Source organism: Rousettus aegyptiacus, unplaced genomic scaffold (assembly GCF_014176215.1).
Source record: "Rousettus aegyptiacus isolate mRouAeg1 unplaced genomic scaffold, mRouAeg1.p scaffold_m13_p_3, whole genome shotgun sequence".
In the NCBI taxonomy this organism is placed as follows: domain Eukaryota; kingdom Metazoa; phylum Chordata; class Mammalia; order Chiroptera; family Pteropodidae; genus Rousettus; species Rousettus aegyptiacus.
The window spans coordinates 124,972,740-125,026,140 of NW_023416306.1; the positions used below are offsets into that span (position 1 = coordinate 124,972,740).

A 53,401-nucleotide genomic window follows, 5' to 3' on the forward strand; every position below is an offset into this window, starting at 1 on the left:
ATACATCACCTGTATATTGCATTGTGTTCACCACCCAAAGTCAAATCTTTTTTCATTGCCATCTTTACTTTTTTTAACACTTTATTGAGATATATTTTACATACCATGCAATTCACCCATTTAAAATGTACAATTCAATAGCTTTTTGTATATTCACAAGCTGTGCAAACTTTACCACAACCAATTTTAAACATATTTATCACCCCAATAAGAAACCCTATACCCTTTAACGGTCACTCCCAAAGCCCCTCTTCCCAGCCCTAGGCAACCACTAAACTATTTTCTGTCTCTAGATTGGTTTATTCTGGATATTTTATATAAATGGAATCATAAAATAAGTGGCCGGCTTCATTCATATAAATGGCTTCTTTCACTTAACATTAACATTTTCCAAGTTCATTCATGTTATGGTATGTTTAAGTATTTCATTTTTTTTACCTGCCAAATAATATTTTATTGTATGGATATAGTACATATTATTTATCCATTCATCAGTTAATGAAAACTTGGGTTGTTTCCACTTTTCGACTATGATAATTAATACTCTTATAAACGTTATACAATTTTTGTGCAGAAGTAAGTTTTCATTTCCCTTGAGTGAAATTGCTGGTTCATATAACTCTTTGTTCAGCCCTTTGAAGAACTGAGACTGTTGTCCAAAGTGAATGCTCTCTCTTGCAACACTACCAGCAATGAGGAGGGTTCTGAGTTCTCCACAACTCCACTAACACTTGTACTTTTTTTTATTATTCTAGTCATTTTAGTGGTTGTAAAGTAATATCTCATTGTGGTATTCATCTGCATTCCACTGATGCTAATGATGTTGAGCATCTTTTCAGGTTCTTATTAGCCATTTGTATATTCTCACCTTTACTTGCAAAAGCCCCAACCCTTGGTGAATAGACCAATTAAAGTGTACTCATACACCTCATTGAAGATAATATATATGTAACTTTATAATACTTGTGTTACATCGCTGACAAAGTGTTATATTTTGTAAACATTTAATCGAATACATTGATTTCAATTTTGTAATTTTACTTTTCTATTTTGGAATCAATAGAAACTTGTCAGCAGTCCAATATTACTGTGTGTCACACCCATGGTTCTTAATGGTTATTCCTATACAGTGGTAAAACAGGCTATTGGCATTTTGCATGAATCAATAAGAAAAAAAAAAACACACAAAAAAAGCATTATATTGCCTGAAGGTGTTCTGAGAGCATAGAAAAAGAATAATACAGGCCAAATCAGAACTATTGCCTTAGCTTTATTCTTTAAAGTCTCTTTCCAGTTCTGTAGGAGGAGAGACTAAAAATTAACATTAGAACTCACTATACATCTATTGTTGAATATCTGCATGTATTATAACTTTTAAGTTTTCATTTCACAATGTTAATTTATTAATTTTCAAAAAATTATTTTTTCTTCCTAACATTGCTACTTAAAAAGTCCCTTCCCAAATATTAAAATTTATTCAGTGCCTCTGTGCAGATATTCACTGTCATTTAACATCAGAGATGGCTGTACTTGATAGATAGCAATTCTAACTGGCTAAACGTCTGTTTTTTCAAAGTTAACAAATAAATAAGTCGGTTAAGACTTCTGAATTTTGATTTATCCAGACTCATCCAGGTGCTTAACACGTTACCCTATGATACATAGGTACATAGATAATAGATGGATGGATAGAGAGATAGATATAAATAGATTTGGGAGCATAAATTATGCCCAGAGGTCCAGGAAAGCCCTCTTCTCATTTTAAAGGCCCCTAAACCCAGCTGTGTATACTGCTTGCCCAGTTTTAGAGAGCTATTGAGTACCAGTAAGATTGACAAGGTGCCTCATCAGTTTATTAAAGGTGAAAGCAACATAAATCACAGATGTTCACAATTTCATCAATCACAGGGATTTAGTGAACCCACAGGTATCTCAAATAGACTCAGATGAACTGAGATTCAGGGACCAAGTTGGAGACAGTTAGAGGCTCTTTGAATTTTCCACCTCCCATGAACTCACTGAATGTATAGAGCAACACATGAAGCAATTCCCTGAGAGAAATCCAAAAACTAGCTGAGTAACTCCAACACGCTGGGCGACTGAGAAAAGGCTGAGACAAATTCTTGCTGTAAACCCCTCCCCCAGCACAGTGCCCTACAGTCAGGAGGGAACCCCCAGCTTCCAACTTCTCCCTGAGAAGCTAAAGGTTTTGGACCACACGACTGGTGCCCCAACTTTGAAGGCTCCCGCCCATGAAATGGGCTCCCAAATCATGTAGCTCTGAAAGCCAAAGGGGCTTGCGTTTGTAAGTGCCACATGACTGTAGCAAACAAAGAAGCACTTCTTAAGTACACATGCACTCATCTTAACTATCTCCCCAGGGCTCAGCACAGAAGCAAGCGAAAACACCCATCTCCCAGTCTTTCCCTAAAAGAAGTTTGACTTCACCTAAGTGTGGCTGCAATCCTCCCGGAAGCCCAGGGAAGCTGGTGGGCACTTGCCCTACCTTTTCCCCACTGCATGATCCAATAACAAAACCAAATCACCAGCACCTTCCTGCAATAAGCTTGTCCACACATCTAGTCCCCCAACTTTTTCGGGTATCATTTAAGCAACAGACAGGCCTCCAACTTACCTACTTCTGAGAGCCAATGGGGCTTGCGTTCACAAATTCCACAAGACTTTAGCAAAGAAGCAGTTTTTAAACAGGCACAGAAGCACCTTCCACAGCTACACACATAGGACCAGCACAGAGGAAGCGGGCAAAAATGCCTCTCTCTCAGTTCGCTCCTAGCAGAGGTTTGACTATTTCCCCATCTGTTGCCTGAGGGTCTGGCTTCTAATCAGCTTCATCTACAATCTAGAATTGACTACAATTCTCCCCTTTGAGACACTAGCAGCTGGTCTTACTTAGCATACTCTCTACTACTGGGAGCCACAGAGAACAAAGGCAATCACTCTTGGTGCACAGGAACTGGAGCCAGGCTGATTGACAAAGTTTATTTCCTATATGAGACAAGTTTGCTAAGACTGGAAGAGGTGGTTGTTTTATTTAATGTGCAGAAATTAACACAGAGAGTTACAGAGACATTGGTGAACTCTCCCTGGTTCTCTGGAGATTTGAGGAGGAAAAAATCTAGAAGCACTATTAGAACTCAGAATGACAAAGTTGAGAATTTTTTCTCTATTTCAGGACTACAAATAGTCTTCTGACTATAGCGTTCCATCACTAAACTCTTTTGTCTACTATTTAAACTCCTTTTTGCTTTTATTAAAAAAAAAATAGCATAAACATAGGAAAACAGGGAAACATAATCCAATGTACACGATAAAAATTAAATCTCCTTTCAACTCCAAATCCTCCCAATTCTACCGCTCAGAGAAACTTAGCAGTTTCTTGTGTACCCATTAAGACATCTTGTATCTAGAACAACTTGCTGGTTATAAAAATAGTCACAAGGATGTAAAGTACAGTACAGAGAATACAGTCAATAATATTGTAATAACTGTGTGGTGTCAAGTGAGTACAAGACTTATTGGGGGATCCCTTTGTAAGTGATATAAATGTTTAATCACTATCTTGTACACCTGAAACTAATATAATATCGTATTGAAAAAAAATTGAAAAAAATTAAAGACATCTATTTAATGGCATCTTACACACTGCTTTACATCTTGCTTTTTAATGCTAGGGCTATTTCTATATTAGCACAAATGTATTTACATCTTTCTCTTTAATAGTGATATACTATTCCATAGTATGAATCAACCATAATTTATTTAATCAATCTCCAGCTGATAGATATATTTTGGTATTACTCTTAGAAACATTGAAAAAGCTGAGACACACTCTCAATAACCCCCTCCCCCAGCACATTGCCCTGCAATCAGGAGAGAATCCCCAGCTCCCAGTCGCTCCTTGAGAAGCAAAAGGTTTGGACCACACAACTGGTACCCCAAACTTTTTTGCACATAACTTCTTTGTACTTTATTTCGGTTTACCTTAGGTCAAATTTCTAGATGTGGAATTACTAGGTCAAGGGATATCTGTACACTTTCAATTTTGCTAGATAGCATCCAAATGGTTGTACTCATTTTTTCTCTCATCCATAATGTTTGAGGTTCACAGTTTCTTCACTCTCTAACACTGGATATTATTAAACATCTAAATGTTGGCAATCAAATAGGTATCTTCTTGTTTTGATCCGCATATCTTTATAAAGTAATGATGAGTATTTTTAAATTTGTTTAATTCATTCCTATTTCTTTCTCTATAAACTGCCTATTCCTATTCTTTGCCCATATTTCTACTGAGTCATTAGATATTTCCCTTATTAAATGATCTAGTGCTGCTTTGGTTTGAAATAACTATTAGAGAAAATAATATATTTCCTTTCTCAAGAAATACAGGAAACACTTGAGAGATTAAGCTTTTCCCCGTGAATTTATAAAGCCTAGATTATTTTTTAAGTCACATATTCAATTTTTACCATCACAAGAAAGGCCGCAAAAGAACTTTTATTCATCTATATTTATGGGGTTACCATTTCAAATTTGATAGGACTGACAAGAATATGGAAAAACTTTCAGCCCTTATCAGGTGAATATTTAATATTAAAGTAGGTTCCCTTAAGTTTTCACTCCCTCTTTATTTCCTTCTTCCTTTTTTTTTTTTTTTTTTTTTTTGGCAGAAACAATCCCTTCTTCAAGCCTCCTGTGATTTTTTATTTGACCTTCAATCAAATAAATTCTTGACCATCAACGAGTTCTGGGCTCAAGATAGATACTCCATAAATATTTAGGGAGTTGTCGAACCAAGGTATGGGAAATGCCGGGCCTCCTTCATAAGTCTGCTACTCTGGGCAAGAACTTATGAGGGCATTAAGTGATGCTCTTCCATCTCCTAATAGAATTTTGGATCTCTCTCCATTTACTCTCATTATATACTATACAATTGCCTCAGTGGCATTCGTGACATTTTGTCACACCTAGTTTTCATGATATTTACATCTCTGTCTATCCTGCTAGACTGGAAGCCCCCTGAAAACCAAACTGTGTCTAATTTATATCTATATTACTATCCAGCATAGACTCCAGTGCAGGGTAAGGCCTCAGTAAACATATTGAATGAACAAAGAAATGAACTTGCATAGGCTATTTACTTACTACGAGTTAACATAAGACTTGAGGCAACTCTTTTCTGCTCACACTTTGATTTAGGAGCCTTTCCCAATAGATCCCTTCCCCTAGACAAAGGAAGATATCAGAAAAACCTTTTGGAGCCTAGTCAGCCATTGTCATATCTCCTTCAGTTATTATTACAAACTCAATTACAGAAAATTCAGGCTCGAAATATTTTTAAAGCAGTTTAAAATATTTAATAGAATGCCTAAGTCTTCTCAAAGGGCAACTGCTCTTTCCCTGGTTAGATGCCATATTGTCTTTGTTCAGCCCGAAAGAGATAGATGATTATATGAAAAATAAATACATAACTAAAAGTGAAAGCTGTTAGTAATTCGGATCCCTCAGAAGCCAGGCTGCCTCAGAGCACTCTGCGCTGGGGTTTCTATCTCCTTCCTTCTTGAGATAGTGATATTTTTGCTTTCTTATAGAGCAATCTTTAGCCAGAGGGCATCAATCAGTATGTGGCCCAGGCACTGGGGAGGAAAGCCTCCCAGGAATGCGGAACGGCCTTCTTTCTCAACTTGAATTGCTTCTTAATGGAATTTCTACGATGCTCAAAAAGGTTTTGCTGAATTCCGAATTGAAGCTTTTGACAACACACTGATTAGACTGACAGCTTGGTCTGAGATCCTAGGAGAAATATAATTGAGTAAGGGCTAAGAGACTTGAGGGATACCAGCACACTCCTGATGCTGCATGACGGAGAATAAGAAGTAGCCTGGAGTCACAGAGTTTAAAGCTGGAAAGGAACATCTCAATAATAAGGGACCTGAATCAGGTAAGACAACTGAAGCCCAAAGAGGTGCCAGATTTTCCTGGGTAGAAGTGTGAATGAAAACTAAGTAAATAGAGATGGTGAGTGTTGATTCCTATTTTCAAAAGTTTGGTGGTAAGAAGACAGAAGACAGTAGCCTTTGAATACTTCATGACATGGCAATAATTGGTTTCACAAGGTCTTATTGAGAAACTGTGTCTAGTTTGGGATTATTTTGAGTCGCAGCTCATGATGACTGATGAAAGAATAATAATGCAATGAATTTCAGAAAATCAACTATTTTAGATGGCAAGAAAGATACCATTTGGTTGCACACTTTTTACATGCACAAATTCATTCAGCCTTTATTTTTTGAGATCTAGCTTCTGTATAATCTGTAGGAAACAGAATAATGAAGGATGTTTATGTCCTAATACCCAAATTTAGGAATATAATACCTTATATGGCAAATGGAAATTTACAGATGTGATTATGTTAAGAACCTTGAGATAGGGAGATTGTCCTGGTTTATCCAGGTAAGCCTAATGTAATTACAAGTGTCCTTCCTTACAAGAGGGAGACAGAAGGTTCAGAGCGAGAGAAGAGGTAATGATGCAAGCAGAGATCAGAATGAAGTGAACGAGGCCATGAGGCAGTGGCCTATAGAAGCCAGAAAAAGAAAAAAAAGAAAAAAAAAAGGAATCTCCCCTAGAGCTTCTAAGTAACACAACTCTCTTGACACCTCGAATTCTGGTGTCCAAAACTGTACAACATTTGTTTTGTTTTAAGCCTCTACATTTGTAATGATTTGTTATCGAAGCAATAGGAAACTAATACAGAATATAAAATGGATATGAAATAAGATTAATTTGCACATTTCATGAACTCTAGCCCTGAATCAATGGGATTATGTATTAATATAGAGCTGTAATCTGACCATCATTTTCCCACCCAACCATGGTCTTCCACACTCTATGCCATGTGCTCATTCTGGTCCCTTGCTCTAATATTCCCTTTCCTTTTTCTACCAGTCATATTCTCATTCATCCTTTAAAGCAATTCAAATATTACCACTTTGTCTTCACAGGGTTTACCATTAATCCAACCCCCAATTGATAGAATATCAGGTATTTTGTTAGCAAAAGATCCTCCTGGGGCTTTTTTAAATCGTTTTTTACATATCACCTGCATAGCATTAGTACCACACTGTTTTGATTACTGAAGCTTTGTTTTGAAATCAGGGAGTGTGAACCCTCCAACTTTGTTCTTTTCTTTCATATTGTTTTGGCTATTCAGGGTTCCTTAAGATTCTAGAAATACAATTGATTTTTGTGTGTTTAGCTTTTATCTTGTGATTTTGTCAAACTCACTTATTAGTCCTGTGAGATTTTGGGGTTTTGGTTTTTGTTTTCTTGTAGATTCTTTGATATTTTCTTTGTACAAAATCATGTTACCTGAAAATAGAGATAGTATACTTCTTCCCTTCTGATGTATATGCATTTTATTTCCTTTTTTTGGCTTATCACATAGGTTAGATCTTTTAGCACTTTATTCAGTAATAGTATGAGCTGATACCTTACCTTGTTCTCAATCTTAGGGGAAAAGCAGAGACATTAAGTATAATATTAAGTATAATATTTCACCATTATTACAATAATGGTACAATATTAGCTGATGGTTTTCTCTGTATGATTTTTATCAAGTAGATAAAAATCTTATTTTTCTGAAAAAAAAATTTACTTACGAATGGGAGTTGAATTTTGTCCAATGCTTTTTTTTACATTGATTAATATGATCACATCATTTTATTTTTTTAGCTTGCTAATATGGTGGGTTACATTAATTTGTAAACACTTAACATGTTTTTGCATCCCTTAAAAACTTTATTTGGTCATAATGTATAATTCTTTCTAAATATTACTAAACTTTATTTGCTAATACCTTGTTAAGGAGGACCTCTGAGCTCTGAGTGATTCCTGCCTTCCTGTGCTTTGGCCCAGAAACTTTCTCGAGGCAATAAAAGGGGACAATTTTATGTCTTTCCCCATTTGTTTTCTGTATCTTTATGGTCACCGTTTGTTTTCTGTATCCAATGTCTTGAGAGTTTTCTGTATCCAATGTCTTGAGAGCTGTTTTGTCCAGCTTTATAGTTGTCCAGGTAATAGTGTAAACAGTCTTTGTTACTCCGTTTTGGTTAGGAATAGAAGTTCTTCTGTGCCATTTTATGCAAAGATTTTATAAATATTGCCTGGCACAGGCTTATTTTGTTTAGTAACTTATTCTACACAGCTTGCCGCTAAGCTTTTAATACTTGTATTTATACACATGGCTCTATTACAAGTCAGCGTCTTACAGATTTTCCTCACAACCCTGTGAGGTGAGTTGAGACAAGTAGTAATGATTTTTTTAATGGAAAAGGAAACTGAGACACAAAGAGGCTAAGTTAAAATTTACAATTACCTTAATAATTGAGGATAGGGACTAAGAATCCAAAATCAGATCCCTATGATCTTGTACTATATCAAGGTTCGTGTACTGATGTTTTAAGAAGAGTCATGTTTTAGATCATTAAAGACATTTTAAAAAGTTTACTCTTTACTTCTTTAGAATACAAAATTTCTGTGGGTGAGATTAAACCATAAAGTGGAGAGGAAAAATTCATTTAATAAATATACGAAGCAACTTTTATGTGCAAAAGTTTGAGAAAGTGACAGGCCTGGCGTCAGTTCTAGGAAAACTTAACGTCTGTTTATATTTCCTGTTTTTGTCTCCCTATTTCCACTTCATTTAGCTCTAGAAACAGTTCTAATTTAGATCTTAGCTAAGGCCTCTTTTAAATAATTTTATGCCCTCTTCTTGCTTTTTTAAATCTAAGGAAATAAACTTCTGACGCCTTTAAAATTCTTTTATGGAAATCTATGGAAAACTTATTTGAGGATAATTTAGATTTTTCTTTCCTTGAAGGGATATAGAACAGAAGGACTAGTAGGTCTTTTTCACACCTTAGATTCTATTTGTGTCTACTCTGTAATCTATTTTTATGGTTGCAATCCAATTTTGTATCTCTAGTTTAGGTTGTATTTAATAGTATCTTGGCTATGAGTTAGGCAGGAGAGAAAAGGCTTGCTGTGGAATAAGTTATCCTGGCCAAAAACAGACTTTTTTTTATTTCTCTTAAGAGGTGGTAAGAAAGAGATGTCTCACTTTGGTGTTGAATATGTTGGATGCACATACACTGCACACACAGACACTCAGTGTAAATTCTAACTCAACAATTGGAGCCCTGAGGCACATAAACAGCCACAAGGAAATCTAAGCTTACAGGACAGGGAGGGCTACTCCTTTCCCATGTATTAGTACAAGTGGCAGATGGCAGCTTTCTCGCCTGAAAATCACCAGATGGCATGTAGCTGTGCCCTGTGGTGCAGGAAAGAGGAAACTGGGTTGATCATGTATTTTCTACACTTAAGCTCTTCTTACCTGATCAAAATTTATCTGTCTGTGTTAGAACTTAAAGAATGTGACCAGAACTTTTATTGGGGCTGCGGAGAACATTCGTTTTAATTTCATAAAGTTTTAGCATATTATCCCAGCTAGCAACTTCCTAGCCTACTAAGCAGACTCATAGATTTCTGTTCACTCGGCGTCTGAGTCACACAATCTGTTTGAATCTGTTTGTACATGTTCTGATCCATTCTAAAACCTTTTATCCAGCTGTTTTCAGAAATAAAATGTCTAAAGAACTGAAGTGTAATCTTTTGAGTATCAGGATTTTTATTGTAAAATTTCAAAATAAATGTCTTTTAAAAATTTACATAATATATTTGACTTTATTGAATGGTATTCTAAACATAATTTAATTTTTTTCTGTTAGACACATTAGTTATGGAACAGGTACAATTGATGTTGTGGAAACAAATGAGACTAAGAGCAGAATGAATCTTAATCCTAGAGACTATCCTAGATTTTAATGACTCATTGGAAATGAAGCACCTGATACTATAACCAAAACCAAATTATACCAACGTTAATCTGACATGTTTCAATAGGTTCTGAAATCGTGGGGGGTTCTTATGGCAATTAAATATTAAGATGCAATTTTTCTTGTCTGGATTTGGATGGTAGATTAATTTTTCTTCAATTACATGTATATTACCTTTAATGTACAGAGATGGTATATGGTATATTATGTAGAAAGAGGCTGCTGTGTCATTGACAACAGTTTCTAAGCTGCCTTTATGTAGAGACTGACCTTTACAGGTTTTATTTCCTACTTAGCACCTTTGTTTCACAGGCTGGCCACAGCCTTTTCTCCTCAGAAGGAACTCATTTGTCTTATAGCTACATGACCATGATTCTTACAGGTTCATAGATTTTAATGCATATAAAGGTGTTTTATATTTTAATGTCATGTGGGTACATAGGCAAACACTGCCATTTAAGAAATAAAGAGAACCTCGACAATGATGCTGGGAAACCTGGATATGCACATACAAAAAAATTGGCTGACTCATTTGAACTTTCCATATTGTAGATTCTATTAAAAGGCCAAATGTCAGCAATTTTATGTGGTTCAATCTGTTACATAAACAAAACTACACAAACAAAAACCTTAAAAAAGTAAAAACTGAACAAAATCCATGATAGAATTATCCCTGGTTGATTTCCATACATATTGACTACTATATCCTTTGTCTTCGTCATCTCTTTATCTGAAATCAAGCTTTCCGAGTTAGCAGTTTAGTTGTGTTTCATTGAGCTAGAATCCTCAACCCAACCCAAGAAATAATTTACCCGAAGTCAGTATCAGATTCCAAAGGTTAAGTGTTCAATTTCTACAAGGCTGTGCACCAACCCCACCACACACACCCATTTCCAACCTCAGTCGCAAGCAAGAGCTGCCTGTGCTTCTGACCAACTGGCTACAGATTGGAGGTTTCAACGACTCCCCCAAGTCAGAATGCCAATGAGAATGCAGCTTCTTACCTGTACTTCTGACTGACTGGCTCTAAATCAGAGATTCCTCCAGCCCCCATCTTGGGTTCGATTAATTTGCTAGAATGGCGCACAGAACTCAGAAACACATTACTTATTATCTCTCTGGTTTATCATAAAAGGATATAACGCAGGAAAAGCCAGATGGAAGAGACGCAAAATATATGGGAAAGGGCAAGGAGATTCCATGCGCTGCCCGGGTGCGCCACTCTCCCCACATCTCCACGTGTTCACCAACCCAGAAGCTCTCCTAACCCAGCCTTTTTGGGCTTTTCTGGAGGCTTCATTACATAGTCATGATTGATTAAATCATTGGCCATTAGCAATTTATTGAACTCGCCAGCTCCTCTCCCCTCCTCAGAAGTTGGGAGGGGGGTGTGGAACTGAAAATGCCAACCCTCTAATCACACGGTTGGTTCTCCTAGCAACCAGCCCTCTTTGGGGCTTTCCAAAACTCACTTCATTAACATAACAAAAGACACTTTTTGTTGTTGTTCACTCTCTACACTTAGGAAATTCCAAGAGGTCAGGGAGCTGTGAGCCAGGAATTGTGGACGAAGACCAAATATATATGAGAAACATATTTTGGTCATAGGAACGACCAAATATATATTTCTTATAAATCACAATATTGCAGGTGGTAAATTTTATGTTATTTGTATTTTATCATAATTTTAAAATATTTTAATGTTTTAATCAATTGGTGCTATAAACTTTCATGTACAGGTTTTCATGTAGACATAACTTCTTTGGGATAAACATCCAAGAGTACAATTGCTAAGTCACATGGTAGTTGCATGTTTAGGTTTTAAGGAAATTGCCAAGCCATTTTCTAGTGTTGGCGCACTATTTTTATGTTCCCACAGCAATGAATGATTCAGTTTCTCTACATTTTCCCAGCATTTTGGAGTTGTCACTATTTTTTATTTTAACCATTCTAATAGGTATATAGAGACATCTCATTATTATTTCAATTTACATTTACCTAATGACTAATGATGTTTAACATTTTCTCACCTGCTTATTTCCATCTGTATACCCTCTTTAGTGAAATGTCTCTTCATGTCATTCACCCATTTTCTAATTGGATGTTTTTTACCATCTACTTTACAAATTGTAAATTTGGAGGAATCTCAGTGTAACTCAAAATTAATTTTGGACTTTAATAAAAAATAAGAAACATCTAATTGAGCAAAAAGGAGCTGCAGCCTGGGAGACACAGATTCAGGTAGCAACCTAAACTGTGCTCCACAGAGACAAAGAGGAGGCTGCCTTTTATAGTGAAACTTCCTGCCCAAGTTCTCTCTTTTGAGGCAGGGGGGCGGGGGAGATCTTTTTTATTTTTATACACATGACAAGATTTTACACCAAGAATAGTCAGTTAAATAGTACAAATTTACATTCATGAGGAATGTTAAAAAAAAAATTCAACTAAAAATACTCTCTTCCTCCTGTGACCCACAATCCCAACATTTTACAGTGCATGGGAGGAGGGGGCTGGAGGAAGCATCCAAACAAGTCTCTCCCAAAAGAAATGACTTAAATTTCACATTCCCACTCCACACAGGATCCAAGGGATGAGAGTAGGCCCAGTGTATGTAAATGACATATCTAACTTGTATAGTTCTGATTGGATGGGGCAAGTCGCAGTCTGTTCATAGAAGGTAAAACCAGGGTTTCCCTACAGTGGTTGACTCAGATGGCATAAGTAAGCAGGGCGTAATGCAGAAGGTAAGAGTTCAGTCTGCGGTTTTTCCAGGTATACGGGGCACATGAAGAGCCCCTGTCAGCAAATGGTAACTAGGCTCTTATTTATAAAATGCAGACCCTCGGCGGACCATAGGGAATCCATTTCAGCAGATAAATTCCTTCTCAGGGTTCCCATCAAATTAATCTTTCTTTTGGGGGGGCCTGTCAGAAACAAAGGTGTCTACCTATGAACAAAACAAGCACACATGCACAAATAATTTGTTAATTTATTTATTTTTTATTATGGTGACATTGGTTAACGAAACCCAGTAAGGTTCAGGGGTGCAATTCAACAGTACGGCACATATATATATATTGCATTGTGTGCTAAAATAATTTTTTAATAGACAATATATGGTTAAACAAATAAAAGAATAAAAATAACACTGCACAGTTGTTTCTCAATAGTGACATATAACTAATACCTGTGGTGATAAATATATTAATAATTCTCTTCCCCACTGAGTCACTTTGAAATAGATCCAGCAGCCTGGCTGTCATCCACGGTGTTGTGACAGCTTCTAGTCTCCAGGCTCTGTAGGAATCACTTCAGTGTTAATGCCAGGGTCAGTCTCCGCTGATCCAGGAACCAACCATGTTCTTGAGTCAGGCATGGGGGTGAGATAAGCCAGTCAATTTCATTTAAAGAGAAGGTTTATTTTTCCAGATTCCCTACTTCCTTCCCCAAGTTCATCTGCAGAAAAATAGCAACCATAATTATCATAGCTACTAGCATTGGCATAGTCTTTTATAGTTTACAAAGGGTTTCACAATCTACTTCACCTTCTGTTCTTATCTGAGTAAAGTTAAAATGTAATTGCAATAAAATAAAATTAACTGATATTCTATGATTCTCAGAAATGCTGCAAATCCAGAAAATAATGGCTAACCCTATGCTTATTCTGTTGGATCGTTGAAATTCTTTGGAAAGAACTTCAAACCCTTATGTCAAAGGTAGTTGCAATTAAAGAAACTCAGAGTTTATTTGCTCCAAAGAAATATTGGGTTGTTTGTTTGTTTGTTTGTTTGTTTGTTTGTTTGTTTTGAGTTGACCTCCTCAGCTAGTCTAAATTGCTGAGATCAGACTAAAGGCTAAAAACTTCTTTCCTATCTATGAGTAGGATCCCTATGGTTTTTTACCAAAGCTTTATAAATTCTTCTTGAGTTACCTATTGAATGGGCATGTCACCTTTCAGCTGAAGAATTAATTCACCTTATCTTCACAGGTTGCTATACTGAGAAGAAGCGACGAGATAACAATGGATTTTCATCACTGGGATTTTTTGTTGCCTATTCAAAAATTTTTCTACTTAGCAGCTAGTGTCCATGTCTTTCCTAGATTCAAATTTTGCACTAGTATCCCTCTTCTTAGTTAAACAAACTTCTTAATTTAATTCCACTTTATTGGTTTTCATGAAGTTCCTCTTTCTCTCTGGTTTGTTTTCTTACCATAATCTACATCTTAACTATCTCTGTAATCCTAAAGAGTATCTTTTTTTAATCCTTTATTTAATGCCAAATAAATCAATAGGCAATATGTCTTTCGAACAATTAAAAGCATGAAGATTTTTCAGAGTCACCATTTTTTATAATTTTGTAAAGAAACCTGGAACATTTATTCAGTACCTTCATCTATTGGGTTCAAAAAACTGGTGATACACTGATTAATAGGACAAGATCTCTTCTCATGAGAAGCTGGATAAAGGTACAAACTAGCTATTGCAATACAATATGCTCATTGTCATAATAAAGCTGTGGACAAGGTACTTTGAAATTCTGACTAGACGACTGAAAAAATTACATTTTTACTGAGCTGCCGTCAGAGGCAAGATATTATCCTAGGCACAAGACATCACTGCCATTTTTAAAGATGAGGCGATACTCTAGACAGTAATAATCTACCTATGTAGCTGTGAATAATTCAATACATCTGAATTGGGTTCAGGTTTTATTTGTTTATTTATTTTTTTTAACATCTTTAGTTGTGGTTTTTAACAGGGAACAATTTTGCCCCTTAGAAGACATTTGACAATGTTCTAGAGACATTTTTGGCTGCCACAACTTGAAGAAAGTGTTGTTACTGGTATGCATTAAGTAAAGGCCATAGATGCTGCTAAACATTCTATAATGTGTAGAACTGCCCCACAACAAAGAATTATCTGGCCCAAATGTCAATCATGTCACTGTGGAAAAGCCTTCACCTATAAAAGGAGGAAGAGGTAATAATTAGGGAATAAGTTAGAACCTCAAACCTGGAAAAATAGTGTCATTAAAACTGGCCAAGAATGTTACTAGACTTAAGTGGGCAATCATTTTGTGAAGTATATAAATGTCAAGTCACTGTGCTGTACAAATGAAACTAATATAATATTGTATTTAAACTGTAATTGAAAAATAAATTTTATTAAAACCTAACCAAGAATAAAATGAGGTTTGTGAACAGGACTTTTAAAAAAATTGTACAGGTTTTGTTTTGTCTGGGTTTTTTTGTTTTGTTTTGTTTTGTTTTGTTTTCCTGTAGTTGCTGATGAGAAACTGAGTGAAGCCGAATGAAGTACAATCACTGCTTCAGAAAGATAATTCCAAATGAAGAAAGCCATGCAATTGAATTCTTATTTTGTAAACCATCTCACCAGGGAAAACAATCTCCAAGCCAGAAAGGATAAAACAAAGACTGATTGAAAGAAACTGAAGTCCAGCATTAAAGAGAGGTTGTGCTCTGCCCAGCTAGTTAAATGAATCCATGCTCAAATCCAGATGAATTACCTTCAGAGTTCTTAAAGTGCTTACACCATCAGTGATTTGAGAAGTCATGAAGAATACAAAGGCTCCAAAAGGTGAGGGAGAGGTAATGTACCAATTTTCCAAGAGAGATATGGACCAGAGAGGGAAAAGGTTGATTTTCAGGAATGATATAGTCCAGCCAATTTGATGTCAATATTCAACAAATATTCATTTAGAAATTAAAGCAATGACTGCATAAGACACCATGAATTCCTCATTTACTCATTCATTTATTTATTTAACAGAATTTTTTAATGCCTACAGAACACAATCCACTATTCTAGGTGCCATTTTATTGCAAATCAACATTGTTTCCTTTTTTATGCAAGCTATAGTTGTATCTGCCTTTAATCCTTTTGAAACATGCTCAGAAACAAGTAAACAAACCAATCAATATTTATTAATAAACAGAATCATTTATATCGAGTATATTCAGATTTCAGGAAGACATTTGACGTTCTCTATATATCCTTGTTAAGGAGGAGAAATATGGATAAATGAATAAGGGAGATTCACCTCTAGTTGAAGTTTATGGAGTAGGGCCAGACTAGAACAATTGTTCCCAGTATGATTGCTCATTGAAACCACAATCCTAGGGAGCACTTTTAAAATGCTGATTTATGATTTCTACCCCACATACACTAAAACAAACTGTCCAAATTGCAGCCTAGGTATTATTTATTTTTAAACTTCCCAGATATCACTGGTGTGCCTTGTACAAATAATTACATTCAGGAAACAGTGATCCGAAGGAGAATGTTTAGTGTTCTGCCCCAGCGCTCAGTTAGTGGTCCCTCTAAGAGTTTATTGGCAGCAGACATAAAGGCTCAGAGATCAAAAGTTTTGTATTAGCCAATGACACCAGGTCGATGGTGGTATTCTATATAATGGAAAGCAAAATCGGGTTTCAAAAGATGTCTATGGATTGGAAAAATAGGGAATAACAAACAAGATGAAACTTAAACAGCTAAATTTAAGGTTCTACATCTTGGTTTCCCCCAAAAAGTTAATTGAAAAATATAGGGAATTCCTTGAGAGGAATTAATAAGGGGGAAACTACCTTAAGGAGTTTAGGTGACCACAAGCGCCATATAAGCCAACAGTGTGACATGAATGAATGCTAAAAGCTAGTGAAGTATTTGGCACCTTAATCATCATTCTTGTTTTTTGCCAAATAAAAGGTAATCGTTGCACTGTTGTTTTCTTCTGTTCAGATTGTGTATGGAGTATATGTCCAGGTAAAGCAGGGTTTCTTGATTTCGACACCACCGACATTTTGGACTGGATATTTCTGTGTTACCTTGTGCATTGTAGGATGTTTAGCAGCATCCCTGCTCTCTGCCCACTAGATGCCAGACTTTTCTGTCCCTAGATGTGACAATCAAAAATGTCTGTAGACATTAGCAATTGTCCCCTGGGAGACAAAAACTGCCTCCACTTGAGAATTTCTGAGTTAGAGGCACCTTAGCAGATAGCTGCCCTCACTTTTAAAGGGCACTTTGGCATAGTGGCTGAGAGTATGAACTAAAGAACTTAAATTCAATCCTGACTTTGACAATTATCCGTATGACCTTAGGCAAGTCACTTAACCAGCTGTGTGTTGATCTCGTCTATAAAACAGGGACCAAAAAATGCCAGACTTAATTCATTGGGCTGTTGTAAAGATCGATGAGTTAATATGTGTGCTAGAACATGTTTGATATTATACAAACATAAGCTGTTATTATTAATGGACTTAAATTCATCCACCAGCTTCCTGATGAGAGCCTCAGAAGATATCTATCCCGTAGTCCTCCCTTTCCTCTCTCTACTCCTCACCCTCTCCAGGCCGGCACAGTACAGTCCTGACTATGAGCCCAAACAGCAAAGAAAGGCCAGAGGAGCAGATAGGAAAGAAAAAAAGGGAGATAGGGAGGAAAATCAACAACAAAAGCCCAACCCCGGAAGGAGAGATTTTGAATTAGGAAAAGTGAAATGTTTAAGAAGAAAAATAAAACCATCACATTAAGCTTTAGGACACCTTCAAGTAAATGAATAGGTTTAACACAACCTGAAAAGAGATGTCAGTCAGAGAGAAATAGCCAGGAGGGCTAGCTAAAGTCTTCAGCCAACTTTGGCTGTGAACATTTTATGCTATAGTGTAATTCAGTGAGCCTGGCATAGGACCTGGCATACAGTAGGCATTCAAAAACTTCTTGATAGATAAATGAATGAATAAATGAGTGAATGAGTGAGTGATTTATGTGAATCATCACATACTTGCTCTGTTGAAACAATAGGTGCTTAGATATGACCTGCTCATAAATCTTATCATTAATACCAGTTAAGGAGCCCCTTTAAAACATTTTTTCTTAGACTCCTAGTCAAATCTTTACATAATTCTTACAAGAGTTTCAATAAGTAGAAAAGCAGGGGACCTTAAGATGAAGCCTGTTTAGTTTTCCAATTACTTATCAGCACTTAGGGAGGTAATCTAGGCTTTTCTGGATAATTTTCAAAAAAATCACATTTATAACTTTAGGGAAGTCTTTTTCCCCAAATTTTCACATTATTTCTCTTCTTTTTCCCCTCAGATTTTGACCTTTCTTATACAGAACTAAGTGAGAAAAGACCTGTGAGGTGGTGAAGCCGTTTGTGTTCCTTGGAGGTTCGTAGGAGGGGTAATTGTTGGGTGCAGAGAGTAGAGTACAGGAAGGCATCACGTCACCTTCTGTCAAAGCAGTGTTTCAGGTGGAGGTGCCAGACAGCTGTTAAAGGTGGAGCTGGGGCGGGGTGGGGGGGCGGGGACAAGGAGAGTAATTAGAGCAGAATATCTCTACATACCTTCCAGTCTTAACATTAAGTAAAGCTGCGTGTGCAGTGTAATAATATTATAGTAAGGTAGAGTTTTTCCTTGGACTTGTCCACTGGTTCTATGTTCTATACATGAACATAATGTTCCTACCCTATCTCCTTGTTCAAGGTATAGCTTGCTGCCCACCTTGGGGACTGTGAATCATCAGGATAACTTCCCACTGTCAGCTCCCTCTGAGCCTGCTGCAGCTGTAGAGAGTCACCTCTCCCAAGGTCATATTGTTTCTGGGGGAGTCTGCTTCTAGTGACTGAGCTAGGAAGGGTAGAAAGTCAAGCCATTTTGATCTGAAACAAAACGCCCTAACAAGCACCATAGCTGCCTGCCCTAAGCTGTGTCAAGGCTCAGGCCTGTGTCCCAGTTCAGTTTCTCCCTCTGCCCAATCCTGCTTTGCCCTTCCCTTCACAGGTATTGAGTCCTAATAAACATCTGTTGCCCCAAGCTCTGCCAGAAGCGTCTTCTTTCAGAGAACCCAACCTATGACATTTTAGGTGATGATTCCAAAGATAAGTTCCTAAATTATTTTATATAAATAAATGGCTTTCCAGGAGGGCTTTTTAAAGAAAAAAAATGCTCACGGGCAGAGATAAGTTCTACCATGTAGGTTTGCAAAAAATTGCTTCAATACTTCATGCATTTTAGTCTTTTAAGGAAGCAGTCATGATCTGCTGTTATGAGCAAAGGACAGAATTTGTGGCTGAGAAGGGAAAGTCGTGATTCAGGGACTAGTAAGCTAAATTTTCCTTCAGTTTTGTGTCTTTTTCATGTTGGAAAGCAATGGTACGTGGTGGGAGCAAAGAATGAGAAAAGTCGATGCAAATCAGTCGACTCATGCAAATCGAAGATGGATCTGCTTGTATCTTGTCAGGGAACAAGGTGAAGCTGCCATTGCTGATGAGACAGCAGCTCAAGGAAATGGAGAGGCTGTTTTCAAGGCAATATAAATGAGCCAGCGAGTGATCTTCGCTGTCCCTTTCCTACAGCGAAATAAGCCATGAGAACAAGACAGCCAAACAGAAATTTCTGAATCTGCTTCTCAAAACCCACTAAGTTGTCCTAAGTCTGCCCCCCCCCCAAAAAAAAAATTCTCAGAGAGAACCACTTATGAATAGCATGTCCTTTAATGAAGGTAGATTCTGATTAGTTGTGGTAGAAATAAAGCATGAATTAAAAGGAACTTTGTCTTGCACACATGATAGGTATCATCTAAAATACACTTTTATGTGGTTATTTGGTTATTTGGTTTCAACACACTTTAGAAAGTTTTACTAATATAGAGCTATTGTTTCTAGTTGATAGATGTCAATATTTATGGTCGTTTTTATAAAATGTCGGCTAGAAAAATAACTCGATTTTAAACCAGAATGATAATTTGTAGCAGACAATGTCAGCCTCTCACCTGCACAGGCAGAGAACCAGAAGTGCCTAGGAATTTACTTACCCCTGGAGCACCCTTGACCAATTACTGACAGATGTAAGGGTATAAAAGTCCCAGCTCCCTTGCTGAGGAGTGGCAGTGAAAGCTGGTGATTCTCCCACTCCCAGGGTTAACTTAACCATCAGAGTTCCCAGCAGAATCAGTTGTGGCACTTTGCCTGAACTGCTCTCTTAATTGGCTCCCACCCCTTCCCTGTCCTTCTTTCTCCACACCATATATAGGGAATAACATGGATAATAAAAGAAACAAAATTAAGAAAAATACTATAATGTTAAATCTTAATTACAAATACCATATTTTAAATATATATATATATATATTCCTATCTCTGTTCACTGAGTAGGGTCAAGAAGCAATGACAGTCTAGTAAGAATGAAGATATCTGTCCTTTAGAGCTTGGTTTCTAATTCTCCACTATACATATAGGGTTCTTTAGGAAAATTAGCTGATTTTAGGTCTTGGGCAGGAAATGCACAAGATATTCCAAGGGTATCTTGTTATGTCAAAAAGGAGGCACTCAAATACCAATAGAGTCATGGCAAAAAGACCCAGACCAGCTTGAAGGGGCTCCCAGTGGTCTTTGAAACAAATATGAGCATCAAAAAGAATAACAACTGTAAAGGGTATGATGCCCTAAGTAAATAAGCATCCATGAATCTATAATGAAACTCAAGAAAGAGAGACAAAAAGGGGGAGGGAGAAAAGACAGTTCATATTTTGTAATGAATGTAAAAGTTATAATAAAAATTAGAAAATTACCACATTGCTATCCCTACTATAAAAACTGATTTAGGCAAAGATCCTCAACAGATGCTAAAACCATTGAGTGAAAAATTGTTCCATGGTACAAAGTCTGTCCCCATAGATTACTTGCAAATTACAAAGCAAAAAATATATCTTTACAATGAATCATCTAGTAGTCACTGTCTTAACCAAGTAGTCAACCTTGAGTTGCTAACAGCAGGACGACCTGACCTTGGGTGTCTCATCATGTAATGCAATATTAATACATAATACATGTGAAGTATCCTCACCAAAAAAGTTCAAACCAAGTCTAATTAAGCCTCTAGACATAACTTGCAATTACAGACAATATAGGAAATAACAGTACAAGTTCAATAATAGCATAAGGAAGCAATCAGAAAATGCCAGAATTTGGGACATTTTACTTTACAACTGGCCTGAACTTTTTAAAAGTCAATGCCATGAAAAAAAAAATGAGTAAATATTCTACATTAAGAGATACTAAATATTCATAACAACCAAATGTGATATGTGAATCTTGACAACACCCTTATTCAAAAAATTAAGATATAAATGACTTTTTTGGGATAATTGGAGAAGTCAGACTGGATAACAAATATAGCATAAAATATTATCAATATGGACTGAATGAATATACATATCGCAGAATTATTGTTAATCTAAATAACAGTATTGTGCATGTGTAGGAGAATGCTCTTATTCTTAAAGTGATACATACTAAATGTACATAGAAATAATTGATGATATCTGCATCTTACTTTCAAATGGTTCCACCAAAAATTAGATATAGAAAATATAGTATAACATTAACAATTGTTGAATATAGATGTAGGGCATACAAATGTTGACTGCACTATTCTTTCAAATCCGATGCTTAAAATTTTTCAAAATAAAGAGATGGGAAAGAAAACATGGTGCTTCATAAAAGTAAAGAGTTCTTGTCAAGAAGTAATAGCAACAATCTCAAGCTGGCTGTTTTCTTACTTTTGTAGTTATGATAGACCTAAGATATACCATTGATGCAGAAAGAACTTACATTTCCAAGAATGCACGGTTTAGGCCTTAACTATGAAGATTTTAGAAAAACTTAATTTTCTCAAGTAGTCCCCAAAGTCATATTATTTAAAAATGTATGCTTCCTTCAAAGTTGAGCCACTCTCAGATATTCCTTTATTCATTTAATTGGCTTAAGCACTTGTTAAGGTTTGAGGCATCACTTGCCTCTTGCCAGTATCAAATGAGGTATTGGATTTTATCTCTGAGCAATCTGCAGTTTCAATAAATACTTGATAAGATCTACTTTTTCTATTTAAAATAGAAGATAATTTGAACTCTGTTAGAAGAAAAAACATTCTCTCTATACAAATAGGAAAAGCATCTTCTCTGCTTATTCAATTTTCTACATCCCACAACTTTTAACATTAAATAAGCTCATATTATGCAAAGAACCATGAGTATTCCAACTTCACACCTTACAGATAAAGACACAGACCTGCAGGGCTTAAATTATTTGTACAGAGTCATATAACTAACTAGTGGTATATTAAGACTGGATCCAAGGTTTATGACTTCTAGTTAAAATATAGATTTCTACATAGTATCACTCTATCACTTATTTACTGTGTGATCTTGGGCAAGTTGCTTAACCTCTCTAAGCAGCTGCTTTACAGATCCAGTCTCACAAACCCTCCACCCACTTCTGATTTCAGATGCACCTGTGATATACACTTTTGTGAAAGTTTCAGGTCACTTCAAACATCTACTACCTGTTCTTTCCATTCATTCTCTTCCTTCTTCTTCCTCCTTATATACAGGGAAAAGAAGGGGCTCTCGGAAGTCAAGCAAGTTCTGACCATTTACATTTTTGAGATTTATTTTAAAATGAAAAAATTCTAAAACAAGTTACAAAATAATTATATGTTAAGTGTTCATTTTTAAAGAACTAATGACAAATAAAAACTGTAATTTGTAAGATATTATGGAATACATTTTCTTAGGTCAGTTCATAGTATGCAATACAAAATGTGGTCCCACAATGAAATATATGTTTTAAAGTGTAGATGAACATCTTATTTCAATCTTGTTCAAGTATTTTTGTAACTAAGTGAGAAATTTACTTAAAAATAACATCAAAAGTTTAAATGTGAAGCCCTTTTAACTTATGAGAGGCTGAGACAAAAAAATGTCACTTTAATTCAAAGGTCTAGAGGCAGAGTTCTATTGAAAAACAGCTACAGTTCTTTCTTTCTTTCCCATATCAGTCCTGGGAAGGAAATGAGAAATATTCTGTTCACTTTATTATAGGTTCTAGAATACATCATCTTCTGCTGCTCCTTCCCAAATCAAAATCCCTCTTGCCAAGATCTTTTTCAATTAATAGTAGACTAAATTACAGTCAATCCTCATCATTCACGGATTTCATATTTGCAAGTTCACCTACTCACTAAAATGTATTTGTAATCACAAAATCAGTACTCTGGGCACTTTTGGAGTCATTCATGGACATGTACAGAGCCACAAAAAATATGAGTTATCCCATGAGCTCATTCCCAGCTAAAGTTGAACGAAGCACCCCTCTGCCTTCTTATTTCAGTTCTCATACTAGACATAAAACAGATACTACACTTGATCTTAGCCGAAAGGCTAAGAAGTAATCAGCTCTCATACTAGAGAAAAATTACTAAAAAAGCTGATTCTTTGAAAAAAGCTGATAAATTTATAAAACAGACCAATCAAGAAAATAAGAAGAAAAACACAAATTACTAATATCTGGAATGAAAAGGGAATATTACTATAGATCCTATAGACATTAAAGGATAATAAGAAAATATAAATGAACTTTATCCCCCAAAATCCAAGAACTTAGATGAAATGGGAAAAATACACAAACAAACAAAGCTCACTCAAGAAGAAATAGATGATTTGAATAGCCCTAAATTCATTAGTGACATTTAATTCATAGTTTAAAACTTTCTTGGGGAGGGGTGGGAAATGGGCCCAATGGCTTCACTGGTAAATTCTACCAATTATCTAAGAAAAAAGTAAACTCTTCCAGAAAAGAGAAGAGGAGGATTCTCTTCTCAAGTCATTTTTGAGGCTAACATAGCTTTATATCAAGACCAGACAAAGACATAAGGAAAGATAACTTCAAAATCTCTCATGAACATATCCATTATAATTACTGAAATAGAATATGTTCATACATTGCTAATAGAAATATAAAATGATACAACCGCTTTGAAAATTTGGGGCAGTTTCATATACAAAGATAAGCAGACACTTATCATATGACCCAGGAATTCCACTAAGAGAATTGAAGACATATTTCTACACAAAGACCTATATGTGTTCACAGCAACTTTATTTCATAATATCCAAAAACTGGAAACAATCCAAATGTCCATTAACTGGTAAAAAATAAATAAGTTGGAGGATATCGTACAACTGGATACTACTCAGCAATAAAAAGAATGTAATGAATATGCAACAACTTGGATAAACAGCCAAAGCATTAGGCTGAAGCGAAAAGCCCAACAACAACAACAACAACGATAAAACCACACTTTATCATTTCAATTTACATGACATTCTAGAAAAAGCAAAAGTATAGGGACAGAAATCAGATCAGTGGTTGACAGGAACTGGCAGAGGGAAGAGGACTGCAAAAGGGCAAGAGAAAACTTTCTGGTATAGTGGGAAGTGTTCTTTAATTTGTTAATAATGATTGCTACATGACGGCATAAATTTGTTAAAACTCATTGACTATCAATTTAAACACAGTGAAATGTTTTGTATATACATTATACTTCAAAAACCCTGATATGAAAATAATCTTGAATGAAAATAAGTAAGTATATCAGCTAGACATACACACACACACACACACACACACACACACACACACACAGAGTTCATTTCTTAGGTTATTTTCTTGTAAATGGAAACAGAAGTCTTTATAAGAATCTCTGTACTTTTACCATCCCCTATTTTACTCTCCATGTCTTTTTTTTTATATATAGTTAAGGGGGAGAATATACAATTTTCAAATAAATCAAGAAAGAAAATGATGGTCAGAAAGAGTTTAACATATGTGTTCATAAATAAATTATATTTAACACCATGCTATGATTTTTTTTTCTCCAAAATTCCCTTCTGCCATAACAACAACAATAAAAAAGTCAAAACATTGTTGTCTTGCTATTTTTCCAGGAATATGTGTTCTGGAATGCTATTTCAGTTTGCATAATTCTAAGAAAAAATTTTTAGAATTGTATACGAGTGCATTCCCTCAACCAAAAAAAAAAAAAATTAGTTCTCATGGCTGAGATCTAAGGCAGAGGGGAAACTGAGAGGTTTCAGATATTGTATTTATTCAGACTCAGGAATAAATCGTTGATAAGAGGATGAGAAAAGAGCTTCAGAAGTTACAAAAAAGAAATGAAATGTTTAGGATTCCTAAATTTCTGTCCTCTTGTAGATTTAATTATTTCAGAGAGGTGGAGAGAGAGGAGAGGATGGGGGTAGCGAGGATTCCTAACAGAGCAATCTAACACATCTCTGTTCCTATTCATGCTGTGACACAGCTGGCCAGGTAGGATGAAAGCATATTCTTTCACTTACAAGTCCTCTTCATAATCAAATGAGAAGTTGAAAAGAATGGGATGATACTAGGAATTCAGGAAGTGTCGTTTTTCAAAATAAGACAGTGAGAGCCCTCTTATTTGACAGAGCTGGGACTAACTGGTAAACGAATAAAATAAAAATTAGTGTAAAAAGGGAATCAGGCCATTACTGCAGGAAAAGTTTTGGCAGAGCTAAGTCAAGATGTGTGACTTCACCAAGGACCAGAACAGAGTTCAAAAAGGCCTTCCAGCTGTTTGACCGGACAGGGTATGGCAAGATCCTGCACAGCCAGTGTGGGGTTGTAATGAGGGCCCTGGGACAGAACCCCACCCACGCCAAGGTCCTCAAAGTCCTGGGGAACCCCAAGACTGATGAGATGAATGTAAAGGTGTTGGACTTTGAGCACTTCCTGCCCTTGCCACAGACAGTGGCCAAGTACAAGGACCAGGACACCTATAAGGATTATGTCAAAGGCCTTAGCGTGTTTGACAAGGAAGTAGTGTCATGAGTGCTGAGATCTGGCGTGTTCTCATCACATTGGGTGAGAAGATGACAGAAGAAGTAGAGATGCTGGCGGCCGGGCACAAAGACAGCAATGGTTGTATCAGCTGTGAAGAGCTTGCCCGCATGGCGCTGAGTGGTGGAAGACATCGCCAGTGTGCCCAGAGCCCTGTGCCTTCCCCCGCGTGGGACTGTGTATGTAGCCCCTGGGCTTCCTGGGTACTTTTGTCACAACACTTTCCTAGCTTTCTGTCCTAGATGAGTTTGCCATCAGCATACACCAAATAAACTTGCTCTCTGCGAGGGAAAAAGAGGTGTGGGGGGGGAATCATATGAAGTGATGCACTCATTAAAATTTTTGTTTTAACTTAAAACATAGATCCATGTTCATTTACTAACCTTTTAATGTAAGATCAAGGCCTTCGCTTTTACTATGACAGGGATTACAAAAATCTAATAGTAATATTTATCAGTGGCTTGTCTCTGGCAAGTCTTTACGAAACACTCAATTGAACTTTCAGGGCAACCATTCTCTTTTCACACTTACAATGCTTTACTTTATATAATATTTAACTCAATTACATAATTACAATAACAAGTACAACCGGTATAAATAGCTTCAGGAACAAACACAACCGACTCCTGGGAAAGCATGTAACTCAACTGGCAGGAGCCGAGCCTGCAGAGGCTTTATAATCATTAACAGATGTCAAAATTTATCAAAAACTTTTGCTGCATTTATCAAGATCACCACGAAAGAGTTATTTAGTCAATGTAGTGAATTGCATCGATAGAATTTCTGAAGCTAAATTATCCTTACTTGACCCAATATTTGTAATACACTGATGGATTCAGTTATATGCATTTCACATACTGTTCATAGATAAAATGGACTTAAAGTTACCTTTCCTTGTGCAGCCTTTATCTGACTTAAGGTCATACTAGCCTAATAAAATTAGTTGGGATGTTTTCCCCTCTCTTTATTTCTAAAACTTGTAATAAAACATGAAATTCGTTCCTTGAACACTTGGTAGCTCTCTCAGGTTAAGCCACCTTTGTCTAGCTAGGGCTTTGGGGGAATATGCGTGAGGGTGACAGTCTTTGATTACCACTTCAAATTCAAATGTTCCCTTTCTTCTTAAACCAATTTTTTAATTTCATATTTAAAAAAAAAAAAAACTAGCTCATCTAAGTTTTCAAAGCACTTTTTTGTAGTGATCTTTTTTTAAGTCACTTTTGGAAAAGAAGACGCTAGGTTGTGGCCTCAAGGGAAGGTCAGACGTCCTCTGATTTGCAGTCGGTGCCCCTTTTGCCACTGATCTTCCAGACCCACCTCCCTCCATTCTAGTGCCCAGCCCTCAAAGTGGAGAATGGTGCTGGGGAGGAGGGAGGGCTAGAAGGCCAACAGATTCCAATGTACTTATTGTCAACTCCCATTGCCCCAGCCAGGCTCACGTTGACGCTGTTATCCAGCTGTCAGAATGATTACTGTTTTTCTGCCTCATGATAGCAATGGAGCCAACTGTGAGCTACTCAAGTAAATACTAGAGCAAGGAATCCTACCTAAAGATTCACACCTAAAATCCTCACCCACTTTACCTACTGCCCATGGCAGGTACATTCAATCAATGTAATTGAGCATATATTTGTGGCAGCCTCTGTTCAAGTTACCAGGAAACTCAGTAGTAAAGCATACACAAAGGAGCCTACCCTTTTGGAGTGATAATTTAGTGTAATTATGTCCAATGAAAATGTAACACAAGCCATGGGTGTAACTTAAAGTTTTCTAGTAGCCGCATTTTAAAAAAATAAAAATAAAAAACAGATGAATTTAATTTTACTATTGTTCTATAAGAAAACTATTACTACTAAAACTATTAATATAGGTCTATTAGAAAACTAATGCAAATAATATATTTTATTTAGTCTAATATAGCCAAAGCATTATCATCTTGACATCTAAGCAATATAAAAATGAATTAATGAGCTATTTTAACTTCCTTTTTTGTACTAAATCTTCAAAATCTGGGGGATATTTCATGCATGCAGCACATCTTAATTCAGACTAGCCACATCAGAAGCTAGTAACTACCATATTGGAGGTCCAGCATCTAGCCTTCTTCTAGACCATGCTGCCATTCCTCACATCCCTGAAATCCACACATGGTCTTTGCCTCAGTGTTTCTCAGCATTTGTTTGCTTGTTTGTTTTGTCGATGTAAGAAACGTACAAACCTGTGGAGAATTTTTATAAGAGTTTATTTGAGCCAAAACCACCAACATATGCAGGGGAGCAAGATCTCAGATGTTCCAGAGAATAACAGTTTTGCAGCTTCTTTCATGCATTTGAAATTAAGGAGGAAACACAAGGAAGGTTACGTGGAGGTGGGAGAAAGCAAGGCAGGAATTGGATTACAGGATAGTTAACAAGAATATGTGCTCTCCTGAGGGTGGTTATGGCTAATTTAAAGGTGTGTTAACCTAGATGCACAGAAACAATGGATAGGGTTTGCTTAAGGCAAAGACAAACCTTTTACTCAAGAAGTTATATGCCTGTTGTGTGACTACCCACTATGACCTGCACCGTTGGGAATTTATGATCAGATCACCCTGTGAGTTTACCTTCCGTGAACTCCCTTTTTTTCCACCCAGTTTATTTTTATTCATCTGCCAGACCCACTGACTTCCCTCTGGCTTCTGTAGCTTTTAAGTGTTAGTTATGAAGAGTGAGCCAGCAACCCAGGCTGAGTTAATCATCTTGTCAGAAATCAGAAGTCTCTAAACAGGACTGGGGAGGGGCGGTGGGGGTTGAACACACTGCTCTTGGCTAGTCAGTACACAAATCAAAGAGCATTATAATGGCTCAGTCATCTCCCTGCTCAGTTTTATACAAGTTTTCCCTCTGTCGATAGTTGGGTTTTTCCACAGCTTCAAAAGCAGAAAAATTGAGTAGGACATTCAAAGGTTTCAAATGTGCACTCAGGGCTATGAAAGAAATAACAGCATAGAACCCCCCGTCCGCTTCCAGGGTCTCCATAGCAAAGACTCACTTCCGTGAAAGACCCTCCTGAGATACAGACAAATAAGATAATTCTTGGCCGAAGACAGCTTTATTCCCATCTACTAAAAAGAATCACTTAGTGTTATACTTCAAACATTCCCATCCCCTTCATGTTGAACATGAAGTTGATAATACGTTTCAAAGTATATATAATCCAGATATCAGCTGGCATTGACCTATTTCTTAACATCTAGATAAAGATAGATTTAAATCTCCATGTTATGGATTGTAGAAAAATGCAGTGGCATTCTTGAGATTTCTGTCTATTTCGGGGGGATGGGGGAGGGCGGAGACACTCTAATTGCTATTTCTGCTTCTGCCTCTGCTGAGTGAGTATTGAAATGAGGGGTTCGCTCTCATCCTGCTCAACCCTGTTCTGCCCTAGGTTGTTCTTGTCTTTAATTTCTCCCCAGCGTACCCTCTAATCAAGAAATTGTGAGTGAATAGAAAGTATTACTGACGGTAGTACAGAAATAATTTAAAATTCAATAATAGATATTTGTATTGGATATTTTCTTGGCTTGGGCAACAGCCACCTTCCATATTGTTGCTTCATTCTATCCTCTTTCCAAATTTTTTGTCTCTCCCTCCATCCTTACCCCACTCTAAATCCCTCTGTAGACAGTTGGGTTTTTCCGCAGCATTAAAGCAGAGAAATTAAGACATTCAAAGGTTTCAAATGTGCACTCAGAGCTACGAAAAGACATACTAGCATAGAACAGATAATGTAACTCATTTCTAAGGCACACTACTTTAGCTTTCACAAGTTTGCCTTGGCTCCTGCAGACATCTGCATCCTACCCCATGGTCTCACCTTTGCTTAAAGTAGCTTATCAAGGTATTTTTGTTCTTTTAAATATGTAACAGTATTTCAAGAAGTCTCAAATGGATCGCTTCAAGATTCAGATACATCTGTCCTGTGAAATGAAATAGTATCCTATTTTCTCTTTACTTCATCCTTCTCTCCACCTCGTACTCTTTCCATCCATTACCTCTCTATTAGAGTCCTCTGTTCCCTCCTTGCCAGAATCTTCTTTAAAAAATAAAAATATTGTAGAAAATTTTATGTTTGATTTTCATAGTTCCTTATTTTCATTCTCTCTGGCTATAGCCAAATACAAGTGGATGCTGCATTAAGGTGTTTCCTTTTTCAATGGGCTTTTTGCATTCAAATAGAAGATTTAGGGCCTTATCAAGCTGATCTAAGCAAGTAAAAATGGAGGAGCCCTAATACTGAGCACCGGGCGCAGTTATTTAAGAAAAAAAAAAGAGCTTTCATTTTGCCTTCTAGCTTTTGGCAGCCAGTGTTGGATACGAGCAGAAGGTTAGTCTTCTTCTAAATAAGAAATATGATTTAGAGGAGTCTAACACTGGAAGAAAAAGTAGACAGATAATGTAACTCATTTTCAGCTTAATTAGAATCTCAGCACCTTAACCAAAGGTCACGTTGGTTAGGTGCACATACCAATTGCCTCATAACTAAAGAGACTGGTCATTCTTTAGGAAAGGATCTGGGAGAAAAGGCTTTGCTATAAGGTGTCAGAATATGTGAGGTGGTACCCTTTAAGAAATGGGGTTTCATCTTCATAGCAACCTCTCCTCAGCAGGCAGTTATTTCTCTTTTCTCTAAACTCATTCAGTAGCTCTTCATCTATACCTCCCTTACAGCTCTTGCTGTTTTTACCTTCTGTTATAGTTGTTTGCTTTTATACCTTTTCTCCCTGCTAAAAATAAATTCTCTGAAGGCCTTGGTGCTTGCTCTTCCCTCCCATAAATGTATTTCTGATCAAATGTCATCTTACTAGAGAGTTTTTGCCAACCAGCCTATGTAAAAATAATATACTCTCTGTCCTTATCATCTCTCTCTCCATTCTCTACCTTATTTTATTCATAGCTCTTACCACTACTTGAAGTATGGTCATTTTTTGTCTGCCTCTCCAATATATACCAGGAATACAACTCACTGAGAAGAGAGATATTATTGTGTACTCAACTTGCAAAATAGAGTCTGGCATACAGTAAGCACTCAATAAATCGTTATTAAATGAAATAAAATAATCATCCATAATATGTATTCATCTGTTTATCTATCTATCTAGTTATCCCCCACAGTACTTAGCACAAAACCTAGAATTTCTTGGGAATCTAGTAATTATTTGTTAAAGGGAGAAAAAGGGGGGAAAGGGAGGTAGGTAATGAAAGAGAAGAGAAAAAGGGGTGGAAAGAAGAGAGAGGGAAAGAAAAAGGTAGGATGGAAGAAGGGAGAACTAAAATGGCTAAACAAATAAATAAACAAACATGTTCTATATAAGCGACATGTCACCTTGGGAAATATGAGAAAGACTGCAAGTGTCATTAAACCCAACTGGTACAAGGACAGACCAGATAGTATCTTCTTTCCTTGGTATAGTCATTTACTCTGCAGAGACTCAAGCTGTGAGGAACATTACTGTAGGAGAACGTCATCCGACAGTCTGGCCAAGTGAAATGTTAGATGAATTTAGGCATTAGCACTTCTTGGCCAAGAGCCACAGAGCTAATTGTTACTTGTTTGAGTCTCTTAAGATTGCACCATTAAAACTGCATTTTTAATGCAATGAATAAACGTCTGTGAGCCCCATAATTAAAAAATAGTCTAGCAAATTAAGAAAATTACTTTTTCAAAAATAGGAAATTACGACATGGAATCTGTCCAGAAAATCATTCAACTGCCTCTGTATAGGACCCATCCATTTTCTCCCTGCCTCCTTAAACATTTTTTGGCCATAAACCCATTCCTCTTTAGCATCATCTGATTTATTGCCCAAGCCACGCTGACTAGGCTTCATGTTTCAGTTCTCAGTCATTAGGTGAATATGAAGATGGGTTTACTTCTTATTGAACAACAGTACGGCACTGAAGGTATAATGACTAAAAGTTCAGGATCTGAGGTCAGATTCCTGGATTTAGATCGTGATCTGTCTTTTAATTGCTGTGTGACTTTGGGCAAGCTATTTGGCCTCTTAAGTCTTAATTTTTATCAGCAAAATACATGATAATAATAATACCCAGCTCATAGTGTTATAACGATTTTGGTATATGTAAATAATGTGACATATTATATATGCAAACACAGTATTGTAATGGTATACTTCTTAGCGAATATTAAGTGTTTAATGAATATTAGTTCTTTACTGTCTTGTTTGTATTTGCCCTTTTTTTATTCTTTGACAGGATTAATTCCTTAAAGGAAGAAACTATGTCTTCTCTTTTTTGATAATGATTCATTTTAAGTAATGAAGTGTTCTTTTAAAAAAAGTGTGTACTCATTTTAGGTAATCCCATTCATCCTCAATCATCATCAATGTCTTTTTCTATTTTCATAAGACAACATCCAGTTGTGAAGCCATTAGAAAGCTTCATGGATCTCAGAAGCTAAGCAGGGTCAAGCCTGGTTAGTACTTGGATGGGAGACCACCTAGGAAGATCAGGTGCTACAGGCATAAAAAATAAAAAAATAAGGGATTATAAGCTCACAAGGTCCTTGCAATCTGTGAGGTCGACCAAGGGTTGCCTTCTGTAAAATAAAAAATAAATAAATAAATAAAGGTGACATTTGAGCTAAGGTTGAATAAAGTGATGAGGGAGACAAGAAAATTTTTTTAAAAAGAAAAGAAAAAAAAAGAAATAATTCATGGGTTTGCTGGTGGTTAGTACGTACCTACATGCTATTTTCAGGTAATATTTTCATCACTCCTATTTCTTTTTCTATTCTTCTCTTTCTTTTAACTTTGCTGTCATCTTTGACTTCATTTTTCTACTCCAAAAAGTTACATTGGATATTTCCCACCAAACTCTCCCCACTGGTTTGTCGTATAGACATATGAAACTCAAATCACATTCTCCCATAAAAAACAAATGTCTAACTGATGAAGGATAATGTGATTTCCTAAGGCTGTGGCTGTGATCTGTCATACCTCCCATTTCCTCGAGAGTCGAAATGTTGTTCCTCTTATCAGCAGGAATGGAAACAAGCATGGCAGACACCCCATCGCAGAACACTGAAGCCAGAGGGTAAGACAATAGCACTGACATCCTTGACCTCGGTCTGCAGTCCTGCTGAGTGGACTTGTCAAATCAAAATTCTTTCTTGCCCTTATTGAAGTTATACAGAACCATTCTATTAATTTCACCAACTTCAGTCTATTCATTTGTCCTGCTTCCATGACCAAGATCCATCATGAGCAGATCACACTGCTGTAGCAAAAAAGAATCTCCCACCCACCATGGTGCCCATTTGCACTCTGGCAATTAAGGGACTTCCCATAGAAGGAGAATCAAAACAGGTTAAGAAAGTAGAAAAGGTAATGTCGAAAAATAAATAAATAAGTCTCCAAGGTCATAGTTTGACAACTGCAATGCACTGGAAAAATGATAATCTTGAGTATTCAGAAAAGTAAGGGCACAGTTACTTTCTAAAGAACAGTCACATTTGGAGATCACTGGGATAATTTCAGTTTCAATGTATTCCCTGTGGGGAAAAGATGTGGGTTCTTCAAATGGAAATACTTCGTACATCTTTAGTATTTAAAAACTTGGATTCACTTGAACTTTTAAGTTCACCATCTGCCAAAATTTTAAGCTTGTTTTCTTATATAATCAAAACCTGGGTTACAGCTGGTGTTAATAATACATCTGTATTACCCATAATTGCTTCAAGCTCCATTTCGGCACGATTAAGGATAATCATAATCCTTTAAAAAGTCCATAGTTTATTCTGTTTAAAGCTACTGTTAGAGTTAATGTATTTTCATTTTTCTACTTTCCATTCAATTAATCTGAAATTGAGTATGCATTTCTTTTATTTTTCAATCCATATATCAAAGCAATAAGTTTGAGTGTCTAGCAGATAGGAATAGATTTATGTATTTTGGTTACTAAATCCTATAAAAATTCTTAAAATGTGCACAATAATACCACCTTTATGAAAAGGTCATGTGTAAAGTGGCTTTAGCCATCTGGATAGAAGCTAAGAGACCATAAATAATTGAAGGTTAAGGTCTCTGGCACAAATAATAGAGGTTCCTTTGGCTGCTATAGCTGCCCAGTGGTCTTCTATTGCTTTTGTTACTGCCAACTAGTCATGGTTGCAACCAGCCAAAGTCAAACTACCAAAGAGCAGGGGGTCACCATTCCCAGTATCTACTTTCTACCTTCAGGTATCTTCTCACACTATTAGTCTCACATTTTTCACTATTGTCTGCCACTCATGATTTCCTTGGAAATAGTGAGGGCTCTTCAATAAGACTTCTTTTTTTCTACCTTTAGTGTAAGAACTCTTGGCTCTACTCATTTCCTATTACATTTTCAAGGCACCTCTCCCAAGCCTTCCTGAGAAGGAAGGGGCTTTGGAATGCATTCTCTGTAATGAAGTTACCAGTGTTAGTGCCTACTGCAGACACCTACAAAAATGCCCATTAATAACCCCAAACCTCTCCCCTCCCCTCAATGCCCAGCTTTCTTAATAGAAAGACTGTAGTCATCTTCATCTAGACTGAAGGTCTTACTTCCAAAACCAAAGCATGTTATATCCTCAAACCTTCCAAATTTCCACCAAGAGGGAAATCTCTTCTCTTTGGTTCAACATCCCTCTACCTCTATCCTACACCAACTCCCCTCAGTGTACCAGCCTCCCAAAGAGAATATGCAGATTACCTGAAGTCACGGAGCTTGACAGCCTGGCTTTGACCAGGCCAACTCCCCTTCTAGGTCTCTAAACACAATGCCTTATTAAATGGTTCCAGCACATTGGGTTATCCTGCTTATCACTATACCACGTTTATCTTAGGACAGAGGTCTTGTGGTGGGCCTACTGTGTGCAAGAAACACCGCTCTCATGCCATCTGCAACAATCATGCCTGAGACACACTTAGGTACCTGCTGATAATGCAAAAGGGGAAAGTCTCAGGCTCCCACATGTCACAAAGATTCAAGTCACATCAAGCTTTCTACAATCACCTTTCTATTGTATAGCCCAGACTATGTGCTATCTCCAACACAGCTGGCAACCAACAACTATTGCTAAAAAGCATTCAAAATGGAATTCTACTGAGCATAATAATGCATATTTTAAGATTTTACATCAAACCTCAATCATATGCAATCCATAGAGAGAAGTCTCCTTTGTATATCAATCAGACCAACAATACAGATTACCTATGGAAAATAGTACTCTTTGAAATGTAGTAAATAATGTCTTTGGAGAATCATTATGAAATAATCTGTATTAAGGCATTTATAGTTAGAGAATTGAAATATGTCAGGTTTTCAGAGCAAAGTGTAGATGTGCTTTGCAAATGGAGGAAATTTACACACCTGCGTTTAACAGTATCTTATTCTGTTTATCTATTTCTTACAATCTCAGGAGAAAGAAACAGTTCATTCCTTAACTCTTTATATTCATTTACATGTTCCATAAATTATATTTTTTATAATTATTTCACAGGTACACTCTAAGATAAATTAGCGAAAACAAACAAATTGTACTCTACATCTCTTATTTGTTTTTCCCCACTCCTTCCTTCTTCCTGTTGGCTCCTCTGGGGATCAAATTTACCATTTCCCAACCTCCTTCTTTATGAATATTCTTGACCACTGTTTCAGCTGGCTTGCCTAACCAACATAATTTGTCACTAGTTTCACATGAATAGATTACCTTACAACCTCCCATAACTCTGTCAATGTAAGAAACATCCAAACCTACCATTTCCCAACCTCCTTCTTTATGAATATTCTTGACCACTGTTTCAGCTGGCTTGCCTAACCAACATAATTTGTCACTAGTTTCACATGAATAGATTACCTTACAACCTCCCATAACTCTGTCAATGTAAGAAACATCCAAACCTGTAGAGAATTTTTATGAGTTCATTCAAGCCAAATTGACAACATGTTCCAGGCAACAAGATCTCAAATGTTCCACAAAGTAACAGTTTTTCAGCTTCTTTTATTCATTTGAAATTAAGAAGGAGATGTAAGGAAGATTACATAGAGGTGGGAAAAAGCAAGGTGGGGATTGGATTATAGAATAGCTAAGAAAACTATGGTGTCTCTTGAGGGTTAATACCCCCTCCCAGGAGTATCACTTCTGGAATTTCAAAGATGTGTTAACCTAGATGCACAAGAACAATGAAAAGAGCCGTCTTAAAACCTTTCTCTAAAGAAGTTATAGGCCTGGGCATGACCACCCACCTGACCTGTTTAGTTAGGAATTTATGATCGGATCACTCTATGATGTTACTTTCCATAGAACTCCTTTCTCATCAACAACTCTTTTCAAAATAAATTATTCAAGATAAATTGTTATCCCTAAATAACTTGAGTTCAATATAGTCCACTGAAGTAATCTAAGTGAGACTTTATAAATTTTTAACAGTTTCAAAACAGGCGAGATTGAATTAATTTAAAAAAAAATGAAGATAAATTCAGAGGGAAGATTTGAGCATTCCCTGCTCAAGAGCATTCTTATATTGTTATAATAAGTCTGAAAGTTCTGAGATAATTACTAGTTTTTGCTTTGATAATATATTTGTAAGTTGTTTTTTTGTTTTTGTTTTTGTTTTTGTTTTTTGAGATGCTTTCAACCTATGGCAGTGAAAATTGCCTACTTACCCAGTCAGCTGTAATAATGATGCATTAACTGAAGAGAGAAATATAAAACAATTTCAGGAGACAATGAGTATCGGAGCCCTGAAAGTCTACTGAGGAGAGGTGTGCGGAGTGAGAGGAGAGAGAGCTCCCAGGACTAGACTAAAGAGATTTAGCTATGTGTCCAAATTAGGTGCCCCAGAGGAGGTGAAGGTTAGGAGCTAAGAGGAACCCAGGGAACCAGAAGACCACTGAAGATGCTTTCCAAACTCAGTCAACCCCCACTGCCTCAGTTTCCTCCTTCTTCCCCCTTCCTCCTAACCTTTTCCAACTGGGTCTCTAGAGAAAGGAGAGAAGATTAGGCAAGGGACAAGAGATCGTGGGATCCAAGGATACCAAAGGAAGGAATGGCAGGGCACAAGCTTACCAATTAGTTCCCCCAAAGAAGATCATAGAAACAAAGCACCCACTCTAACTTCTGAAGAAAGCTAGAAAGGAAGGAATGAAGGGAGGGAAGGAGAAAGGAAGGGGGAAGAAACGGCAACTCCTGAAGGAAAAAAAAAAGGTTTATTAGAGACTAGATATTGCATAATCACCATTTCTTTTATTCCAACTGTCTTCAACAAGGTTAAAAGAGTCATATTGCTTCCAAAACCCAGTTTTTGGATAATTTAAGTACTTTATTATTGCCTCAAGGCAAACTGAAATATATCAGGAAAAGGAGAGCATAAGCACATTAGATTGTGTAAGCTCTTTGTAACTGATAGCCAATGTTGAAAATTTTCATTGCATAGAATTCAGACCTAAAGACATATAGCTGATGAATTTTTCCACTTTCGTTTTTTTAAAAATTCTATTGTGCTTCTAACAGAATTAGTGAGACAAAAAAATAACACAGCATTTTTACTTTTTTTTTTTTTTTTTTTAACTGTAGGTTTGTAAACAGACTTCTCTGTTTATTGCAAATAGCCCAGTGCCCTCTATTGGCTTTCTGGCCACACTGCTTCTCTATGGTCTCTGTGGCTACCGGGGCTGGTTTTAAAACATCCTGCAAGCCACAACTCCCCAGATAAATTAGTGGCTTAAGAAAAGTGCTGTTTGGATTAAACACAAATCATTTGACAAACAAAAAAGAGAAATAAGTATAATGGACTCTAAAATCAAGCAGTAAAATTATTTATGGCAGGGTCAATTATTATGTCATTTTTCTTTTTCAAAAAAAGATTTCATTGAACCTTGAGGATATTATGCTAAGCCAAATAAGTCAGATGGAAAAAGACAAATGCTGTATGATTTCACTCATATGTGAATATTTTTAAAATCAAAAACAAAATAAACAACAAAAAAATAAAAAATAAACTCTTAGAGGCAGATAACAGATTGATGATTTAGGGAGGAAGGAGGGTAGAAGAAAGACTAAATGGATAAAGGCGGGTCGATTCTATGATGATGGACGGAAATTAGACTTTTGGTGGTGAGTGGAATGGAGTATATACAGATGTTGAATTATAATGTTGCACACGTAAAATTTTCTTTAAATTTTTTTAAATTAAATTGATTGGGATAATATTGGTTAACATAATATATAATTTTCAAGTGTACATTATCATTTGACATCTGTATATTCTATTGTGTGTTTACCACCCAAAGTCCAGTTCCTTCAGCTACTATATATTCGATCCCCTTTATCCACTTCATCTTCCCTCTACTCCCCTATATTTGACCCCCTTTACTCCATCTACCTCCCTTCTCCTCTCCTACCCCCTACCCTCTGGTAACCAGCAGTGTATAGTCCATGCCCATGAGTCTCTGTTTGTCCTGCTCATTTGTTGCTTTTAGGTTTATATCCCAAATATAAGTGATATCATGTGATTTTAAGGGATTGCTGGATCATATGGTAGATCGATTCTTAGTTTTTTAATAAACCTCCATATCGTTTTCCATGGTGGCTGTACCAATTTGCAGTTCCACCAGTAGCGTATGAGGGTTTCTTTTTCTTTTCATCCTCTCCAACATTTGTTATTACTTGTCCTTTTGATTATAGCTATTCTAACAGGTGTGAGATGGTATCTCATTGTGGTTTTGATTTGCATTTCCCTAATAGCTGGCAATGTTGAGCATCTTTTCATATACTTGTTGGCCATTTGTATGTCCTCTATGGGGAAGTATCTGTTCAGGTACTCTGCCCATTTTTTTATTGGATCGTTTGGTTTTTTTTCTGTTGTTATTGAGTCATATGAGTTCTTTGTATATTTTAGATATTAGGCCCTTATCAGAGGTATTGCTTGCAAACGTATTTTCCCATTTGGATGGTTGTCTGTTTACCTTATTGACTGTTTCTTTTGCTGATCAGAACTTTTTAGTTTGATGTAGTCCTATTCATTTATTTTTAGCTTTTACTTTCCATGCTTTTGAGGTCAAATTCATAAAATCCTCTTGAAGTCCAAGGTCCTTGAGTTTAATTCCTATGTTTTCTTCTATGTATTTTATTGTTTCAGGTCTTCTAAAATTTATATAGTGCTGTAAACCAATGTTACCTCAATAAGAAAGAGAGCGGAGAAGAAGAAGAAGAAGAAGAAGAAGAAGAAGAAGAAGAAGAAGGAGGAGGAGGAGGAGGAGGAGGAGGAGGAGGAGGAGGAGGAGGAGGAGGAGGAGGAGGAGGAGGAGGAAAAGAGAAAGGAAAGGGAAAAAAGAAAAGAAAGGTAGCATTTGAATTGAGCATGTGAAGATAAATTAGACTTTGAAAACTGGAAAATGTAAAAAATATAACAGTAGAATTTGATTTGCAAACTAAAGAATTCTGAGTAACTTAAGCAGAAAACAAGTTTGCTAAACGAATTTCAGGTAGCTTGTAAAATCGATGAGCAGTCTAGAGGCTAGGACAAAATAGCAGGAACAGGCAGCTGCAAACTCAGCACAGGAACATAACAGAAATAGACTAGTTAGGGTGCCATGGTAACTGCCATAGAGATTAATCTCTAATTGTCCTACAGCTACATGTCATTGCCTCGAGATTCAAAGCCTAATAAAGGATGCTATTGGGTCAATTGGCAAAATCTCAGTAAGGTTAGATATTAGTATTGTATCAATATTAATTTCCTGATTTTGATAATTGTGCTATGTTATGGAAGAGTTTTCCTTGCTTCTAGGAAATACGCACTGAAGTGTTTAGGGGTAAAGGAACAACATGTCGACCATTTACACTTAAAAATTGTTTTAAATCTTTAAGAAAAAAATTTGTTTAAAAAAAACCAACCTTATTACATGGCTGAATTACCAATAATTGTGGCTTTACATGACTCACTTCAGAAGCAGACAATGAACTGAATCAAATCTAACCAAAGTGACCCAGAAAGCAGAGGAGTGATGAGAGACCATCATGCTAGCCCATAAATGGGGAACCTACTTTTCTCCAGGCTTAAATCATCTTAGACAAAGCTGAGAATGGGCTTAGGGAGTCAGATGCTATGAAGAGAAGAAGCTCCTTGAAGAGTACAAATTGAGCACTTTCAGAGAGCGACCCATTCAAACTCTTAGAGACAGGAAACTTTAATCCTATCATTCTTGATTTCATTGTTTTAAAATGACATTATAGGGTGACTCTTTTTCACCCCCCCCCAAACAGAAAGTTTTATTTTACTCTCATTTGTGGAAAAAAAAAATCAAGACTTAAGAATTTGCTAAAAAAAAAAAAAAAAAAGTAAACAATCCAAGAATAATTTCAGCCTGGGAGCAGCCTCCCTGCCCCTTTCTGACTGATAGATTCTTGAGGCTAGAGACCTCATAAGTGACATTCCCTTGCAACACAAGATGGTTATCAGGAAATAGCTTTTCTTGCCACTAAAATAGTGAATTGTGGTCCTGCCTCAGCAGTACTGAATCATTTATGGGCCAGGAATTGGACAGGGTTGGAAGAACAAAAATAAATAAAACATAGTCTCTACCCACAAAGATTTCAGTCAAGTAGGATACAAAGACAAGTGAACATAATTAGAACATAACACTGTAAACTCAATGATAAAAATATACACATAGTGGGAGAAAAGAAGAGAAGGTTCTAGCAAGATCTGTGATTTCAAAGTCACAGTTTGTATTGCATCCCCAAATTCTTCACTTTCATTCAAAGAGGATTTGAAAAACCTGGATTTTTCTGGTATATTTCTAATACAAAAGAAAGAGCTAGTGATAAATATATTAACCAAAGTATGATTTACTCATAATCAGAAAATTATCAAATATAAATAGCAAGCTAGTCAGAAACAGAGAAAGTTTTGAGGAGAGGATGGTAGTCTGCATCACAGAGATCAGGTTAAGGAAAATTCAGACTGAAAGGATTGCCAACTTGGTCGTAAAAAAAGTCACTGTTGAGTTCAGTACAAGCCACTTTAGTGGAGTGATGAATATAAGGAGCCAGACTCAAAGAAGATGTGTTTAAAAAGGAAATCAACTCAGCAGGCAGAGGTATTACCTTAGGTGCAATTATCTTAAGTGAATGCCGTGGAAGACATCACCAGGAGCATTTTCCCCAGGGATGATATGCCTTCCTGCGGGGGAGAGGTTTGGAGTGTAGGCTCTCCAGTCCTAGAGATCTGTGTTCAAACTCCAGCTGTGCCACTTCAAGTAATTTGCCACTCCAAACCTCTGTAAAATGGGATAATCGTAGTACTTACCTTGTAAAAGTACCTAGCCAGAGTAAACACTCATTGTAGAAACTGGTAAGGAGCCAGAGGAACCACCACATTTCTTCAATTCTAAAGCTTATATTTTAACATTTCTGAAGTCAGGCTGCATCATAGTTTATTACCGGCATTTTCCCTTAGCGGCACATAAAATAATGGCTCGTCTAACAATCAATGGCATCTTAGATACAGTGAGAGTTAATTCCTAACCCTGGAGCTGTTGAGTAACTGGCCTAACATTATGCATATTGGCTTACAAAGAAATGTTAAAGTGAATATTTTGCTTAAATTCTCAAGGGTTTAAAAAAGTCTCTGGGTCCTTACTACTAATAATATGGCCCACAAACCAGCAGCATCAGCATAACCTGGGATCTTGTGAGAAATGTAGGATCTCAGGCCCCACCCCAGAACTATCAAGTCAGAATTCTCATTTTAACAAGGTCTCTAGCTAATTCTTGTGTTCAGTCAAATTTGAAAAGAACTATTCTAGCTTTTTTGTTTAAGTAATTTTTTAAGTGGGAGATATTGTTGTAATTGGACATTTGGATTTATTCCCAACCCACTAACAAAACTTTATTCTTTCATTAAAAATATAATGGCAAATTGGGATTAAGTTAATTCTTTAAAATCTTTCAATATTTATGATATATCTGGTGATTAATACTACTGCACATTAAAATAAAAAATCTCTGAAAATCACAGATAATATTAATGCTGAAGTTGGGGAGATAGAGAATAAACTTTTAATATAAAAAAAAGTTTTCTTCTGCAGCATTGCCGAATTTGGTTTTCATATGATGTTCCAAATTGACATATTTGTACTTTTGGCCAAGCAGAGTAGTGTTTAACCAGATTGAACACTTATTATACACAAAGACTAAACACTTTGGGGCTCCAATTAGCCTAGCCTGAGCAACCTAAGCAAACAATAGGCTGCCAAATATTTGACTGCACATCATATAATTAGAAATATGAAGTGTTATGAAATTTGTTGCTTGGTAATATCTACCATTGAAAACATAAATCATTAAAATAGACTTCTGTGATGCCCTGATTGAGGATAATAGTGCAATCATGACCAGAAGTAGCACGATTTTGATTATCCTTTTATTCTCCATGGTGCATTCAATCAAAAGGGAATATAAAATTAGGAAGCACAGTCCTGAAATGGAATAGTTAATCCTCCACATAAGGAGTCTGGATTGACTGCCAGAATGCAAATAGCGGGAGTGATGAACATGAAAAGATTAGCAGTCCAGATAAACCCTGGAAACTGTTACTTTACAGTAAAAATAAATTGTTTTCTATAATTAGTGTAGGTAGAAGGAATTGGATTCAGCATTTTTAAAACTTTCTTTGTTTTATTACATTGAGTAGGCACATGTGACTCCTTCCATAGCCCCCAGAAATCGGGTGTCCATCCCCACCTTCTTGCTGCAGGGGGCTCTTTGCCAGTTGGTCAGGACCTAACTAAGCCTACACAGGCTATCTCTCAACCAAGGCTCATCTCTGCTCCGTGTAAAACACTCCCACTCACTCTCCCAGCAAACACTGGGGTGCAGTTTAATCCCCAGGCAGCAACTTCTCTGCTGCCCCCATCAGCAAAGCAGTCTGTCCCTCCTTTTTGTTTCCGATGCCTAGCAGCAATGACAGACACACAGCAAGCTCTCCAAGTGGTTCTGTGAAAGTCCTATCTTGGCTTGAGTTCCTTTGCAAGCAGATACCGAGACAAGGATTCAAGGTCAAGCGGTTTATTTAGGAGATTATCTCAGAACCCACAGGTGGAGGAATGGGAAGCCCAGGTATGGTGGGCATTTTTAGGCACTGCCCAGGTGCCCTCAGGAAGGAAAGCCATGAGTGTTACCAGAAGAGCCTTAGCGTTCAGCTCTCCTTGGAGATTGTCTTGGCTGAAGAAAACTACCTCTCCCATAGTGAGGCCTTCTACTTGGCGCAGCCCATGCCCAGTGACTAATTGCAAGGTTATAAACATCCAACCCACTCGCCCCAACTTGGGAAAAGTCTGAAGGTCTATTCTAGCTCCAGAGCTCCAGAGGAGTCAGCTGAGGCCTCTGTTTGGACTACATTGCAGTCCAACTTTTCCCTCTGCTACTCAGCTTCTTTTCCTTCCCTTCCACAAGGTTGTTCCCAGAAGAACTTCCTAATAAACATCTTGCATGCTAATCAACCCAACTTCCAACTACAGGAAAAAGAAGAAAGCCAAAATAGGGTATGTTATCAAGCAATTTACACTATGGGTAATTGAAGCTCGATCCCACCAGAAAACTGAGAAACAGTATAGAACATGTGCCTCAGAATTATTGGAGGGGTAAATGAGTTGAGCCATTCATTGGTTAAAGACTTAATTCCCTCCACAACTCGCCTGCCCCATGCATGGCAGAGCAGGATACAGCTGCCAGAGAAAGCCTTCAGGCAGTCACAGGGTTGGTACTTAGACTGAAGTGCACAGAAATGAGAGGTGTCAGTGGGATATGGGTGGGCTCTGACGGGGTCCACTTCTAGTCACTTGTTCCAGTTTAGGCCTAAGGGGAATCATCCTCCCAGACTAATGATGCTATGAACTCAGAAGGAAAGAAGAACCAGATATGGAAGAGCACCAACCACAGCCAAGAAGGGATTTGGGCTTCAAACCCAAAGAGTGGCCATACATCAAAAATTTATTGAATTTACTGTCTGTCAGACATTCTATTCAATTTGGCTGTTCTCACTCAGGAATTCATTTAATCCTCACAACTCCATGAGGTATTTCTACGTAACATATAAGCAACAAAAGTTTAAAGAAGTGAAACTTGCCCAAGTTAGAAGCTAAATCCTAAATCTGACACAAAATTCGATATTCTTAACCAGACTACACTATTCCACCTCTCTAGGAGCAAGATATAGATTTTCCAAAAAGAAAAGGAACATTTTTAGTGAGTCTTGGAAGCAAAAGGGCCCCATCTACAGAGCTAAACATCATTCACTTCTGTGAAAAGTGAAGAACCATGTCCTCTTTCCCCCTGTAAGCAGCCAGTATGGGCGAGAGACAGGGGGATAAAATGAAATATCCTAATAAGAATTTAATGGTACTAACTGAAATTATTTTATGTTTTAAACTGTCAGAGTTTTGATTTATTCCCTAGCGTTAGACATTCCGACTGCTGAATTGAGATTTGTTTGCAACTTAAAGCAACTCTAACAATGTTATTACCTGAGAATAATCAGAAGAGTCATGGGGTGGCCAGAGTTTTCATCCAGTGGCAGGTGCAGTTTACTCCCACTCAGTCAACTTCATAAGGAAGACGGGAGACAAAAATAAAATTAGGTTCAATCGCAGGCCACATCCCACGCATCAAGCTAGTTCAACTTACCAGTTACAAACTGACTAACCCACATAACTCATACTGACAGTCTTTTTTCCAACTTCTAAAAACTATAGAAATAACTGCTACTAAAATACCTAATGTAGGATACCTGGGTTTCATTTCTACTTCTCACTTTCTTTTTGACCTTAAAAAGAGATTGAACTGCCATTTATCTAAATCAATGGTGCTCTCAACGACTTACTACAAGATGCAGAGAAGGGCAAGAGAGGAAATGGCAGAAGACCAGATCAAATTACAGGCTGAGCACATCAAGCCTAAACAAAGGAAGATTTTCTCCCCTGGGGCCATAGTCTTCAGACTTTAGAAGGCATGTGAGGCAACTGCAAAGGCCCCAAAGAAGAATTGCTTCTTTTTTTTCTCTTCAGGCATCAGACTTGAAAAAATTCTCAAATATTGTTTTATGGTAAATGGTCAATTGTTAGGGCACTTTCCAAAGACATGACTTTCAGATTCAGAAAAAAAAAAAAGTGACAGGAAAAATTTTTCACACAGGACCACAAAACCAGACAAACCAGATGAATAAATGGGTCCTGGAGTAAATTAAGCCTGAAACATCGCTGCTGGCAGAAACAACAAAACTGAAATTGTCCTTCATGGCGCACATCACGAGAAGAAAGGGTTCTTTGGAAAAGATGATAATGCCGAGAAAAATAGAAGTGAGCAGAAAAAGAGGAAGACCAAATATTGGAGGGACTAACTCCTTTAGAAGCCTGAGTCGTGCGTCTACAGCAGCTGAACTGGGCTGCTGAGGACAGGACATTGTGGACATCACTCATTCATGGAGTCACCAGGAGTCAGAACCCACTTAGGTAGGTACTGCACATACCACAAAATCAGAGGGAAAAGTAGGTGTCAGATGACTGAATTGGTAAAGACAGAAATAGGAAAGGCACGTCAAGAGTCAGAAGAACAAAAGTAAAAAGCAACGAGTTACTTTCAGGGTTTTAAGAGGGAAGAGAGAAGAAAGCAATAAAGACAGTTTTTTTGTTGTTCGTTTGTTTGTTTGTTTTAAGAAATAGACTATAATTCTAGAAGATAAATGACCTACTATGCTGCCCTGAAGATTTTGAATGTTTCCTGTAATTTCCTTTTGGAATCCTGTTGAACTGATGGATCACAGCTTATTGCTAATTAGCTGCTCTTCGGCCCTTTAAAAAAATAATCTATGAGAAAATGTGAGCTCAAGGCTAGTAACAGTCTCCAAATAAATAACACCTCAGAGGGTAGTCGCCTTGAGGGAAAGAGGGAAATAGTCCCAACTCCTCTATAAAAAAATTGCTGATCTTAGGCCTCAGTAATTACTCTGCAAATCACAGAGTAGTTCTCTGTTATAGTGATGGTTAAACCTCACCATTTATTTACAGCTAAATCTGGGACATCTGGCTACCAGAAACTTGTCTTCTAGACAAAGCATAAGTCACAGGCTAGGTGAAAGGCACATAGTTATAAAAATTTATAACCATCCAAACAGAACCAAGTGACTATATATTGTTTTATTTTTAGATCATTTTCCAGCCACCTCTCCATCATGATTCGAATTTAGGGAAAGGCAAGTTTGACCCATCTGGTTACTTAAAACTAAAACTCATGTTTAAAATAGTACTCAAAAAAAGCGACAAAAACTTCAATTGCTCCCTATTAAAAAATATATATATATACTTACTGAACATTTTTAGGAAGTTGGTCCAGATGATCAGTTTCTCTGAATCCTGTGAATATTAGCCTATGTATAAAAAGATCAAAAGTGATTGATTGGAGGAAATAGTAATAGGTAAAATTATTTTATATTTTAAAATATTTTAAATTTTATATTGTCAAAAAAAGTTAGAAATATTGAGTGGAAAAGCAAATTGCAGAATTGGGTATATAGTATGATTATTCTTTTTAATGAGCTCTAAAAATTATATATGTGTATATATGTATACTTATATATGTGTATGTGTATCTCTGTGTGTGTGTATATATACTATATATATATATATAGAGAGAGAGAGAGAGAGAGAGAGAGAGAGAGCACGAGAGAGAGAGAGAATACATATTAAATTCTAAATAAATCTAAATAAAAGTAACTCCTAATCATACTTTTATATGCTTGGGGGTTTTTTTTAAATAAGCAGTCATTCATTTTAAAAAAAATTTTTATACTAATGAAAGTGCTTTAAAAAAAAAAAAAAATCTCCTCCTAAGCCTTACCAACATGCAGTTTTTAACAGTTTTCTCCCCAGTGTTGAAAACAGGACATACACACAGTTCATGAAGAACATTAGACAATGTGTTTAAAGCACCTAACACCACACTTAGCACAGAAGATGCTGTATGATCAGAGGCTACTAGTTTCATTGGCTTATAACATTTTCTAAAACCAAGGATCTAAAATAAAATATTAATAATGACATAATATTATATATTATTATTTATTTTCATGTATGTATGAAAATCTTACAAATCAAATGAAAATAATACTCTTGAGGGAAAAAAAGTGTTTTAGTGGAACGATCTTGTATTATATAATGAATTCCATTAATAATTGAGCATTACAACACTCTGCTTTTTTGACATTTATTGACTTTTTACCAGTATATCATGATACAAAATAAAATTTTGGAAACATTCTGGTTCCCATACCATAATCCAACTCAAGTGCAATAAAAACCAGGAATATGAAAAACAAATCTCCAAATATTATAATGTAAATGATAGCAGAAGACAGAGAAAATGATGCTATAGACTCCTAAGGAAAGGAGAATTGGACCCAGATTGAAACATGAGACATGAACTCCATCATTTTTTGTCCCAACACTTGTGTACGTATCAATATCTAACTCTGCTCACCAGGCTTCTCTCCACTGCCAATAGAAGCGTTTTCTCTCTTCCTTGCTTTTTCTCTAAGACTGTAACCTAACTTTGTCAATTCTCTCTGACTTTATATTTTCCTTCTCTTCCTTAACTTCCTCAATATCTTTTTAAAAACTCTCCATCAGCCATGTAACGCTCTCAACCTACCTTCCTATAGCTCTTCTCTCCCACCGCCATCTTTCTCATGAAAATAAAACTATCTCTACATTCTTATGATAATTCACTCACTGCAGTAAGGCTTCAAATGCTCCCATGTGACCTAACAAAGGTCATTGATGACCTCCAGTGTCTAATCCAACATACACTCTCCTGATCATGCTAAAATTCTGGATCTTTCTGCTGCATGTGATACCATTGGCCACTTCATTCTCCTTAAAACTCTCACTTCCTGACTGCTCTATCACAGCTTTCTCCTTTCATCCCCCTAATTGCTGCTCATTCAGTTTTAGTTGCTGACCCATCTGCTCTGCCTCTGATGGGCTTTATATGTTGACACTTCCTGGCTTTCTGTTATTCTAGCCAACAGTGTGAATAATCCACCAGATTCTCCTTGAAGTTTTAATACATACTCCCGACAACCTGCTCCTGCCCCTGTTTGATAGAGGACTGCCCCAGTGTGCTAGAGTTCACTTTGACTCTCTGCACTAAGACCTGGAAGTACTAGGGAATTCACATCACCAAAAGCAGCCACAACCAGTTCTGACAGTCACAAAAGTATGCATGTTCCAGCTCCTTGGCCCCAATCAGGACATTTCTCAAGTGAGACTTACAGTATCTCCAGTGGTCCCCTTGAGTTTGAAGCAAGGTCATCCTCTGTAAAACTTTGCTTAATATTGACCCCTTCCTTGACTTCCTTCATTTTCCTGACCTGCTTTCTTCCTTCCCTACTTGTCTTGCCTATTAAGTCACTTTTACATGAATCTTCATTTCTAGAACTGTTCCTGGGGAAAACCCAATTCAAGGCAGACATTGGCAGTCTTTCTTCACACTGCTCACTCTTCTGAGTGATTATATTCACGTTCACGATTTCAACACCTACCTATATGCTGATGACTCCTAAATAGTCCTATTAAGCCCTGTCCTCTTACTTGAGCTTAGACCTGTTTACTCAACTGTTGACTGGGAAACCTCAACCCTGATGTTCCACAGATAACTCAAAACTGAATTCATAATCTAGTACCAGTTGCCTCTTTTCATATCTTCCTCTTATGATAGAATAGCAGCAACATCCTTTCTCTGGCACCAGGCAGGAGCTTAGGGCTCATCATCCTCAGGTCTCTCATCCACTTACCCTCTACATCTAACTGGGACCAAATCCCGTCACATATTTGTAATGGTAACTACATACCAAAGACTCAGAACAGAAGTATATAACATAAAACAAGAAGAATCAGAGGGAAAACCCACAAAAGCCAACCAAAATAAAGAAAACAGAAACACAAGGACAAGGAAGCAATGGAAACACTAAGCCACCAGAAAACAACAGATAAAATGGCTATAAGAAGACCTCATATTTTAATAATCACTTTAAATGTAAATGAACTGAACTCACCAATAAAAGGGCACAGAATTGCAGAATAGATCAAAAACCAAAACCTAATCATATGCTGCCTCTAGGAAACACATCTCAGCTCCATAGACAAATATAGACTCAAAGTGAAAGGGTGAAAATGATATTGCAAGCAAATGGCATTCAGAGAAAAGCAGGAGGAGTGGTACTAATATCAGATGAAATAGACTTCAAAATAAAAAAAAGTAAAGAAAGATCCTGAGGGACACTTGATAATGATAAAGGGAATCATGCACCAAGAACATATAGCACTTATTAATATCTATGCTCTCCATCAGGGAGCCCCAAAATATGTAAAGCAATTACTAACAGGACTAAAGGGAGAAATAGACCAAAATGCTAACATAGTAGGAGACTTAAATGCTCCACTGTTGGAAAGGACAGATCATCCAAACAGAAAATCAATAAAGAAATAACATCCTTAAATGATACATTAGACCAACTGGACATAATTGACATTTACAGAGCCTTCCATCCCAAAACAGCTGCTTATACATTCTTCTCTAGAGCACATGGAACAGTCTCAAGAATCAACCACAAACTGGGACACAGAAATAGCCTCAACAAATATAAGAGGAATGAAATCCTACCAACCATATTCTCTGATCATAATGCTTTGAAACTAGAGATCAATTGCAAAAAGAAATCAGGAAGAACCACAAATACATGAAGATTAAACAACATGCTACTGAAGAATAACTGGGTCAGGGAAAAAATAAAAAGAGAGATCAAGAGATATATAGCAACAAATGATAATGATAGTATAATATATCAAAACATTTGAAGCGGTCATAAGAGAAAGGTTCATATCATTACAGGCCTATCTCCAAAAACAAGAATGAGCCCAAACAAACAACCTAATACTGTATCTTAAAAAACTAGAAAAGGAAAAACAAATGAAACCTAAAGTCAGCAGAAGGAAAGAAATCATCAAAATTAGAGCAGAAATAAATGAAATTGAAAACAAACAAAAAAAACCAGAAAAAATAAATGCGACAAAGAGTTGGTTCTTTGAAAAGGTTAATAAAATTGACAAACCCCTGGCTAGACTCACTAAAGAAAAAAGAGAAAAGACACAAATAAACTAAATCAGGGATAAAAGAGGGGAAATTCTGACTGACATCACAGAAATATAAAAGATCATACAAGAATACTATGAAAAAGAATATAACACCAAATTTAATAACCTAGAAGAAATGGACCAGTACTTAGAAAAATACAACCTTCCTAGACTGAATCAAGAACTGGAAAATTTAAATAGACCAATCAGCAGTATGGAAATTGAAACAATCATCAAAAACCTACCCAAAAGTAAAAGTCCAGGACCAGATGGCTTCACCAGTGAATTCTACCAAACATTTAAAGAAGATTTAAAACCTATTCTCCTCAAATTCTTCCAAAAAAAGAGGAGGTAATACTTCTCGAATTATTTTATGAGGCCAATATCACCCTGACACCAAAACCTGGTAAGGATAACACACAAAAAAGGAAACTACAGGTGCAAAAATCCTAAATAAGATACTAGTGAACCACATACAGCAACATATTAAAAGATTATACACCACTATTAAGTGGGCTTCATCCCAGAGGCACAGGGATGGTTCAACATATGCAAATCAATTAATGTGATATACCACAAAAATAAATTAAAAAATAAGAATCACACAATCATATCAATAGATGCAGAAAAAGCCTTCCACAAGATACAGCACCCATTTATGATCAAAACACTTAACAAAATCGGTATAGAAGGAATGTACCTTAACATAACAAAGACCATCTATGACAAAAACTCGGCCAACATTATGCTTAATGGTGAAAAACTAAAAACCTTTCCTCTAAGGTCAGGAACAAGGCAAGGCTGTCCACTATCATCACTGTTATTCAATATAATATTGGAGGTCCTAGTGAGTGCAATCAGACAAGAGAAAAATATAAAAGGCATCCAAATAGGTAACGAAGAAGTCAAATTTTACTATTTGCAGATGACATGATTCTCTATATAGAAAACCCTAAAGACTTCACAAGAACACTTCTAGAAACAATAAGCAAATACAGTAAAGTTTCTGGATGCAATATCAATATCCAAAATATATAGTGTTCCTATACTCTAATAACGCAAAGTATCAGAAAAGGAAGTGGAAAAAATAATTCCTTTTGCAATTGCAACAAAAAGAATAAAATATCTAGCAATACATATAACAAAACATGTGAAGGACTATATAATGAAAACTATAAGATCCTATTAAAAGAAATTGAAGAATTATGAAGAAATGAAATGATATTCTGTGTTTTTTGGATTGGAAGAATCAACATAGTTAAAAGGACCATTATACAGATTTAATGCAATCTCCATCAAAATCCCATTGGCATTTTTTAAAGAAATAGAACCAAAAAAAAAAAATCAGATTTGTATGGAAGCAGAAAAGACCCCAAATTGCCAAAGCCATCCTGAGAAAAAAGTACGAGGCTGGAGGCATCACTCTGCCCAACTTTGAATGATACTACAAAGTGACAGTAATCAAAACAGCATGGTATTGGTAGTAAAACAGACACACGGACCAGTGAAACAGAATCGAGAGTCCAGAGGTAAACTCATATTAAATGGGCAAATAATTTTCGACAAAAAAGCCAGAAACATATAGTGGAGAAAGGAAAGCCTCTTCAATAGATGGTGCTGGGAAAACTGAATAGCCACCTGCAAAAGAACGAAACTAGACTGCTGTCTATCACCACACACCAAAATTAACTCAAAATGGATTAAGGACCTAAATATAAGACCTGAAACAATAAAACGCATAGAAGAAAACATAGGAAATAAACTCAAGGACCTTGGACTTAAAGAAGATTTTATGAATTTGACCTCAAAAACAAGGGAAGTAATGTTAAAATAAATGAATGGAACTACATCAATCTAAAAAGTTTCTGATCAGCAAAAGAAATTGTCAACGAGGTAAACAGACAACCATCCAAATAGGAAAATATGCTTGCAACACCTCCGATAAGGACCTAATACCCAAAATATACAAAGAACTCATATGACTCAATAACAACAAAAAACCAATGATCCAATCAAAAAATGGGCAGAGGACCTGAACAGACACTTCTCCCTAGAGGACATACAAATGGCCAACAAATATTTGAAAAGATGCTTAACATCGCTAGCTATTAAGGAAATGCAAATCAAGATTATAGTGAGATACCAGCTCATACCTGTTAGAATAGCTATAGTCAACAGGACACGTAATAACAAATGTTGGAGAGGATGTGGAGAAAAAGGAACCCTCATACACTGATGGTGGGACTGCAAATTGCTTCAGACACTATAGAAAACAATGTGGAGTTTCCTCAAAAAACTAAGAATTGATCTATCATATGATAATTCCTCTCAGTATTTACCCCAAAGACTTGAAAACCCATATCAGAAAAGGTATTTGCACACTGATGTTCATAGCAGCATTATTCACAGTGGCCAGGACATGGAAGTAACCAAAGTGTCCTATGATAGATGATTGGCTAAAGAAGCTGTGGTACATATATACAATGGAATATTACTCAGCCATAAGAAGAGATGAAATATTACTATTTGCAACGACATAGATAGACCTTGAGATAATCATGATAAGTGAAATAAATCAGACAGAAAAAGTTGAAAATCACATAATATGACACATATGGGATATAAACCTAAAAGCAACAAAGGAACAGGACAAACAGACAGAGACTCATGGACATGGACTATAGACTAGTGGTTACCAGAGAGTAGGAGGTAGATGGAGTAAAGGGGGTCAAATTAGTGGAGACAGAAAGAAATCTAACTAGGAGAGGTGAACACACAGTGTAAATATATATATGCCTTACTGTTAACTAATGTCACCATAAAAATAAATAATAAAGCAAATAAAAATAAACTTGAATTACTGCAATTTTACATGATTCAATCTGATACTTTAATATAATGTATAGAAATGAGGTATGTTTACACAAGAAAAATATTATCTTTAAATCCATTTTGTTAAGGACATTTAAAAAGTGGCCCTTCTTTTTAAAATAATTTTAAGATTTTTTTCAGAGCTATATTCCTATAGCTATATAGCATATCTCATCTTCACAATCGAGACACTCATCATCAGTATCATCAAGCAAAACACAAGTCAAGCTTCTGCTTCTCCAGTCTTCACTGAGCAGGTTCTTGGATCTCTGCTGTGATACCTGTGAACAACCAGCTACTTAATTTTAACCACGATCACAGAGTTTTGGGTTTCTAAATTTGACTTGAACATTAAAATCCTTAATGGAGATGCTTCTTTCTGCAAATGTTCCAAAAAGCTGGTGACAGCATGTTTTCACCTACACAGCCATATCAGCAAGTTTTCTGGTCCAGTTTAATGGTGTCTGGCAATGATGGTATCAACAATTGCTGCATAAACATCTCACAAAAAAGAGGAGAGTGATTCAAAGCACTTCTAGCTGAGTGCAAAAGATGTAGGGTGTTCAAAAAACCAGATGTGCAGAATTTGCAAAGGCAGCTTGGTTGTCATCATTACATACTGTGAGCACCCACCCCAAGTCCAAATAGTTCA

At 36.6% G+C, this 53,401-nt stretch overlaps 2 pseudogenes; one reads left to right on the forward strand and one right to left on the reverse strand.

Annotated features, from left to right (window-relative positions):
* Window positions 1-22,954: 22,954 nt before the first annotated feature.
* LOC118601027 lies at window positions 22,955-23,175 on the reverse strand (annotated as a pseudogene).
* A 2,169-nt stretch (window positions 23,176-25,344) lies between these two features.
* On the forward strand, window positions 25,345-25,902 carry LOC107517824 (annotated as a pseudogene).
* Window positions 25,903-53,401: the final 27,499 nt, after the last annotated feature.